This window comes from Odontesthes bonariensis, chromosome 21, assembly GCF_027942865.1.
Source record: "Odontesthes bonariensis isolate fOdoBon6 chromosome 21, fOdoBon6.hap1, whole genome shotgun sequence".
Lineage (NCBI taxonomy): Eukaryota > Metazoa > Chordata > Actinopteri > Atheriniformes > Atherinopsidae > Odontesthes > Odontesthes bonariensis.
Window position 1 is genome coordinate 9,589,012 of NC_134526.1, and position 70,606 is coordinate 9,659,617.

At 40.0% G+C, this 70,606-nt stretch overlaps 4 protein-coding genes across 5 annotated transcripts in view; all 4 read right to left on the reverse strand.

Annotated features, from left to right (window-relative positions):
* Positions 1 to 3,323: 3,323 nt before the first annotated feature.
* On the reverse strand, positions 3,324 to 32,206 carry mrc2 (mannose receptor, C-type 2). Its single transcript, XM_075453881.1, has 29 exons — positions 31,899 to 32,206; positions 25,383 to 25,781; positions 22,820 to 22,993; positions 22,520 to 22,684; positions 18,992 to 19,105; positions 18,595 to 18,738; positions 18,296 to 18,487; positions 17,781 to 17,935; positions 17,518 to 17,622; positions 14,763 to 14,878; positions 14,500 to 14,648; positions 11,979 to 12,196; positions 11,665 to 11,807; positions 10,877 to 10,973; positions 10,655 to 10,784; positions 10,456 to 10,488; positions 10,190 to 10,356; positions 8,846 to 9,014; positions 8,619 to 8,761; positions 8,316 to 8,424; positions 8,053 to 8,219; positions 7,867 to 7,975; positions 7,532 to 7,770; positions 7,269 to 7,431; positions 7,021 to 7,170; positions 6,659 to 6,772; positions 6,122 to 6,301; positions 5,845 to 5,868; positions 3,324 to 5,745 (listed from the first exon to the last, which is right to left on the reverse strand). Exons 1-29 carry the CDS (start codon positions 32,023 to 32,025, stop codon positions 5,525 to 5,527), a joined length of 4,416 nt encoding a protein of 1,471 aa, XP_075309996.1. The 5' UTR covers positions 32,026 to 32,206; the 3' UTR covers positions 3,324 to 5,524.
* Positions 32,207 to 34,253: 2,047 nt separating this feature from the next.
* Positions 34,254 to 45,261, reverse strand: tlk2 (tousled-like kinase 2). 2 transcript variants are annotated; one of them, XM_075454056.1, is made up of 21 exons: positions 44,606 to 45,261; positions 43,420 to 43,502; positions 41,876 to 41,953; positions 41,716 to 41,782; positions 41,593 to 41,636; positions 41,302 to 41,400; positions 40,656 to 40,757; positions 40,348 to 40,440; positions 40,038 to 40,148; positions 39,790 to 39,926; positions 39,374 to 39,526; positions 39,196 to 39,262; positions 38,966 to 39,063; positions 38,143 to 38,224; positions 37,700 to 37,791; positions 37,521 to 37,610; positions 37,221 to 37,390; positions 36,833 to 36,971; positions 36,170 to 36,281; positions 35,682 to 35,789; positions 34,254 to 35,509 (listed from the first exon to the last, which is right to left on the reverse strand). In XM_075454056.1, the coding sequence occupies exons 2-21, from the start codon at positions 43,498 to 43,500 to the stop codon at positions 35,336 to 35,338; spliced, it is 2,097 nt and encodes a 698-aa protein (XP_075310171.1). In that variant the 5' UTR covers positions 43,501 to 43,502; positions 44,606 to 45,261; the 3' UTR covers positions 34,254 to 35,335. The 2 variants fall into 2 exon arrangements, with proteins under 2 accessions (XP_075310171.1, XP_075310172.1); XM_075454057.1 differs by lacking the exon at positions 40,348 to 40,440.
* Positions 45,262 to 45,587: 326 nt separating this feature from the next.
* mettl2a (methyltransferase 2A, methylcytidine) lies at positions 45,588 to 50,018 on the reverse strand. Its single transcript, XM_075453586.1, has 9 exons — positions 49,708 to 50,018; positions 49,320 to 49,408; positions 48,782 to 49,038; positions 48,161 to 48,210; positions 47,999 to 48,059; positions 47,768 to 47,907; positions 47,556 to 47,662; positions 47,279 to 47,344; positions 45,588 to 47,174 (listed from the first exon to the last, which is right to left on the reverse strand). Exons 1-9 carry the CDS (start codon positions 49,857 to 49,859, stop codon positions 47,035 to 47,037), a joined length of 1,062 nt encoding a protein of 353 aa, XP_075309701.1. The 5' UTR covers positions 49,860 to 50,018; the 3' UTR covers positions 45,588 to 47,034.
* A 5,729-nt stretch (positions 50,019 to 55,747) lies between these two features.
* itgb3a (integrin beta 3a) overlaps positions 55,748 to 70,606 on the reverse strand; it is a 15,657-nt gene continuing 798 nt past the window's right edge. The window contains exons 2-15 of the mRNA XM_075453500.1: positions 70,354 to 70,439; positions 69,915 to 70,119; positions 69,516 to 69,765; positions 69,208 to 69,370; positions 68,943 to 69,104; positions 68,743 to 68,838; positions 68,554 to 68,643; positions 68,294 to 68,428; positions 67,796 to 68,225; positions 60,202 to 60,424; positions 58,614 to 58,714; positions 58,290 to 58,409; positions 57,794 to 57,960; positions 55,748 to 57,650 (exon numbers count right to left, since the gene is read on the reverse strand). Coding sequence (XP_075309615.1) covers positions 57,585 to 57,650; positions 57,794 to 57,960; positions 58,290 to 58,409; positions 58,614 to 58,714; positions 60,202 to 60,424; positions 67,796 to 68,225; positions 68,294 to 68,428; positions 68,554 to 68,643; positions 68,743 to 68,838; positions 68,943 to 69,104; positions 69,208 to 69,370; positions 69,516 to 69,765; positions 69,915 to 70,119; positions 70,354 to 70,439 — 2,294 coding nt within the window. The 3' untranslated portion in view covers positions 55,748 to 57,584. The remainder of the gene's footprint in view (positions 57,651 to 57,793; positions 57,961 to 58,289; positions 58,410 to 58,613; positions 58,715 to 60,201; positions 60,425 to 67,795; positions 68,226 to 68,293; positions 68,429 to 68,553; positions 68,644 to 68,742; positions 68,839 to 68,942; positions 69,105 to 69,207; positions 69,371 to 69,515; positions 69,766 to 69,914; positions 70,120 to 70,353; positions 70,440 to 70,606) is intronic.

Consider the following 70,606-nt stretch of genomic DNA (forward strand, 5'->3'; position numbering starts at 1 on the left):
GGCTTTCTTTGAATAATCTTTTTTTCTCATCATTTTCTCACTTTTTGTTTCTCCTCCTCAACCAAACCAACAGCTGCTCCCCTTTTGGCCAAACTCCAAACAGAGGATGACAAAGGAGGGTGAATGGGTTTTTGATTTCACTTGTTCATGCTGCTTTCTCTCTAGTTCCCCACCGACAGGGGTGGAAGTAACGAATTCCAAATACTCACGTTACTGCAATTAAGTAGATTTTTGGGTACTTGTACTTTTATTAGTATTTTTTTCAAGTGTGTAATTCTACTCATACGTGAGTACAATTTACACCATGTAATCTACTTCACTACTTTTAAAATCAAAAGTCGCTACTGAGTACGCCCACAATTTGAATTATTTTTTCCCCAATGCAAATCCTTATTGGCCATCAGATCGAACCCGGGCCAATTAAATTAATGCGTGATGTAAGGAAAGGCCAACTCAGCTGCTGCAGCAGGCGCAGGTTTCTGGAAGTAACACACCTGCCCAGCGGAGCAGAGAGTTTGCAAAATGTTGCTTGTTGTCCAAGGATTCTATTAATTGATTATTAGGCCAGAAATATACTTATTTTTGATTATGGATGCATTTTTATTCTGGTTGCCTCTTTGTTTGGAGTATCCCTTGTGCACATCCTCAACAATTAGCAATTTTTGCAATTTTCTGCACCTGCAATTGCTCTTGCAAAACTCATTTTGCATAAAAAGGGTAAATTGAAGGGTAAATTTATGTTTAATTTTGAGACCCCTAGCTGCACTACCAAAAATTTAATTTAACCCGTTAGCGGAACTAGCGGAAATTGAATTTTTCCTTTCCGCCACTAATTTGACTGCGACTGAAATCGAGACTTGTCAGACCAGGCAGCGTTTTTCCTATCTTCTATTGTCCAGTTCTGGTGGGCCTATGTGAATTGTAGTCTAGTACTACTTTGTACTTTTACTTAAGTATTTTTTTAACACTAGTACTTTTACTTGTAATTGAATACAATTTAAGCAATGTAACAGTACTTGTACTTGAGTACAAATTTTCAGTACTCTTTCCACCTCTGGCCACCGACAACCTGCAGTGCCAACACTCTTGGACATGGAAAACTTTGAGAAGGATGTGGAAGAAGAGAAATAAACAGCAGTTTGTGAGCGACACAAGAGCAGGATCTGAATATCAAACCTTCAATTAAGAGGATATTGATTAGGCCTAAGCAGGGCTCTTTGAAGTGTTTGCCTCTCCTTTCACTCCTGTTTTGTTAGTTAATTAATCATGAAGTAGCTCAGAGAATGTGAGGAGAGATGCATTCAAGATGCAACATACAAGATTGCTACTGTTTGACCTGTGGCTGCAGTGAAGAGAAGATTATGAGCCACCGTGAAATCCTAATTTGACCATTATCACCCACACGACACCTTTATATTACCCACATGTCCTCTCAGTACTCCATTTCATCATGAAATGAGGAAATAAAAGGAGGAAAAACTAGAGTAAGTACAAGTAACAATACAAACACACTGAGAAGCAGGTAATAGAGTAGCTGCACAAAACATCTGAAGTGGATAGGCCAGGTCTTCTCGTGATGACAGATGATGGAGAAAATTGCAGTCCACACACACAGTGTCAAACTGTATGTAAGACTTTCTTCCTTCCTTCACCTGTTGCCAGGGAAACATCTCAATGAAATCTGTTTCTCAGATGTTGTCATAGTGCACCTGAAAAATTCAAGCACCTGGCGAGCTTCATCATAAGGTCTAAAAGCAACAAAGATTTCACATATCAATCCTCAGTTGTGCCAAAGATAAATACAACATGACAGTGTTTAGTCTGCACGTTGGTCAAATGTCACTGAAACTGAGCTCATGGAGAAGATGTTTTGCATACTGTAGTGAGTGATCAGTCTGAAACCACAGAACAAAAGCATGTCATGTTTTCAGGACTAAACAGATATTCCTTGAGGATACTTTCCAAACACCTGCGATACATTAAAAATGACAGGTGTCAGGGTTGTGAAACTTAGAAGCGACTGATGAACTACATAAACTCTGGATGCTGCAAAATGAGTGCCTGCGGGATGTAGTGGAATGACTTGTGGCATCCATCCTAAGTGAGATGAATTACTGACAGCCTGTTTGATTTGAATAACAAGCAATTTACTGGCTTAGATGTGATGCTGCAGGTCGCTGTCAGGAAAAGGGCCACAAGCTCCTGTTGCACCAGGTGCTGGATTTAAAATATTCTGCTGTTTTCCTCTTAGATGACCTTTTTGAACATGCAGGGGGATGGAAGAGCTTGACTTTGGGCTCCAGGCATAAGAACTATACATCACCTATTTGTTAGAATCCATGACAAGTTTTTGTTTATAATTTTACAATTAGTCATTTCCTGCTGGCTGAGGAGACCAATCACAGCAGACAGCAGATAGAATATCCTGTCACCCCAGAGGTTTCAAAGCAGCACCCTCTGAGGGTCAGTGTCAGAATCTAGCTTCTCATATGGCCCCAAATATGAGTTAGTCCCCACAGACCCCCATGTTAAAATGATTATTTCTACAACAAAGAGTATATAGAAAAGATGGATTTTGTCATCCTGTGTGGCTCCAACAATCACAAATGTTTTTTTCTAAGTATTTTATACATATATATACACATACATATATATATATATGATATTCTGTGTATGGTATTATTAGCTAAATTTTCTCATCCTGATCAGTGGGCTGGTTTTCCCTCCAATAACAATAATAATTAATATAAGCTTTGCAAGGAGCACATTTATTGTTTGTGGGTGTCCTTTAAAAAAAAAAAAAAAAACGTTTTATTTACTATTTCTGTCTCAAAAACAGAACGCTTGATGTTACCTATGCTACCTGACACATTACTGTACAAATTAAGTATTAACAGACCGGATGCTAATTCTATACAGTGCTGTAATTAGCGCAGCACGATTGAATAATTCATTAAAAAATTGCAACTATAAAAACATAAAAATTGAATTCAAATTTTACAGATAAAAGGGAATCTTAATATTCAGCTTACTGAAGGTTGGTTGCACATATATGAAAAAAAGAGAGACTGCAACAGAAACAGACGGTAAAAAATAAGATAAAGCAGATGTTAATCAATCAGAGGAATACATTCAGCAGGTTGCCACATCTAAAAGGGGAGGTGTGCCCTCTTGTGGACGAAGATGGACACTGCAGTACTCATTTCACACTGAATCTTCACTTCATTTTCCAGCTCACAGAGAAAACTTACCACTACATTGCATTTTCTGGGTCAATTCACACACGAGACTCCACGAAACATTGAAAAATGATCAAAAAAAGCTCTGAGAACATAGACTTTATTCATTTCATATAAAAATGACACAAAAAAACCCTCAAAAATTTGAACAGGTGCTTCAGGTATCTTCACAGGGACAAGAGCCGGCCTGCGTCACAGACAAAGGGGAACACACCAAGCACACTGTTGCATCTTTAAATCATCTCCGCTATCAGTTTGATCAACTGCAACCTGTACAGAAATCCACCAGCAGAGGACAGGGTAAGCCTGACCCAAACCACTGCTCCGGTTAAACTCCTCCTTCTCTACCTACGTCCCCAACTCCTCCTGACTCTCCTCCTTTTTTCCCCTCTTCTTCTTCGTCTAGCTTTCCTTTTTTTTTCTTTGCGCCCCCCCATTCTGACCCTTTGTGTCCACAAGCTCTCCTTCTCTGATTGGTTCCAGACATGCCACTGAGCTCTTCTTGCCGACTCAACATTCCACAGCTGGAGACTGCACACACACACTCACACACACTCACACACACTCACACACACTCACATACATGCACTCATATACCTCTCCACCTCCCTTCCCCCTCGATCTTCGTCCAACTCAGGGAGCAAAAGGAGCTGTTTTTTTTTTTTTTTTCTTTTTCACAGCAGCTCAGTGAAACACCAAAAGCCTCAGACTGAAACAGCTCCAAAGCATTCCTCTAAGCAGGGGGAGAAAAACGTGCTCACGGGGCATTTGCTGAAGGGGGGAGGTTAAATGTTTGAGGAGGCAAATTAATTATGGTCATTACACTCTGTGCACATGTGAAATCTTAACATGATCTAAAGAGACAGAACAGATGGTGGATTTCTCTTATAAAAGACTGACTTTGGCACATTCTTTGACTTTTACATGTATATGCAACTGGGTTATGTATGCACAAGTGATGTTTTCCTTTTGCAGGGCAACAATGAGTTCAAGTGCGGGCAATCCTACCGTGAAAGTAGAAACGCTTCCAAATGTCTTTAACAGTCACATACAAGTCAAATCCTATCACAAAACCGGCATCTTTGAGAAGACAAAAAGAGAGCTTGGTGATGTAACGTCCGAAAAAGTGAACCGCGGGTCATAAAAATGATGGATCAGACAGATATCAAATTACAAACTACAAACCCCTTTTTACGGTGCATGCAAAGAAAATGACTACCCTCAAAAATTGCTGAATCAGCTCCAGATGGTGGCACAAAGAGCCAAGACAAACAAAAGTTAAGAATCACAAAGCAAAAACTGCATTTTTTGGGAGGATGACTGAGGAGAAGTGGATGACTAAGACTGATTTGGATCAAAATAAGAGTAAAAAGTGCCAGAATGTCTCTGGAGCCATGGAGGCTCAAAGTCCAACCGAGCAATGACAAGCCTCAGTCCTACTGTACTAAAAAAAGACAATGTTGTCTATTTAAAGACCAGCTTTGCAAACAAAGTTCTACTTATGTGCACAATTATAGTGTATGCCCTCAGACTCTTTGAGGTCACAGGTCTCTGTCACCTTCCACACGTTCACATTTGGACTTTTCCCTCTCCTGCCTGCCTGACAGCTGCTGCTGACGTGTCAGACCAGAATAGAGGAGAGAGGCAGACTCACAAAACCACACATGCATCATGAGAAACAGTTCTCTACAGCTGCGCAGAAAATCACAAATCAATGAAACAACAAAAACACAAGTTCAAGTTCAGGTTAATACTGATGTGGCAGCAAAAAAGATAGAAAGATAGAATTTGTTCCTGAAGAAGAATGTTAAAGACTGGAAGAAAAGCGATTTAGTAAATAGTCTTTCAATCAAAATAGCAACATGATTGAAAATAAACAGTGTGAAAAAAATTGACTTTGGAACCAGGGATGACAGCGAGGAATTACTTAACAAAACTGGTTTAATACTGAATGCTTCAGCTGCAATAAAACTGTTCCCAGTAGCTCAATTGTGGCCTCCATTATTTCTTTGAGGGAAAAGCAGATGGAAGTATCTGATTCGACAAAGGAGAAATCATTAAAAGTGTTGGCAAGAGGATTTTGGAGTTGGAGATTCAATTTTAAAATCTAATCATCTGCCGTGCTCTACACAGCCTTTCAGAAATTTAAAGATATCTTTTGGTTTCAATAGCGATTTAAAAAAAAAAAAAGTGTGTCAGAATCTGAGTCAACACGTTACAATCAGCCTCTCCTGTGCGAGATTAGGTCCAGTCCCGGGTTGGTCGTCAGTCCAGCGTGGTCAGAGCTACTCCGACTGCTCATTCAGCTCCATGTCAGACACCAAGATGTTCTTCTCGGCCTCCTCGGCGAGGCTGGAGTTGGTGCGGCTGTAGCGAGCCCCCTCGTAGGAGCCCCGCGACCCAACAGTTCGCCGGCGGTACAGGTAGATCACAGTAACTATCAGCGCCACCAGCACCAGACCCGTCACCATGATAACAATCAGAGTGGGCAGGTGGTCAGTATCCACTGGGTAGAGATGAGGAATCTGGATTAGCATGCATAGTTCACTCTATGGAACACAACACAAATAAACAGAAAAACGTGTGCACTGACAGCCAAACTTACATGTTACTGGTGATGTTTCAGCACCTGAAAATCAAAAGAGGAACAGTGAGTGTGTTCACTGACCAACTTCACCGAGAAAACTTAAACAAATACCAAAGTTTATATTTTTATTGCTTTTTTAAAACTTTTTGGAAAAGGATGTTTGTATTAAGCAGCCATTTTATCTGCACTGCTGAAGGAGTGACTTACTAAATGCTTAAGAGGCTCCTTGATAAAGAAAAACTCAGCTGTGTCTGAGCTGTCTCTGCCACTGACTTGTGTACTTGTGTGTTCTTACTGCGAGGCTGTTTGCAGATGACTCCGTGTGTGCGATTTCGGCAGGAGCCCGGCTTCCACAGGCCGCTATTGCTCTGGATCCAGAAGCAGGAGTTGATGGACAGCACAGAGAAAGCAACATCGTGCATCTCCCAGTTGGTAAATGCCATCTCTGTGTCCTCACTCCACACAAGGCCTCTACCTGTAGCAGATACATATTCAGAGGAGCTTAAAACACTCAACCTGTCACATCGTATTCTGCTTCAGTTGTAGAGGTTTGTTGGATTTTATCTTGCCATCACCCTGGCATAGCAATTTTTAAGGCATTTCACACAAATCATTTAATTGCTTTGGCTGATAATATTTCAGTCTGAATAAATGAACTTTTCTGAAATAAATCACCTTGCTTTACCACATTTATCTGACGCAAGTGAAACTGTCTTAATGGGATTTTGCTCTCCTTAATTAATTATTTAATGATTATACTATAAATCAGATCATAGTCAAGTAAATTAAATATTATAAATTTAATAAACTATCTGAGGCAATGCTGCTGGACCTTTCACGCTGATGCCCAGCCAAGCTCCGTGCGTCTGTTCTGCAAAGCCCTGAATGTGTTCCCATATAAAGCCATTCTCCGTCTCATCCAAGATGGAGAGAAGCTCTGCTCCCACTGTGGGAGAAAGAAAAAAAGAAAGAAACAGACAGAGATTGAGCAAACAGAATTGATCTTGTAGGGAAACTGAACAATGGTGCCACGTGCTCAATGAAACATTCTAAATTTAGATATATCGATGTATTTTGTCAATTTTGTTTGCTGAGCAGAAGGTCAGGAGTGTTGTGTTTTATTGGTTTTTCAAGTCAGTGTCATGAGCCGTGTGGCCCGAGTCACAGTGGTGGAGGGCTGAAATGCTTCCGTACTTTTTATGCATGATGTGCGAGCATCCTGCTGCAGTTTAAGACTTTGTAGGTTGAAGGCGTAACAGTGGTTTCTGAAGGGCACCCATGCCCACTCTCCCAGAGAGTGGGGGCACTGTCCAGGGTAGATCCACTGGTGACTCACAGGCTCATCTGCAGGGAAGAAAAAACAATATATATCAGTCCAATTCATCAAAGCCTCCTTGATCAAAGCGTTTTGCTATACTTTCTTTGTTCTATGACACACATACCACTAATTTGGCAGATAGCAGCCTCCAGTTTAACATCACAGGGAGTCATAGTCCACTGCCCTGTCGTGGTCATGTGGCCGCATCCAGCCATCTGATTGGGCTCCCCATCCTTCCAGTTTGAGTATTTCACGTCTTCATCACCCAGCCAGGTGAAGCTTCGTCCCTTAAGACGTGAAAAATAGAAGTCTCAGCATTTCCACTTACACAAATCAGTCTGGCTCCTAGTGAAACATCATTAGAGATATGTAAGTTTATCAGCTCACTCCGTAGTTGTAGAGAGCAATCCAGGCTGGCTGGTGCAGGCTGTTGATAAGCAGTGTGAAGTAAGCTTGCTCATAGGGATCCTTCACTGTGGCCAGGGTCCCATTCAAAGACTCACAGAGGTGCAGAGCACCAGTCCAGTCCAGGCGCTTCTTAACCACCCGGTACGTCACTCCACCCAGCTCCACAGGCTTTGACAGGGAGGCAGGAATGAGGGCCGGAGCCGGAGGCAGACCTTTATCTTGAGTCAGATATGAGGATTTACTTCCACACCTCTGTTTGCAACCTGATCTGCGCTTTTAAATGACATCTCTGTGGTTATTACAGAATATCTTACCTTGTTGCCTTTGACAGATGAAACCATTACTTTCCATCTCACAGGCTCTGGAGGCCCACATGCCAGTTTTTTTCTGTGGGTTGCCATGAATGATCACCACACAGTTTCCCTGAAGCGAAAGAGAAATCATAAGAACAGCAACAAACAGATGAGAAAGGTATTACATGAGTAGTGACTTGGGAGTACCGGCGTCTTGTTATGGTGCGGTCCGCTGTTGTCAATCGGCTCTCCAGGTGCCCAGTTGGTGTAGCTGAGCAGACTAGACTTGGTCCACTGGAAGTGCCCCTTAGAGTCTGATGTCAGACCCACCCAAAGGTCACTGCTGGCATTCTTAAGCAAGGTGGTGACAAAAGCTGTAACAGAAAGAATAAGTTCCATGACAGTGTTGAGAAAACATCCTTTACTTTCAAAGTTATGACTTTATAATGGCTGCGATCTGCAGTAATTACCTTGCTCTAAATGATTGGATGCCACCGCCAGCACACCTCCCTGAGTCTCACATTTCAACTTGGCTGCAGACCATGTGACCCGAGATGATTGGTCAAATACCCTGAAACACTAGAGACACAGCAGATGTTATGGCATACAAAAGAAAACAGTGACTCGTGCTCTGCGTTGTAGCATCAGATAAAATTTGTTGTGCTACGCTGCATGTATTAACTTTACTGTTTCGCTATTTGGTTCCAAGGCAGCCAGCATGCACCTTGGTTTAATTTATGATGTGTGCTGAAATCCTGAAATTGTAGACCTACCTTATGCTGATATGAAGACCATCCGTCAGGACATCCTGATGGCAGGTGAGGGGATGGTGGTGTAGGAGGAATGGTTCCTGTGACATTCACCCTCTTACAGATGTAGGGCAAGTCAGAGTGGCACTTCTGATCGGCCCAGTCCGCTGTATCAACGGGGAAAACACAAGCTCAGGGATAGTATTGTATTTGTCTTGGACTGAGAACGGACCGTTTCTGGTTGAGCTCACCTTTGCTGGCAGACATGTGGACACATTTGCGATCACGGCTGACAGGGTGCGGTCTGCCAAGGGCCCATGAAACATAATTGAGCACAGAGTGGTCAGACCAGCGGAAACGTCCATCGTTTTCATAGGTGTGAAGCCCGAGCCACCAGCTGTCACCCTCCACCTTTACCATCTGAGGGTGAAATGAAAACTGTCATGTAGTTTCAGTGTCTTTGAAACATATCAGGCTTATCAACATGGAAGGAGGAGAGCAAATTTATTGCCCAACACTAATGCGATTATCATTACATCTTTGATAATAGCATTTTTCCATTACATTGTACGATACAGCTCAGTTGTGTCTGTTTTTTTCATTGCATGTAGTATGTTAGATGTAGATGTTGACCCATAATTTGTGTTTGGTACTACCTCAGACGAGGCTCAAACAAGAAAAAAAAAACACAAAACAGTGACATAAAGACACTGTGGACCACTGTTTTGATAAAAACTTAATCAACAGCACCATTTTTAATACAAAAACAAAGCTTCCAGCAGCAGATATTTTTTTTGTCTTAAAGACACATCTCTTAGCAACAATGAAATTTCTCAAATTTGGGGCAGTACGGTGGTATGGTGGGGCTGCACAGTGTGTGTTGCACTGTCGCATGAAAAATAAGAGTTCCTGGTTTCGCAACCTGGCTGGGACTGCTCTCTGTGGAGTTGGCTCGTTTCCCCGGTACATGCGTGGGTTCTCTCTGGGGCTTCCTCCCCCCGTCCAAAAATATGCAAGTTAGATTAATTGGTGACTCTAAAGGAGTAAGTTTGAGTGTGCATGGTTGTTTGTCTCATTTGCTTCTGTTTGGCCCTGTTATGGACAACAGTGTATGCTGACAGCAGGGATAGCCTCCAAAAAAGGGAATTGAGAAAGTAGCAAAGCAACATATAAGTTGTACTAATGTAATTTTGCTGTATTAACCCAGGGCTGAGCGTTATAGAAATACCAGTATTAATGATAAGTCAAATCAAGGGGTCAATCAAATGTGTGATTTTAAGTTAACATAACATGATTTTATTAGAAATGTGTGATCATGGATGGACAAAATGTTGATGAATGTTGGAATAATGTGAATGTTTTTAAGAATCTGGTAATAATAGAATCGTATAGACATATAATGAGCAGATCATGTTTCGATGAGCTGACGGCTGTGCCGTCCAGGGGTTAAAACTGTAGATCTAACAAGATGTACTAGTCACCATAATAACTTATGTTTTGCCACTTTTGGCACTTAGCTTTGGGATTGTTGAATATTTTACTGAATTTTTCGGATTGGATGAACTCCTAACGATAATGATGAATGCTTTTTGTACCTTGCGTAAAGTGTTGGCCAGAAAAGCCTGTTCCTCAGCTGAGTGCACAGAGGCCAGTGAGGAATCAAACCAAGAGCAGATTCTCTGGGCTTGGTCCCAAGTGGTGCGGTGGTCAAAAAACTTGTACTCAGCCTCCTGAAAGGCGATCCATTCTGGTGAACTAGAAACTGAGAGATGAGAGAAGGCAGAAAAGGAGAAATATAATTGGACAGTTTTTTTAAATAAAGTTAGCAGATAGTAATCAAAGATAAGAGAAAAAGACTCACCCTCTGTGACTTCTGGTACACTCTCCACACTTCCTAAAAACACACAAAGGAAAAATGTGTAAATATAAGCAAAGGCCTTAAAGAGAAATGAGCTTATCAGTGTGTTTCAGACAGAAGGTGTCAAGGGGAGCTGTAATAATGCACAGTATTAAAAATGTAAAAATATTCTAGTGAAAGAATGAGTGAAATGCTGTCGTACCTCTGGGAATCTTGCAGATCCAGTCTAACTCTGACTCACAGTGCATGGCTAGCCAGGTCATAGTGCCCAAATCAGCTGCCGCACACTGCCGAATGTTGTAGTAGTAGCGCCCAAAGTTCTGGTATGTTAACTGACACACAAGCGAAGAGTAAACTGATAAATTTCACGCATTCGTCAGCTTCTTTTTGAATAGACAGAGGTTTGCATCTTGTTTTTACTCACTGCCAGTCCATCACTCCACTTCCAGCTGCCATTGTCCATGGGGTTCCTACGGTTCAGTCCAATCCAAAACCAGTGCTGCTCGTGGTCCTCTGACTCCCTGCAGGCATCATCATTATTAGCATCATCACCCAGTTCAGTCTCATGGTGAAATAGGCACAAAAAGAAATCAAAATCATTTTTATGCAGACGGACGTGAACTGGGCCTTTTTTTCTTGACACTCGACGAGCACGACTTTCAAACATATTTGGACATTTCCTTGTGCATGTTCAACATTATTGTTTGTGCAAATGGGGCAGGACTGTTGCATAGTAACCTTAAAAAAATTGATTTCTTAACACATTGTAGATGCTGTAAGAAGATCTACTTAAAAACTGACTGTGTTATTTTCCAAACAAAGTTGTCTTAAACAAATCATGTGGTTTGGATGTTTAAACCTAACCAAACAGCTAGCAAATGCAAAAGTGAACAGCAAGTGAAAAAATGTAAGTGAAGATTAAAATGAAATAAAGTGCAAAAAGGTACAAGTCAAGACTTACACTGATCAACAGTCAAGTACACAACTCCCAACACACACTTCAGCCCCCGATTATGGTCTAATTTGCTTATCAAAACTAGTAAAGCCTCCAGGATTTTTACAAAATGCCGTGTTTGTGTTTTTATATGCAACTCCTTTCATGTGCATAAGTGCGCATAAAAGAAAATGTCTGGTTTAGGAACACAAAGAGTAAACTGTGTTACATCATCCTTATCATCATGACATGGCAGCTGTTTAGAAGTTCATACCCACCCAAATATTTCATGGAGGACCTGCAGAACAAATTGCTCCTCCTCTGGGCTGCTGATACTCAGCAGGTTGGCTCCATGTCTTCGACAGAACAGGTGAGCCAGCACCCAGCTCTGCCTATGCTCCAACTGAGAGGAGTGAAACACCTGAACACGGGAGATTAAAAAGTGTGAATATATTTCAGTCACAAATGCAAAACTGATCCATTAACTCTTATTGGTAAGAACTACCCCTTTAACTCACAGAAAGATGTAAAATATTAGTGCTTATTTATCACTGCTAGTGACAACATTGACTTCCTAACGGGTGGGATGAACCTTGTAACAGTAGCGCAGGTTGCTGTTGCTCTTCCAGCCATTGGGACAGGAGCCACTGAGGCTTGGGGTGGGCTGAGGGACGGGGAGCTCGGGGCTTAGAGACGTGCCCTGGTTCTGGCGGCAGATAAATTTTGCCTTGACTGTGGCACACTCCTTCACCTCCCACAGACCTGTTGCGGAGCCTGTTGCCATGGCAACGCAGCCTCCACGGATGTTCACTTAAATAGATGCAGGGTGAAATGTTGGTGAGTGGGGAGGAGAGAGAGGCAGCACTGATGAAAACAGAGGAACAGTGAAAAAAGTGCAGAAGGTCAATAAACGTTTCCTATAATGTAAATGTGACTGTTGGATCCGACATTTAAGTTTCCTCAAAAACAGGAAGCACACCCGGTAAGCTCTGTCTGAGCTCTGCTGTTCGCATTATCCATATGGATCATGTTCTAAAAATGAGTTTGTGTCTCATTAGTTGGCAGGCATTTCACACGAACAAGGATCTGTTTTATTCTATAACACAAATATATGAAAAGTATTGGCTAATAATTAATAGCACACATAATTATATGCGTCTGTTTATTCATGTATTTGTATGTAGGCTCACAAGCTTCACAGCTTTAAAGATGACAAGCTATTTGAATTAAATCTTGGCGTTATCAAGAAGTCTTTAATCAGCCAAATTAACTTAGGTTATAAACTAAAGCTTTAAACTGAGTAGAAGCCATACTGTTCATATCTTTGGGTCAATCAGGGACTCTGAAGCTCGAAGAATTTCCCATCTGTTTGATAACATCTCCAAGCTTTTGTTGAGAGATTATGGATGGTGTAAATCAATGACAGCAGAATTATTCAAAAGTAGCACATAGCCTTTCATGGTGCATTGTTCTTTTACTGCTGCTTATGATATTAAAACATGAGCTGTTTGTTTGATAATCAAAGGCACTTTAGGGTTGAAGGGTATCAGTATGTTGTTCTGTGAGAACTGTGTCAAATCTATTTTATTCCTTGTAGATTAAATAAAAAAATGGCTCTAATTCAAAATGAACCTAGTCGCTTTGTGGAATTGAAAATCCCCGTCTATAGATTAGATTCAATTTTAATAATCCCCCCAAGGAAGTGAAGCCATTACAGCAAAGGTCCATGTAAATAAACTGTCAGCAGGTTTGGAAAATACTGAAACAAAAGAGAAAAATAATAGAACTGAATTATACCACAAATGCAGGAATAAAAGGTTAGAACTGAAACAAGTTGATGAATTAATTCCATCAAGAAGACAACTGACTCAGGTTATAATGAAATTAAAACATTATATAACGATAGATAACGAGTCAAAAGAAATCTGCCATCCATACGGAAGTTTATATGGAAGTGATTCCTTTCCTGGTACAAACATGCCAAATATTGTATGTTTACTGATAAAATAGATATGAATGACATTAAAGAGATCAGATTGTGCTTGTTTAAAGGTTCATGATTATAATTTTGTGGCCCACTGGAATTGGTTAAGATACTTTCATGTTTGATTTAAAAAGATAAGTAAATAAAAAGATAATACTCTTATATTTGGTCCGAAACGTCCATTTTAGGTTGTATCTCTTTAAGACTTCACCCCCTAAGAGACCCAGCCTGCTGTGATTGATCAACACATGAAAAAAAAAAGCTGTGTTCAAACTGTCCACTTGTACACTCTAAAAGTAAACAATACAAACGAGTTGGCCATTTTGTAGTGCTGTTCAAAATTTCAACTGAAAATTTAATTTCATGCTCAAACAGTACACTAAAAGTAGTTTACAGAAGCTCTATACTGCAATGGTTGACAAGGACCATAATGCATTGAAGCCTGGAGTTAGGAGCAGAAGGGGCGTGCAAACGCTAGCTACCACTTGTTAGTGCTTGCCAACATTTGCCCTCAACTGGCTGAGAAGTCTGTGGTATCTGAGATGCAGGATTTGACAAATTATTAGAAAGAAGAATGAACAAAAAACAGATTTGAAACTTTAGATATTCAGTCTAAACAGCAAAACGTAAATGTGTTGTAATGTAGCTCATTTTGAAGATTACCATATGGATACAGCGGCAGTCAGTGCTTGTGTAGGTGGATACAGTACAGCCAAAATAAAAAGTGAGGGTGTGCAGAGGTTTGTGTAATAAAGTTTTGTGTGGATTACTAATTATATTGAGTGTGTATATCATGCTGGCATTTGTTTGTGCAACACATTACTATAAATATTCAGCGCAAAATAATGAAGCACCACAAAATTCATGTTTAAAAATGCATCAGCAGCTGACTAACACTATCCTTGGTGAGAGAGAGAATATAATTTGTCCCTTCACTGTTCAGAACTGTTGATAGTTTTATATTCATAATAACAGAGATCATTATATCTACATTGTTCACATTCATTTTCGGCGTAAAACTTATAATTAGAGTTAATCTTCAAAGTGCTTTGCAGTTTGTCTTGTTAGAAGCAGCATTAGTTGTGTATTCCATTGAGTGCACTCATTCAAGTAAATATGTGTGACCTACCTGGTTGGTCTCGATTCCAGTTGGTGTACGACACTTCATCTTCACTGAGCCAGTGGAAAGAACCGGGACTGCCCTGGTCATGGAGCCCGATCCAAAAAGAATCTCCGGAGCGGCCAAACACAAGGCTGTTGGCAAAGGCCTGCTCGAACCTTTCCAGACGAAACAGGGCTGATAAACACATCTTAGAGTCTTTCAAATCACTACCAGTTAGCTTTCCTGTGTGTCAGGCTCTGTATGTACTTATTAGTAGTAGCTGTACGCACCTATTAGTAATAGTAACGAGGGCAGCTCCTTGCTCCACACAGGATTTTCTGGCCTCATCGAAGGATAGCACATCTTCTCCTACCCAGTAACAAGCTGGACTGTGCCACTTCCAGCCCTAAAATTAGAGGGGAAAAAGTGGAAAGATAACATTTTTTTCAACATACATCAGTGAAACTATTTAATATGCAGATGTGGGTGTTGATTATTTATTGTATTCATTTATGTATTCAGACAATAACTCATTTTTGAAAAATGTTTTAAATGCGAAACGCTGAAGTTCACTCATGACAACCATGTTTCAGTCGCAGCACTTACATCTGACATGTAGGAGATACAAAGATTTGTCCGCAAAAACCTGTCAGCCATGATTTAATCAAGACCTCAAACTTCTATGTATAACAAGTAAAATAGCCTCTCTGTCAGCAGAGTGAATCCCAGTTGCAGAAAGAGATGAACAAGCCTGAGCATACTAAGATAACTAATCCGACCCACAATGCCTCCTGCCGGCTCATGTAAAGCAGTTACAGACGTGTGCAGACGCAGAGTTCTGCCAACAGGCAAAACAGGGTGAGATTTTCCATGAGAATGGTAGTGAGAGACAAGTCACATTAAGATTTGAGTGCATAAACCATACCTCAGGCTTTTTTGCATAACCACGTTAGGCATCTCGACAGAACCTCAAAGATTAAAACTTGTGATCACCTTGAACACATTTTGTATCCTTCCTTTCCTTACTGGCTAATTCCACCTATTTATTTTATAAATCACACATAAACTGAACAATCCACACATTGTGTTTAATTATAATGAAAACTGCGACTAAATTTTTTTTTTTTTTAAATGGCAGTTTTCTCACCACTGACAAAAATGATGGCCTTGGTAAATTTGGAGCCTTAAATAGCAAAGCGGCCATATTTTACTTAAGGAATGCACATAAATAAGAATGCAAGGTCATAATAAGGATGTTGTATTCTAAATACTGTAGCTTATAATTCTGTTCCCCTCAGTTCAGCAGCAAGTCATGTCTATCATTTTGGGCTGAGCAGACAGTGTTCAGTGGGTTTTGTGGGCTTTGATAGCAGTGAGAGGAGACTAAACCACTAACTTCATGGCCAAACAGCAACATCATGTGCTGAATGCTACTATAAAGCTCCAAAAAGATAAGGGAGGCTGAGGATCATCTGTATTACCACACTGTATTGACAATATTGCAAATAATTTACTGATCGTAAAACTAAAGGTTTAGACATACTTTCTGATTCCAAACTCTTAACTGAGCGAACACCTGGAGCTGAATCTGAATCTAACTTTGACTCAATGAATAATTAAAACCCAAAATAAACAAAAAGAGACATACAGTAAATGCAAATAAATAAAAAATAAATAATATATATGTTACATTAACTTTGGCTTCTTTTTCATTGCAGAAGGTATGAACCCAAGATATTTAATGTTATGTCTGATCAATTTCATTTAATTTGTTGAGCCATTCCTGAATTTATGGCCTGCAACACATTCCTAAAAACATTGTTACAGGAAGGGCTTTGCCACTTTGTAAATGTGCTTTTCCTTCTCGAGAGACTTAAAAGATGTTCTAGCTTTGAGGATACCGAGCGTTGAGGCTTTTCCCAGGTGTTATTCTGTCCCATTCTTCAAAACAAAACACGTCTATGCAACAAAAAAAGATGATTGTTTCAGTTTTTTCCTCCCAGTTTTCTGCACACATTCTCTGTTGGGGATAGGTCAGGAAAGCAGACAGTGCTGTCCAGTACCTGTACCTTCTTCTTCTGCAGCCATGCCTTTATAATGTGTGCAGTAGGGGTTTTTGCATCATCAGAAAAAGACATGAAATATCTTGGGTTCATACAGTCTGCAATGAAAAAAAAGGTCAAAGAAAAAGCAAGAATCATTTAATGTCTGTTTGTTTACTTGCATGTTTCATGCTATTCCATTTTTTTGTGATTTGGGGTTGCATAAACGTACATGATAATTTACACACACACAGAGTCCAGATATGAAATTAGTCAAGGGTCTCCTGGTTGGCTTAGGCGCCCAGAGCAGCTGCCACATGCTGCCTTGAGTATTAACTCTGTGTTTTACTATCGCTCTGATTATTTACTTTGTTGATGCTAACAGCTTGACAGCATGACCCTTTATCATAAATCAGAGATCAGCAAAATTAGGCTGCCAAACAGATCCAAAGGACACAGAGATACACTGACACACAGTGACTTATCCTTACAGTTGTTATGATTTTATCAAAAGTCAACGTGGAGAGTGAATATTTTCCGAGGCCTAAACTTTCATGTGAAGCGAATTGTGAACCGGATAATCAGAGACGGATGCAGATGATTCTTTTGAGCACAGGTAGTGGGCAAGATCATGAACTCCATTCCTGCTGCGTGTACTGTGAAGAGACAAACTTGTCCTTACTCGTATATACATTTTAATTTGGTTAAATACTTGTTGAGCAAAGAGAATGGCACATGTCCCTAGGGTGAATTTAGTCAGGTGTGACTGTGGAAGGATGAGAGATGTAAGAGCGAACCTCTGAGAGAAGAGGTCAAGAGAGAAGGAGCGGCTGAAATGATTAGAGTAATAATCATGCTCCTGGCAACACAACAGACTGTTAGCAGCCGGAATGCATAAGATATGAATAAAATATATATTGGGAGAAAGGCATAAAATAATAAGAAATCTCAAGCATGAACAGAAATGTTAATGAAGCATGAAGTTCTTAAAAAGCTGAAATACTTGTTTGCAGTCTTGGTGCTGTGGCTTCCCATCACTCTTTGTTCCTGGCTTCTTACAGATGGAGGGTAGAGTCAAATTACAGGGGCTGTCATCCCAGCGGCCCTCCTGCATATAATGACAAGACCCAAACAGGAAGAAAGAGCACAGATGGTCAATATATACAAATGGAGGAGACTCGCTGACAGTAAGCATCTGTTACTTTTGGGTGATTAAGGCTCCGACTTTCAGGGGTCAGCCTGAGGGTCCAGGAGGGGGTCACTCACCGAGCCCCACATGGAGACGCAATCTTCCTGCGTGTTGCGGAAGTTATTGGGTTCAAATGGATGCCAGTGGGTGAAGATGACAGGTGTGTGGTCAGTCCACTGGAAATCCATTTGCATATCGGTGTCATGGAGCCCTACCCATAACTGGTCAATGTCTAAAAAAGAAAGAGATAATCTGAATAAGTAATCTTGCTCCTCTCTGCTGAAAACAGAACCTGGGCAACAGTATTCAAGGAACGCTTCAGTAGATTTTGGTTAACTACTTTTGCAGAGGAGGATTTTTGTTTCTTTTACACAGCAAATATCGTCATCTCTGTCTGGAACACATCAGTCACAACATCCATTTTATTCCTTTAAAATCCAGCTTCTAGTGGAAACTCTGGCAGCACAGGCCTCTGAAAGCAGTGATCTCACAAAGGTCCATTTTTCTTTGCCAAAAACACAAGTTGGGTATTTCAAAAACAGTGAACAAACACAGTGAGGAAACTGCACACAAAGGTCCAGTGCTAAATCACCTTTCTTCAGGTTACGCATGATGAATTCTAGCTCAGGTAGAGTATGGATGCTGACCAGGTTAGCCTCCATCTTCTGGCATGTTTTCTGAGCTGCATTCCAGTCGGTCTTCTCTGATGCAAGCTTGTAGCATCCAGCCTGGAAAGCCTGCCAGCCCACATCACACTCATATTTCTCATCATCTGCCCATGAATCTGTGGAAGCAAAACAGATTATCGTATAGAAAAGGAGATTTTGGAGTGGTGGGACTGCAGATGATGTGTTTTGTCTAATGGACTGGAGTAAAGGCTGATACACAGACCTGTAGTGAAGGGATCCAGTGTGGCATTGGGCCTCTTCTTACATACATATGGCAAGGCAACAGAACAATCGCGGTTTTGCCAACGTCCCGATGACTCGGTTCTGATCACTACGCAGTTTTCTTCCTCGGCGTGATTTGGCTGCTCTGGAGTTGGGGAAAAATATGACAAACTCTTTAGAAAACCCCTGATGCCAGTGTGCCAATCCCCCTGCGCACTGAGGGGCAGCAGTAAAATTCTGCGGTTGCCCTGGAAAGCTGCCAAGTGGATGTGATAACTGAGAGCTGAGCAATGCTAAAAGTGAGTATGCATGCTCACTCAGCCCTCTGTGGGAATAAACATTTAAAAAAGAGATGCATCAGAAAGACAGAGAAGCCGGAATTGTTTTTACAGGCTAACCTGGCTCCCAGTTTAGATACTTGAGTGGTGAGGAGTCGGACCACTGCCAGCCTCCACTGATGTCAAGGTCATTGAGGCCTATCCACAAAGCAGCACTGTAGCCAGTGAGTAAACCTAAAACAGAGGATTTTTCAAATCATTTTTAAATGACATGAAATATTATGGAAATAAAAAAAAAAATTCTGAGCATTTTGTAAAAGAATACAAAACACAAGAAACATTTCTAACAATCATTTCAAACAACCATAATATAATGTTTATTCAGTGTGGAGGAAAAGTGTGATTTCGACAGTTTTGTTTGACTATTAAATATAGCACCGTCTGTATGTAGATTTTTTTTTTTAAACTGCAGAGCTTAAAGTACTTTAACATGCACAATAAAGTGGAACAAGGACTTTGACTAAATTAGGCGGTTAAATTGGACTACTCTCCTAGTCCTAGTCTACAAGCAATTTAGTTTAATTTAGACTACAATTATCATCAAAATCTTTTCAAGAATAGAATAGAGTCCTTATTGTCATTGCACATCAGGTATACCATGAAATTGCAGTGCTTCTCTGGCCAGTGCATAATAAATATAAATATAAAAGAAAACAGTAAAACAGTAAAACAGGAATAAATTAATACAGCTTTGAACAATAAAATAATCTATAAGGAATATACATATTTACATCATTTACACTTAGAATACACACTCTTTATGAGTTCAGGGCAAATATGTTAAATATGTAGAAATATCGAGGAAGATAATTTTTCTCTGTTAGGTCGAGCTTCGTGCTGAATAAAAACTATTGTCAGGTATCCTCTTTATGGTGTAATCTTTAGCTTATTGAGCATTTTCTCTGCTGCAGACAATAAACCTCTTTTTGCATCAAATCCACCAGACTGACTCTTTCCAAGATACATCTAAAATTCTTTGAAAGTTATTATAAAAATGGTCTGCACATAGCAAAGCCCCAGTTCTGGCCAGAAGACAATGGCCCTCATTTATCAAGCCGTCGTAGAAAGCATCGTATATATGAGCGGAGAACTCGTCGTACGCAGAGGCTCAAGTGAGATTTACAGAACATGCGTACCACACCAATCCCATCGTAAAACCGAGCGGCTGTTGATAAATCCGGCGGCTGAAATCCATCGTAATGATCCTAACCACGCCTTCTACAAAAGGGGGTTGAGAGGCCGCACCTCTAGAGTTTGCGACATGGATAGACGAAAGGCGGCAAAACGCTGTCAACAGCGTTGGCGATGTAAATCGCAGACCGGACGAGTTATGTATTTTCCCCTACTGTGATGGTCAATAAAATGTGATAAACTCCAGATTAAATGAAATCTAAAATTGAACGATGTTTTACTTTTTCTCCAATAAGATCAGGAAGAAGTGGTCCGATATGAAATTGGCCAAAAAAAGAAGGTCGCAGCCGTTCGACGCAGCATGTCACAAACGGGGGGGGGGGTCCGATCCAGGTTTGGATTTGAGTGCCTTGGAGGAGAGGGTGGCTGGCCTGATCGGAGCTACGTCCTCATCGGGCGTGCCAGGGAAACTTGACACTGATGCGCCCATGTCAGAGCTCGAGAATGGTAAGAATGACTGCACACCCAAGACGTTTAAATAAAACAGTTGCTTTAATATTCAACACAAATGAGGTTCCTAATCAAACTAATATTTTTCATTCACAGATGAATCCGAAGTGGCATCCGGGCAACCTGACCCGCGCGACGAATACGCGGACCCGTCAACATCCGAAGCCTCTGCCTCTGCCCCCCGGTCTGCAGCGTCACACCGGCCAGCCGTGTTGACCACAGAGGTCCTAGAAAGACAAACAGAGATCGTGAAGTGGATGATGGCTTTAACACACACCATGCAATCTATCGACAGTACATTGAAAGACATAAATGAAACACTGAAGTCACAGAATAAATGCTGAAAGAAATCGTTGTTCTCCTTTCTTTTTTCCTTGAATAACAGAATGCTTACCTGAGCGCTCTTGGCTGTGCAGGCTGGTGGTAGGGATCTCTGGGTGCGCGGTCCTCTGGATGTACATCTGGAAATGGCACTCCCTTTTTTTGGGCAATGTTATGGAGATCCCCGCATGCAATAATAATATTGCATACCTTTTCGGGCGTATAGGGTTCCCCCCGCAGCCGAGAGACAGATCCAGCTTTAGGAGCCCTACCTCTCCACAGTGGCATGCGTGCGCGAATGCGCAGTGTTAAAGCGCCTCTCCTGTTCGGTGTGAGAGTGCGCGGTTGAATAATGAGCCATCACTCTTCCAATTACGGAGTTGTACTTGTTTAATTTATTTAATTTGCGTTCATGTTTATATTTATGTTGAAGTCAAATAAAACATGGGCCTTCTTTAAAGTGATAAGTCTGTAATTTTAACCAAGGGATTTGTTGCGACTCCCGAGGCACGCACTAGTGACGCTGCTGTGTTGCAGTCACCGCAAGTCAAAATGGAAAAGTGCGTACACCGGCCTCAGACCTGTCGTGGCGATTTCATCTTTCCTGCGCTCACGATGGATTTGATAAATGCCAACCTTTGCGCAGAAAAGAATGTACACACGACCTACGCATGTTTTTTGTCTTACGTAAGTTTGATAAATGAGGGCCATTGTTTTTGTTTGCTTTTGCTTTGATTTTCCCCCGCCCACAATCATCGTGTGTCATGATCGGTGTCTTTTGTCTTTTTGCTGTGTTACTTCCTCTCTTTTTTCCTCAGTTCCGTCCTCCTGTCCTCCATCTCACCTGTGTTCACTTATCCTCAGCTGCACTCGCTCACCAATCACTCTCCCCACAGTATTTAGTCTCCTAACATTTGTCAGATCCTCTGTTCTCATCAGGTTGGCCTCTTGTGTTGCTGGTGCTGCTTGGTTTTGTTTCCCCAGTTCATTCCTGCTCCCAGTCGGTTTTGTCAGTTCCTGGGTTTTGTTTTTTTAGTAATTGTTATTCAGCTTTGCCGTGCCTTTTGTTTGAAATAAATAGTTTTCTTTTCATTTTCCAATCTGTGTCTGCACCTGGGTCCTTCTTCCTCGCCACCTCCGACACGTGACACCATGATGGGTACATTATCGAAAAGTTGTTCGAGACAAGCAGACAAAACAAAGTCTAATTCTGGATATAGAGCCAAAATGCCTACTGGGAGTGAATTTGCAAGCCAGTTGGGTTTCAAATACTGCATCTATTCTGGGTTTTGTGAAGATTTTTTGGGAAATGTCAGTTAAAGTTATTACAGTTGTTGATTCGGAGATGATCACCTACTTTGAGTAAGAAAATAATAAAAAATCCCACAAAATCCAAATTACATATTGAATTTTTGTTTTCCTATTTTAGTGGTAGTCAATCAGAAGTTAATGTAACAGCTAATCATTTAGTCGATTGCTCAGTGCAGATTTCTGTTTGAGATGTTCTTGTCTATCCATGATCATTTATTATGTCGTGTACCAGAAAACAGCATGAGGCAATGTATTAATCAATGCATATTTTAAACTTAGACTTTACAAATGTGTAAGTGCAAACTCTGATTTTACCATTTATGTAGGTCTGCTCGTGCAACTTGGTGATGCTTAGCAGGTCTGCCCCCTGCTGCTGGCAACTGAGCCGAGCCTCGCTCCATGACAGCGTAGCCTGGAAGTTAAACTGGTAACAGCTGTCTGTCAGTGGGTCAGTATCCCAGAATGTCTCACAGCCGCTGCCTGACAGTGAAAGAAAGGGAGGAAAAGACAATTGGAGAAAACACAAGAAAGAGTAAATTAGTGAAAAGACATTCCGGTGAAACTCGCTGAGATTCTGGCAATTAATTCATCAAAGAATACAGTTTGATAACTTACTCTTGACAGGACAGAATCCCCAACGCTCATCTTTGCCGTAGTCATAGGTGGTCGCACACCAAAGGTGGCCATCTTCACGCCCGATGCTCGTACAGTTGTGAAACCACTGGCCGTCATACAGGAAGGGCAGGTAACAGGGCCGGCCGTGAGAGTTCCCCTGGATTGTATAGATCTCTGGAGAGTTATCACAGGAGAGTCTTTAAATACTTTGCTTGTGTTGTCTGAAGTTATGGTGGTGAACTTTGCTGAACTGAAATGCCTTATATGTTTTCTCAGGAGCTTGTGTAATCATACACATGGCAAAAACAGGGGATGATGTTACAGTCAAAACAGTAAAGTCAAACAGCGGTCAGCAGAAGGAATGGTGGAAAAATAAAAATGCTCATGTTTTTAGCAGAGCTGAGCACTGCTAAATTTCACACAAAATACCATATGGTTATTTTTATAGTGTCTACATTTCACAAGCATAGTACAGAGTAAAATAAAGGGCAAGAGAGATGAAGCAAGGGGCTGGATCAGCAGTGTTACCAAAACAAGTTAGGCGGATGGAAAGTAGGGCAGACACGTTAAAGAGGGAGGAAAGATTTCTGAAGCTCCCTCTCTGACTTTGCTCTCTGCTCCACCACTGGCTGGCTGCAGTGGAGCTGACTAATGTCGAAGGCATTCCTCTCCAGCAGTGAGCTGTCTTCACAAAGAAACTTGTGAAGATTGGTGGTTGAAAGTCAAAAATGTCAGAGCACCCGGTTCACTTGCCACATGAAAGTAAAAGTAAAGCGAAGGGAGATTTTCTGGTCTTACGTCTGAGGCAGATCTGGTTTTAATTGCAGTCAAGCACAGCCTATCTTTCTAATTTCACAACAGACTTTAGCTCACTGAGCTTTGCAGTCGTTCTTTGAGAACAACCGTGACATTTGATATTCTTAAGAATGGTCCTGACAACGGAAATGAGGTTTAGCTGCGAACCACAGTGGTTAGATTTAATCTGAAATGAAAACTATATATAAAAACAAATATTCTTGAGGGCAACAACAGCTTTGTCTGTTTACAAATATCGGCAGTATTTTCCTTGGCTTTCTGACTGGCAGGCCACCACTTGTCCTCAAACATCCCCTAAGAGCTACATTCTCCTTTATCCATTTGATCAGATACAGCTGGCAAGACCAAAACAGTCAGTCTATCTGCCACACAGAGGCAGAAACACACAGGAAGAGGCAGCTCACTGGGTCACTGTGTGACCTCATGTGTTTCTGGGGAAATGTTCAACACATCTGCAGACTTTGCAAGGGAGCACAAGGGCTAGGGATTAAACCACCAACCATCCTATTAATGGATGAAGCTTCAGTAGTTCTGTGTGGAGGAATTCCTTCTAATAACTGTGCATATTTGATCCGCAGCTACTGGAATCATGTTCTCAGCTTACTTCTGCCAAAGGAGGCTCAACCAGTTACTCATTTTTAAGGGTTCACTTTAGGACCGGGATCTCAAACTCCGGTCCCCGAAGGACGCTGACCAGCTAATGAGACCTCGATCTGAATCAGGTGTGTTGAAGCAGGGAAACATCTGAAACCTGCAGGACATTTGCCCTCGAGGACCGGAGATTGACATCCGTGCTTTAAGACTTTCAGTCCTCCAGTGCTATGAAAGTCCAGTGAGAAATAAGAGAAAATATACTCATTTGTGTCTTATTAGCTTACAGGGCCGGTGTGTATGATATAGTGATATCCAGTAGTATAATTTGCAAATTGCAACCAATAGAATATCGTCACCCTACCAAGTTCAGAAGGTGTGGATCTAGATCACGCAATCATAATAACTTGTGACTAAAAATGCTATTATGGCACTGAGATGCTAAATATTAGGCAAAAGAAAAAGAAACAAACAGAAAAATAATAAGCCGAAGAAAACAAACAAACAGGAAATACCATTTTCCACAAAATACAGCATTTAAAAAACTACACGAGTGCTCAGAAGCTCAGAGACTGCGGTCCACCACTGCCAATGCTGTATTCTGCAATTTTAATAAAAGTTATTACGATTCAAACCAAAATTATAACGAGTTACATCCCACGAAAGAACTCCCCACTGAGTGGGTGGAATAAAAGCTCAGTGGATCTAGGTCCTGTTGTGAATTTATGTCTTAACTTCAACACTTTTTCTCCTTTCTCCTATCTTTTACACCTCTCGTAAAAAAAAAGTTTTAAACTTTATAAAAATTAATCATTAAATATGTGTACATATTTCAGGATTTCAACATCTAGCAAACCTCAACAATACAACTGAAACACAATTTTCAACGGCTGAAAATGATAATGCATAATGTCGACTTTTCTGAATCAATATCAGAAATTATTCATGAAATGTTATTATGGTCCAATGTTGTGTTTTCTGTTTGTTTACTTAATTTTTCTGATTTTTCAGTTTTGTATTTTGCACCTTTTCAGGCAGCTCAAGGGACTCTGGAAGTGTGTATCTGGAAAACCGTTTGATTTTATGATCACACACAGAAATTGATCACAAGTCTAAAGACTATTCATTGAGTTAATCAGATTACAGTCATGCCTACCTCGATATGTTTTGGAGCACAGGTCCTGCACATCACCGTGCAGTCTCCATTTCAATGTCATGGATGAGGTAAAGGACGAGTTCCAGGGTGAGGACTTAAGATAACTGTTGAAGATATCCAGCACCTGACCACAGTTCCAGGTCCAGCGTACCTTGGGGGGCTCTCGATCGCATGCGTACACGCCCAAAGGAGTTGTCCTTTCTGTGGAGGTGACGTTACCAGTGGTCACACCCAGACACAATGAGGAGCCAACATTGAACAGACGCCCTCGAGTCACCCACTTCCAGCGCTGCAGGGGTTCTTCACAGGATGGCGTCACGATAACAGAGTTATACATCACCCCCAAGCACCCATCGGTGCCCTCAAGGAAGAAAGCAAAATCGTCTGAGTCCAGTGGCGCTGCACAGAGAGAGGGAAACAACACAAGCAGTCAATAACGCTGTTGAAAACCAAACCTTGTGGTAACAGCTAAGAGGTCAGAAGCCGGATCGATATCGCCAATAAAAGAGACAAAGCTTGGTTTGAACTAGTTTCAGTTGTGGGATCACGAACATTATATGAACTTTCCGGCAATCTCAATACAACCCTAAACTACTGTGCAAACATAACATGACATTACATGCTGTAGGAAGGTATTGTGGATATGACGAGCAAGAAACTGTCAGAAGTGGCTGGCCTTGTTTTCAATGCAAGGTTAGTGATCACATTTGATCACTCCCAGGTGTCGCTCCAAATGTTCAACCTGGAATCGCCTCTCATCTTGCTTAGTATAGTTTGTGGGTACAGTTCTGTTGAGTTTGACTGTGTAGGAAGCAGCAGATGAGGTTTTTTTTTAAGGGATAAATATTTATTTTTTATCTTTAGAATCTGCAGGTTGACTGATTCATTTTACTCTTGGTCTTGGTGAGTATCTTAACAGGTCTGCATTTGATTACTCTGACAAAACTGCGATGGCCCTCAGTGGTGAAATGTGGATGTTTTATCAGTTTGCAGAACTGTCACTACCTCATGCTGATATTTGTACTGACATTAGTTATTATGATTCTCAGAGGAACTATATCTTCCTGCAGAGCAGCTCTACCCACACATGCTTACAAAAGCCTAAGGAAAAATAGTGCTAATGGAAAAAAACGCAATGTTGAACTTATCACATCTTTGGGGGCCGGACGCCAGCCTCGGTGACTAGAATTTCGGGAATAAAAGCAACACCCTTTTTCCTCTAAAATATGTGGTTTTCTTCCATTCCTGCTTTTCTATTTTTTTTAATTTAGACTCTTCCTGTACGGATTTAGAGACAAGCAACCAAAAAGATTTTCAAGTACATGAGAGTAGCAGTGGAGAAGAGACCTACCTAGCAGGAGTGTAGAAGCTACTCTAAATTAAGATAGTTTAACATAAAATTTCCAAAATAAACAGAACCTCCCTTCTCCGACTTGAAATTGTGGTGAGAAAGAAAGACCCTCAGCATTTCTACTCTGCAGGCTCGTGTGAGAGGGCAGGAAGTTGGACGGTTGGGAAAGATGGCTGGACATTCACTGAAAAACATGACCCTAATACAGCATATATATATATGTGTGTGTGTGTATGTGCAAGTCAGTCTGCTCAAATCCTTGGTTTCCTGCTTCTCAGCTAAAACACTTTAAACCTCCTGTTCTACTTTTACGAACACAGAGACAATGGAGTCTCATCAAGAGCGCCATAAAAATCCCTGTAATCTGGAGGAGAGGACCGACACACCCCTCTTCATGCACTTTGTGGTTTAGTTTCTCACAGGCACTGTTCATTTATATGGTCGGTAGAAAAGTCTGAGCCTTAAGGCAGAGCAGTTAAGCTGGACTTTAAAAGTGTTTTGTACTGTGTAATAATAGTACACTGAAATAAAACAACCTGTAAGTTATGTAAATAACACTGAATGCATAGATTTGAACTTAATTTAAACACTAAGTTCTAACTGTACAAAAACAATATATCAAATGTTGAATGACAGTTTCCTACTGTGTTAAATCAATTCTTCAATGGAAAACTGGAGCAGTCCTGTTCAAAAAGGAATGTTAAAAGAGATATTTCTGTTTTTTGAAGTGGGTTGTATTTATGAATCATTTATGTATTTATGTATTTATGAACAGTCAGTTGGCTGCAGTGGACAGCAGTCAGAGCACTCTCAGTTTGGAGTACTGGGGAGAATCTCTGACGGGGGAAGCTAACAGCTATGCAGAAGGGGGCCACAGAAGAGCAGATTTTCACCTTCTAGAACAACTCAATTTCATAGCCATTCAAGCAAATAATATATATGGTGAATTCTTCCTGGGTTACTTTTGCATCTGATTGTCTTCTCAGACCTACCAGATAGCTCGGTGTTTAGCATTAATATGGAAGAGATCTAAAAGATGGTGATTTTTCTTTAGCTTCTACAGGCTTTTTTCACTAATTTTATAGTCTTTCAAATTCAGCACATATTGCATTTGCACATGTTTTAGATGCAGATTATTAGCTCTTCTGTGGCTCTGTGAGTAGCTCCCACATTAATAGTCAGAGTTCTGCCTGATTCTCCAAACTGAGGGTGCTCTAGCTGCTGTCTAATGCAGGTAAGATCAAACAACTCATAAGGAATTAACACAATCCCAGTTTGAGTAAGGGCTTAGTCAACATGCATTTCTGTTTCTTGTTTTTACTAGTTTTTTCTTTGCCGAGTAGAGTTTTAGCTTTCTGTTTTAACATCTGTGTATGCAGTGACGATCCGTGTTCACTGACAGTGGTTTCAGCAGTGTTTCTGTGCCCATGCACACATCTGTTTTTAGCACAGTGCTGCCTCAGCCACAGACATCCAGTATTGTTTTTTTTTTTAGCCTTCTCCCTTGTGTGAAAACATTCTTTTTTTGATGCACTGAACCTTTGAATTATATTATTTATTATATTCAATATTTCAATGAATAAATGGTCATATATATAAATATACGTACACATAAATATATATATATATATATATATATATATACATATATATATATATGTACTGTATTTCCAATCCAATCTAATCCAACTTTATCTATAAACACATTTAAAACAACAGAGTTGACCCTATTTATAGAAGTGTTCATCCAAGGAGTAAAAACAACTGAACTTTCAGTCTTAAAAGGGTGGTAAAAACAAGTCTAAAGTTATCTTGAATCCATGCACTGGTGCATTTATCAAAAGGCTTTAGCTGCCTCGGAGGGAAAACCGTTTCCTTCTGCCACAAGTCACTCCTATGAGCGTAACACAATTCAGAGTGGGTTGAAATTAAAAGGGAAAAAAGGAGAGGGAAAAAAAAGAAAAGCATTTCTGTGGAAAATCAATGTCTGCTGGATTCTTTGAGTGTTAAAATGCAAAAATGCTTTGAACTTCTATCAGGTCAGTGCCTTCCAAGTTTCCTCATCGACAAATAAGAAGCCAAAAACTAAGAAGAAATTTCCTTTTATTATCAGCTAATGTCCTTTATAATGAAGTAGAACTGCAAAACACCAGATGAAATTAGAAATTAGCATTCCAATTTCCCAAAGTCTAAATTTAGTCATTTAATCTGCTATTTTCTACTGCTTTTGTTGCCAGATTGTCAGAGGAGCCACTATTGAAATTTCTATCCATCTACTTATAGGACTTTCTGGTTAGATTTGTTTGTTTAAAAAAAAAAAAAAAAAAAAAAAAAAAAAAAAAAAAGACATTTTCAGTCATTTTAGTAATAATGCCAAATAGTTACCCGGATCCTCTTGTCATATTCACAGTGATAATTAAAGCCCTCTTAAAAGAAAACAATAGATGCGGGGCGGGGGAGGGGGGCAAGTCACCAGTCCATCACAGGGCGGCACTGAGACAAATAACCATGCACTCACACTCACTCCCACGGTCAATTCAATAGAATCAACAATTAACCTAACATGCATGTTTTTGGATGGTGAGAGGAAGCCAGAGTACCTGGAGAGAACACAGAAAGGCCCCCCAGCAGGTATTCAAACCAGGAACCCTCTTGCTGTGATGCGACAGTGCTAACCACCACACCGCCGCACAGCCCCTCACCACAGCCATCACACTGAAAACAATTATTCAGAAAGAAGCATTACACTGCACAGAGTTCGCTTTATTGCTAATACAAAGACAAGAGGAGCTCTCAGACCTTGAGACAAACTGAAGCATAGGTCCCATGAAGCAAGAAGTAAATTCAAAAACGCAGTTGTAATTCCATTCTGGATGGGACACGGCTGGATGTTTGATGTAAGAAAACTCCCGGGTAATCAGAGAGAGTGCAGAATTCGAGATTAACTTTAAGCCATTGAGCTCTGTGAAAGCTTTGCCACAACAGCTTTCCTGCTGGGATCTCATCCTCTTTTTTTTCTGACAGTCACCCCTTTATTCAACGTTAAAGACAGTTTTCTACCTAAGAGAGAGGCTGAAACCTGCAGCCAAGAACAACCAGCAACAATTGCCAAAAGGGGGAAGATATTCCCAGAATCTCCACCGCCTCTTCCTGGTCATCTGTTGGGCCAGGTTTGAGAACATTACTTCGGTGACTGATCAATAGCAAGTCTTAGCTTGAAATACTGTGAGTCCACCAACCTTTCATTCTGTGGTAGACTATCACATCATTGCTGCTACCACTACGTGGAAGGATTGTTTTCTTTAATCCCCTTTTTTTTATATTTTCATCTGATCTACAGATCTAAACTGACATTTGAACAAAAGACTTTTCCCGAAACTTATTTAGATAGATGTCTGGAATAAAAACGCACACAATAGACTTTTAGCTGGTCAGTGTGACAAAAAGGCAACCAACAAATAGGCAGGAAATTCCAGCCTGCTGTGTTTGTTTGGTTGGTGTTTATGGTGGTCTGGACTCTGAAGAAACCCAAACTGTGGATAGGTTTGACCTCATCCGAGAACACGGGGGAGAGAGAAGGACTTTTGGCAAAAAGAGAATATTTGCATTTTGCACCCACTCCCACACAAACAGAGCAAACTGGAACCTTTGGGAAAGTCTGTGTCAAATTTACCACAATAAGAACTCTCAGTCACACATATGCACAATATGATGGGATGACAGTGTGCCACAGCGTGGGTTTAACAGTTAACTTAGAATGAGGAAAGAGCTAGACATGTTGTTAAAGTAAAAACAAATCTACTCTTTCTAAATAAAATCTCAGGGTTGCTTTCTCAGTGCCGTGTTGATAAAGGATTAAAATTTTGTTTGAAATCTCACACCATGTTGGTCTGAACTAGTCTATACATGCCCAAAATAACCTGCCGTATTGAAGTTCTGCCAGTTATGAAGAAGAAAATTGCCTTAAATCTCCCTGGATATCAGTAACTTTACAGTTAATCTGTTCTCCTTTGTATTCCACAAGCACATCCGATTACCAAAGGACAAAACAAAGAGCTCATGAAAGCTCGTGGCAACATGCTCAAATGTCTCATATCAGAGATTTTCAAGGGTAAACTATGCTGGCAGGGAATTACAAATCAATTTTCATGACAAATCCAAAGAGGCAGCATTTCAAAAAACAAATCTGTATATCATTTTGCATCTCATCTATTTTGAATAAAGTGGATGACAGAGAATTCTCCTTCTCAGTAATGGGGAATTTGATAGCAAATCAAACAAAGAATCTAAGCTTTTTAAAAAAAAAGAGTTCCAGATTATTTAGGATATGCATCTTGTAGTAAGGAATGAGATTGTAAACCACATCATGTCTGATTCTCTAAAGAAGTAAAAAATAGACGATTAGGTAATGATACTCGTATAATCATACTAAATGTAACTCTGCCGGTTATGTAAACTGTTCTGATTATTTTAGTAAAAAGAGATGACAACCAAGATTTTACAGTAATTCCTGAGTCCCTCAGTAAAAGCCACGGACAGGATGGTGAAGGTGAGAAATCTTCAGGAGACAGACATGTGATCACAAGGCAAAAAGTTCATGGAATGAAACAAAGGGTGACATAAGTGTTCAGTCCAATTTGTAGGTGGGTTTTTAGGTGTGGTGATGGCCTGGTAGCTCTAAAGGATGGGCTGAGTGTGTTAATAGCAGCCTGTAATAGGATGCAAAGGTCACATCTGCCTCCAGGGTGCCAAATGAAGCGTCAATCCGCAATCTGTGACTTCACAAAACCTAAAAAAGCAACCCATCCGCAAGAAAGGGAGAAAAATAAACAAGGAGAGATGTGCTTTTCTTTGCGTTTTCAAATGATTCATTTTCTTTCTAGCTTGAATCAAATAAAAAAGAAAAAAGAAACTATTCCCCCCCCCCCCACCCCCACCCCCCCACCCCCGTTTGCCTCCACATCTGGTTCCACTCACTGCTCGGACTTTTGGGTCGTAGCATTCCACAACACAAAATCCCAAACCTGCAGCTTTTTAACGCACTTTCAGAGTGGAAGCTTTTGCCAAAACGAAGGCATGCACAATAGGTTCAACATCTGCCGATTTCAGGACTTCTAGGTGAATCAAATCAACTGAGTAGTCTTTTGTTTGTTTGTTTTCCTCACCCGTAACGCTCCTCTTCAGTTCCAGACTAAAGATGAATAAATATAAAGTGCATTTGTAAAATAAAAGTTGACGATTTGTCCATGTTGCCCCCGAGGTCTTGTGTCGGTGCCGCTCGTTGCTTTGCATGCTCACAGCCACAACACACGCACGCACACGCTGCAAAAACAACCCGAACGAGGGGCTAAAAAAAGTGAAGCGGAGCAGCAACCGGCCGAGTGTTTAACTGAGAGGACGGCTGATGCAGAGCTGAGGGCGAGTTTGGCCGCTAGAGCTCCGTCTGCCTCCCAGTCCGATCAGGCTGAGATGAATGGAGCAGCACAGTGTGTGCGCGCCTGTGTGTGGGGGGTTTGTGTGGCTCTCAAAGTGAGTCAGTTGAGTTCACCTCAGTGGAATAAAGACCTGTTTACAGATTCTTTGAAAGTCTGAAGCCACCCGCAGTCTTTGGCACTGGTGATCTGATTGGTTCACGGTGTTATTGTCTTTTATTCATATAGTTTTCCCCTAGAAAACTTTTTCTGTACTTTTATTAAACAAAACCTCTATAACGTACTTCAAATTTATGTTCAATCTATTAACTAATGCTGTGCATGGAAGAGATTTAAATCAACTTTTTGTCCTTTGCATTTTTCTTCCAAGCAGCCAGACTTTCTTGTAATGTTTTAAAGTGAACTTAAGCAATAGTTCTCCAGGCTTTCTGAAGATCTTTCGTGATTTTTCTTTGGACTTTGGCCGCTTCTTCACTCATTTTCTGTTCAGTTTTTTAGCCATGTAACTCTGACCCATGGGGTGATTTAGTGTTGTGTCTAAACAAAAGAGACAGATAACCTATTTGAATTGTATAACACATAACTTGCTCCTACTTTTTTTTTTTTTAAAGTTAATTTACAAAAATGCCAAAGATGACACAGTTTGACAGGTATTAGTAATTTCGCACTAACAAGATGAATCCATTAGAGCGTTAGCCGAGAATCTAAATGTGTGCAGGGTGTCCTGGAAAAGAAAACTGGACAAGTGGGGGACAAAAATAAAAAAAATATCTACAGCAGATGAACAGTACCAAAAAGTGATTTCCTTAAGGAATAGGACAGTAAAGACCTGAGAGATGCATCTGGACCTTCAGCTGATCCATCAACTGTTGGCCCAAGCCTCATCAGAAATGGGCTCCATGGAAGGGTGGCTGTCAGGAAGCCGTTCTTAAGGAAGGGAAACAGGGAGAAAAGGCTGAGCTGTGCCAAAGGACACAAGAAGTGGGCTGAAAATCAGTGGCAGCAGGTCTGATGGAGGGATGAATCCTCCCCAGAGCCCGGAGCTCAACATTACTGAAGCAGTGTGGGATCATGTTGGCAGAGAACGGTCAACAAAAGGCAGCCCACATCCAAAGAAGAGCTTTGGGATGTCCTTCAAGAAGCTTGGAGAACTATTCCTGAAGACTACGTAAAGAGATGACAGAAAGCTCGTTTAAGAGGGTTCAGGCTGTGTTGGAGAATAAAGGAGCTCAGACCAAATATTGACTTAAAGCTCATTAGATTTATACGATCCGTTTGGAGCCATTTCTCATTTTACTGGCAATATATAAAGAAATTCAATGTGGCTCAACTTGTGCACTGTCCTGTCACAGCAAAAACAAGTGGTCCTCTATGCCTTTTACAGTATTGTCAGCATTACTATTGACTAGTTTGCTATTCTAAGCTTTGCAGGGATTTATCATCAAATTACTGGCATTCCTGCTTGCTTTTTCCTATCAATATGATTGCTGCTTGGTATTTCTACCCGAAACATAGCAAAACTACAATTTGTCTCGTTCTGCACGCATGTTCAAACTCCTAGTTTGTCAAGTATGAAGTGGCATGCGACTGCAGACAGCTCAAATGAGAACTCACTGAAAGTTGGATTTTAAAATGACTGATTGATGTTGTTCTTCACCTTCTCTTGAGGTGTAAATGTGGTAACTTAATACTCAGAAACACCGACCAGCATTTAGGATGTTGTCACCATTTGACCGCCACACTGCCGTAACACAGTGCTCATCTTTAAAGGCATCCCGCTTTCAAAACTGTCAGAGCACATTTGACATCACAGTCTGGGTTTACAGTCCTGACCACGGACGACTGGTTTGATTTAGAGGCTTATCAGAGAATACACCCAGTCTGAATATCCACAATACGACCTTCCTCTAGCTACAAGGGGGCTGAATGCAAGTCCTGTGTTGAACGTATTTTTGATTTATGGCGAGTGAAACCAAATATAGAAAGAAAAATAATGAATTGTTGAGTACAGACATAAGGCAAGAAGACATTCTTTCAAAGAAAACAGTGATGGAAAATCCAGTCACACAGAGTCGCAGACCAGCAAACATCTTTTAACCAATAGTATTTAATGGTTTATGCGACTTTCTGCTAAGGCCCAATCTCCCCCAACAGTATTACCAGGTAAACCAGTCGCTTGCATTTTATTGGCCAAAAAATAAATTCAAACATACCTAAATAAATATGTGTTTATGGAAAGGGAGGAGGGGGAATTAAAACAAGAACAATTCTAATCAAAGGCAACTTGAAACAACTGTTTTCTCCACAAACTGGTTAAATCCAACAGCTTTTTTTTTTGTAAAAAATAAAAAGGGGTCATTTCTCTGCAGCTTCCACTTCATCTCAAGTAGCACAACTCTAAAACCATTCATTATAAAAACCCAGGTGGAACACTGCCACCAGCTGGAAGTTCTAAGCTTTGGTCACTGGAGTTTGACGACAATATGAGGAAGGGGATTGTAACTTCTCTCCCTCCTCGTCACAAACTGTGCGGGTCTGGAATTTAAGCGGATTCCAGAACAGCAAGTTGATAGTTCCGTAAGTATTTAAGGTTCAATACGAGAACAGCTCTGACTGGCTCTGTCTGTTGATTTCAGAGAGATGAGCACAAACAAAATGTTTGAACTTGGGGAGTTCAGACTACCTTGGACCAGAATGGCTCATATATGTGAGTGTGTGTGTGTGTGTGTGTGAGTGTGGGTATGAGGCCTTCTGCAGTCCTTTCCATCTGGCCAAGCTGAAGCAGTTCTATACTTCATATTATTTTCTCTTTTTTAAGCAGAAAAGAAAGATCCAAAACACAAACCCCACTTTTCATCAACACAGTGCCAAATCTCGCCCCTTTGCTATGCGAGTCATCCAGGGCTTTGACCCCCAGAACAATGCCACCCTTGTGAGAAAGCAGGACAGGTAGGCCGGGGTGGATGGACATCAGAGGGATGGAGGACAACGGTCTCCTTTCCCAACCCTTCCATGACTTCTCACCCACCCCTTGCCAGGACCTGACCAGTTTCCCTTGAGCTCTTCATGGCAAGGTGGGATGCTGAAAGGAGGAGGGAGACAAAATGGCATCACCCCAACCCCATTCCACCCTTTCAAAAGATTCAGTCAGTCCCTTAAAGGGTGTGGGCTCAGTTTGAAGCGCTGCTGTTGGAGGAGCTGGATGTGGAAGCAACGGCCATGCCAGAAGTCCCCGAGGAGGCCACCGACTTGCGGATGTGTGGCATTAGGAAGGGGTCACTGGCAAGCTGGTGCACATCGATGCGGTCCTCCTTACGGTAGACTAAACAGCGCCTTATAAAGGCCTGCGGAGAGAAAAGATGAGACAGTCGGATGATACACAAATATCAACTTCTATTATATCTAGGTATAGGTTTTTAATGAATTCTAAAATGCTGTATTCATGTGGACATTAGTTGTGACGGCATAAAGAAAAGAGGACAAGAAGAAGAGCAGAATGGTGACAGCGTCCAGTACCTTAGCTTCAGGTGTGACGACGGGTTTCGGGGGAAACTGAACCTCTGTGGCCTTCAGAATCGTGTTCTCCTGCAGGATGTCCTGTTGGGACTGGTTGTGACCAAAGGGCTAAAGAAAGAAGAGATGCAAATATAGCATAACTTGAAGTTTGGGCTGAACACAAAGTAAGTCTCATCAAATTTTAAGGTCAAATCCTGGCTTGTGGCTACACCCTCCTTAATTGTACGAAGGTAAAGTGCCTCTTTTCTTCTGCGGATTAAGGAGCAGTGGTCATCTAGCCCTTCAACTGGTGCGTTAGAGGTCAGATGACCAATACTCCCTGATTCATAAAAGAAAAGAGGCACTTATTCTTCCTGCAGGAGAGGTACTGGGATGGTATTTTATACAGTTAAACAGTCACAATCTTGTCTTTTTAAACAAAACAACTCCCTTTTAAAAAAAAACAACAAAAAAACTCAGTTTCTTTATTTTAAGATTGCGTCTCCTACCTTACGGCCATACAAACACTGGTAGAAAATGACCCCCACCGACCACACGTCAACCTTGTTGGAGATTTTAGGTGGTTCCTTGCCAACTACAAAGCACTCAGGTGGCAGGTACCTTCAGAAAAATAGAAGATCCATATAAATACAAATTAAATCCACAAACCTTAAAAATAATGTCAACAATCATCCTTTCCAGCTTCATCTTAACCCTCAGTCAACACATGTTTTTAATAACAATCAGGAAATCAGAACTTGCCTGGACCATAATTCAGTGTCAACCAGTACAGAGAAACTACTACAATCATATCACGCTGTAATGCGAGTAAAGCAATCAATGATCAAATGTTGTCTTAAGCAATCGCCTTTACCCCAACCATGCTGTGTTAAATGTAGTTTTTACATTTATTCATGCATATTCTTATACAGGTTTAGTCTCAGAGTTTCCATCATTTAACTTTTATTCCTTCACAAAGACCAAAGAACACTGAGACAATCAAAATTAAGCAGAAGAAGTGACAAATGTGTTGTACAGTCTAAAAAATAAATAAATGAGTGGCTCATTTCTCGGACATTCATGGCTTACTTTACATAGATGCAGCACTTCACATGTTTTCCCAATTCTGCAGTTTCGTTACCAACTTGTGTCAATTCAAGTGCAAATCTTACCAATATGTCCCTGCTCCCTGCGATGTCAGCTCCATTCCGTCCACGGAGTTGTAGCTGTCATCATCCATGATCTTTGACAGGCCAAAATCTGTGATCTTAATCTCCCCACAGGCAGTGCCGTTCACAAGCAGGATGTTACCTGAGGAGGGAGAGGAAAAGGCCAAAGTCTGTGACTTGACATTTCGTCTGATCAAAAATTAAAGGTTTAGTTGAGTTTAGTGCTGCTGATTCTTAAAGGAAAAAATTAGGAGCTCAAAAAATATATGAATTTAATTCACTCGCTCCTATAAGTCTTTGTATGTTCAGCCATTAAAGTGTCGGTTAATACACAGAGTTGTGCAGCCCATAAACCAGACTTTAAAGAAGAGTGTATGATGTGAAGCCTTACCGGGTTTAAGGTCGTAGTGAATAATTGGCGGTCTGATCTCATTGAGGTACTTGAGCGCATTAACTATCTGCATGATGATGGAGCGCCCTTCTTTCTCCGACATAAGCTTGTGCTGCTTCAGGTAGAAGTCCAGGTCATTGCCCTCGCAGTACTCCAGAACCGTGCAGAACCTGCATCAAAACAAGGAGATTTTTAACAAACACGGCAGAATTTGTTTTAGAGCAAGTAAAATGAAAGTAATTAAGGTTTCACTGAAGACTTTATTCCATAAATGTAAATACGCATGTTGTAATGACTTACGAGTCAGTGTCAAGTGAAAAGTAGTCATAGAGTTTAACTATTCGCGGGTGGTCCAGCTCTTTATGGATTCTATATTCTCTGCAAGCATGTCTGAAATGAAAACATTTCCATCATTAATTTAATTTTAAATATACAGTAAACTGAAGTACAGAGCATCAGTCCAAGGTAAAAACACTCACTTATGATAGTTTTCCTTCTTCTCATCCCTCCAGTTCTTGTTTAACTGGTGGATTTTAACTGCAACATACCTCTGCTCTGTCAAGTCAAAGGCCTGCAAAACAAAGGTCTCCTGTTAAATACCACCTACACCGGGAACCTTCGTTTTAGCAGCAGTGAGACTCTAACCTCTTTCAAATGGCTGTGTTCATTAATCATTTATATGGTGATGGATTCTTGTATTCAGTATTCACCACTTTAACATCACAATCGCTGAAAGCTGAATTAACATCAAGAAAATGGGGCGTCTGACAGACACCAAGAATACATCCAACTACTAAACCAGCAGAGCGACTGTATGAATACAGAAATACTATAAATATATCGTGGAAGAGGAAAAAATAAAAAAAATACCGAGCAACCTCTTCCATTACTACACTGAATAAGAAATATTTGTCCTTCTCACCTTGTAAACTTCACTGAAACCTCCCCGCCCGAGTAAATGGAGTAGCAGGTATCTGTCATTTAGCGTAGGGTGATCTTTGAATCTGGACAGAAGGATAAAGGAAGCAAGTTCAGTAACAGATAGAGTGCAGTGATGCATGACAACAGTTTAACCAGAAAAAGACGAGGTCACGTTCATACGAGCACATCCTTATTTTACTCTCTACTAGAAATTTTTGTGTGTCAGTCTCATGCCTGAATAGTCACCCGGGTTACAACAGCAATTTCCCAAGTTGGCCCAAATAACATTTCCCTATCAGTTTCGTCTTGGAATAAGTCCGAATAAATGCAGCCATACTGACAAACTGGGAAGATTACACATGAGATTAAAGTGTGCTTGAAATGAGCACAGCCTAAACAGATGGACTTTAAAACAGGTTTGACTGCTAGGAGAGATTCCCGTCTTCAAATGGGAAATGGCATCACTTGTTTTAAATGTTAATATACCCAATCTCATAGTACACCTGCTGACATGAAGGTTCGCTTAATTAGTACTTTAGGGGTTGAAAACACATAACTTAAAAAAAAAAAAAAAAAAAAAAAAAAAAAAAACTAGTACAATTCTGTCGAGACAAAGTCAACTGTCCAATAGCTCCACAATTAACTGTGGTAACCATGTCGAAAGAAGTTTATCAACCAGTCTATATGGCTGATGAGGCGGTGAGGAGCATCATTTACGTTACAGCTATCCATCGTCCAAGACCGACACAAAGGAATTACTTTAACAGCGTGAGAAAACCAGAATATTTATGCATTCCATGTCTATTAGGGGAAAGAAATCCTACTGGGAATTATCCTCATTGTGGATCCTTTTCAGCTCGCGTATGTGTAGATTCCGCACTCGCTCCAATCTCTCCAGCTCCGCTTGGATCTCGGCCTCCTCCTGCGAAGGAAAAAAAAAAAAAGTAAATAATCAACAACATTATGTCAAAAGTTTATATAGCAACAAAAGCACAAGCAAAGAGACAAAAATAATCATGGTGGCATCAAATAACAGTCATAAAAACAGCTTTACCTTTTTAAGATGTCCTAGTCTCAGCTTAAAGATTTCCTCCTGCTCGTGGTACTCTGCTTGTGACAATCTGCATGAAAACAGAAACAATCCGAATGCAACTTGAAATATGTATATACGTGGGGACAAAAAAACAAAACACTGATATTAAACAGAAGATAAATTAATAAAAGCCATTTACGCTTCGCTTTCTGTTCCATTGGTCTTGCTTTTGCGTTTGTTTTGCTCCAGGCTCGGTGGAGGAGTCTGGGCCATGGAGGGCGGCTTGCGTTTGGCCAGCAGCTTCCTCTGCCTTTCAATGTCCTCTCGCTGAGAGTTGATCCTCTCTTGTTGTCTGGAAACCAACGGTAAAAATTAGTGAGAAATAGAAACATAATTACATTCTCTGTATCAGTGATCTATTGCAAACTCTCACTCTTCCAAGATGGAAGAGCTGCCTTTACTTAATCTACAAGAAAGAAAATCATCTTGATGCCGAAATAATCAAACAAAAATCACACATATCACGAATGGGAAACATTTCTTTTTGTCTTTGTTTTGACTCTCATATTTGCCTTAGAAAGGAGATGATTGAGTTAGTAAGACGAAGACACTTACTTGATAAGGTTTTGGAAGGCATATCCGTCCGTCCACTGCTCAGTGAAAGATGCTCCATGTCTTACAGTGGTGAAGTGGCCCAGTCGAAGCCTGTCCTGCATACTTTTATCCCGGCATGCCATTTTCTCCTGTTTGGACTGATGGGCAGAGGAGGGGATGCATTAAACTTGATTTGTTGAATGCAATATCTCACACAGTTAGGAGAGTAATACCTTACAATGAGTCACAGCTTGTCAAGATTAACTTACTTTTTCAATAAGCAGTTTCTTGGACATAGTCACACACTTATTTAAGCGTTCCTTGTACCGCTCAAGCATCCTTTGCTGTTCATCGATTTGTCTTCTAAGATCACAGTTTGCCTGGAGCAGAACATACAAACACACAGGAAAGGTAAGAGAAATTCACTCAAATTTAAACTTTAGCAGGTTTTATGCATGCAGAGAAGGAATGTGTAAGCTCTAACATGCCTTGAGTGAAAATATCATTACATGATATTCTCAAAAAAACACTGAAAAAGGCAAGCAGAGTAGCAGGGATGAAATGTAATGAGATTAGTACCCGCAGCAAATCGTCTATTCGGCCCTCCTTCTTCTCCAGGTCAGAGTTCTTGTTGTTCTCCATTGCGGTTAGTTTCTCTATAGTAAGGTCAGACTAAAGGGTACAGTGAGCACAAGAGTGTTTGTTAATTGTGGATCATTCCTGAGAAATTTTAGTACAACAAGGAGTCCAAACTAACAATATATTCCAGTTTTTGACATTTCTTGTTATTCATTGGTTTATATGAAAACAAAGTAACAACTGACATTTAATCATAACGGAGTTATTAACACAAACAGGCAGCCGGCCCTGAACAGTGTGTGAAGTACCTGTGTGGCTTTGTGGAGCATGTGCAGAGACGCCGGCTTCACTGAACACGAGGAGTGCTCTGTGTTGGCTGAGCTGACCGACGAGGGACTTCCTTGCTGCACCTGGGAGACAGAAACAATGAACCAATAAAAACCTCTCAAAATCCTTAGGTGTCTCAATTGGTAGATTTCCTACACATTAATGATTTCGACCAGGAGCAGCATGTTGCGATTAAACCTGACATCAACCTGGCAAAAGTAAACTAGAAGCAGGTGAGATGTGTCAAAGGGCACGTAGAAATTCTTAAATTGATTTGAGCAACGACTTAACATAAAGAGATGTAAGGCATCAAAGCAGAACAATCAAACTAATTTCCACCAGTCTGTGCCAGCTTAGGTGAGTGCGTTTGCATTGCAAATGCACGATGACAATATTTCCCTTCACAACTTATTTCCTTTGTTTTAACTTTGACCAAGAACTTTAGCCAACGAGGAGTTTGATTCGGCACCTTGTTTACAGACCAGATAAGACTTTTTGTCATCCGTAAACAAACTTCACCTACTGGTGTTACTTACAAGTGTGGAGGAGAGAATGGCAAGAAAGAGTGCTGAGATTTAAAAAAAAAACGAAGAGGCGTGAGAAACACCATAGAGCAAACGTGCTCACCGTGACAGGAGGGTTGGAGAGAGAATGTTGTGGGGAAGAGCGGACCACTGGTGGAATTCCCCTGGCAGGGCTGGTACCAGGACCGCTACCTCCCGCAAACTGACAGATACATATAGATGGAGGAGAAGAAGAAGAGGAGGAGGAAAGCAGTTTAATGGAAAGAAAAAGATGGCTAAAAGAAGGGGTTAGATTAAGAATGAAATGTTATCCATCCCATACTAAAGCATTCAAGAGGAAAGAAACGCTCTTCAAACAGTGTAACGAAGACACTGCAAATGTTCAGCTGCTCACCTCAAAATAATCACTAATTTTAAGTCCTCTTGCACCTCCTTTGCCTGTAAGACAGAGGCAGAGAGTTCAGAAGGAGTTGGATATATGAGAGGCATGATGAGAGAGCCATAACAGACGTCTTACCTTGGCTGTCAAAGTGGTCCGCTTTTCGTTTTCTCACCCTCTGGTCATTCACCTTTTTCTCAGGAGTCTGTAAGGAAAGCAGTGCAAAATAACCAAATGCTACAGAGTAACAGAGAGAAGACTGGCAGAAAAATTAGATAAACATATGACGGAGGCTTACCTCCAGCTCTTTGTCACTGAGTGAGCCCACACTGCAGAGACTCTGATTGGATGATTCATTTTGACTCTGACCTGAGCCCTGTTAAAATATGAGTGAAATTCAATACAAAAAACAACCTGAAAAAAAGAGACAGATAAATACATACATATAACTGCATTTTTTATGGGATTAGGGGAACCTGCAAAAAAAAAAAAAAAAAGAAGTTGTGGAAGAAAATGTCAAATGGGTGAAAAACTGATGAGAAGGAAACTGGCTAAATATCATCACCATTAACCCCCCCACTCAGTGTAGAAATCCATAAATACTAATGCCAGTTCCCAGTGTGATGCCTGTCAATCAAGTGAATCACATAAGAATTCAGCTGGCACTGTCCAATCAGGGAGAGATACTTAGTCATTCAGAGCACACTAGAGCTCTCTCACTGAACCCTCCTAAAATGGCTGAACATTAGGCATGCGGCTGGGGATGTATTCCTCCCTCTGTCTGTCTGTCACCTTTAGATAATGTCATCTATTTTTCTCCTATTCGCCATGGTCTTAAAAATTCCTTTCTTCTCTGAAGAAAACCAGTGTAAGGATGGTTTGCTTGAGCCAAGATTTCAAGCTTCTTTCCACCCCTTCCCCCCACCACCAAAAATATAAATTGATTGTTCTAAAGGAAGAGCACTTTGCAACTATTCCAGGCCCTATCTGTTCCAGGCCCTATCTGTTCCATTATCAAAATGTTTCTATCCCCTTGTCCTCAAAGGATAACAATCGTCTTTCCTTTTATGCCAACTCAGAGATGACAGAGAGAGCAGCAGTGCCATAGGGCTGTCTAAGATCAAGAAAAAAAAATTCAAACTACTCCGACATTGAAGAGCTTTTAGACCACCAACCCATGTTTCTTCATGTCCATTTGCTGACAAACTTCACTCTCACTCCCCCTCCAAACACACACATTACATCTCGTCATACAGGGTGATAGTGGCATGATGCCTGAGGAAGAGACGCCATTTTCTCTGCGGCAGCAGCCATGCCATGCTCTGCTCTGGGCCCTGCTTATGGCTGGCAAGGGGCCCATTCCTGGCACTGACTCTGGCTCCCTAACTGTTCCAAGATCACCTTCCACTAAGACAGCTCCATCACTGTGTATGACACGGGGTAGAAAGCTAAATACTGCCACCACTTACACCTGGTCAAGAACTATTTCTACATTCCTGCTCTGCCATCACTCCTCCTCCCCTTACCACCCCTGTCCTGTCTGTGGCCCTTTTGGCAGGCACCACCACTACATATACAGCCACTACATCACGAGCCAGAGAGAGATGTCATGTCATGCCAGCCAAAAAACACAGACACGGCGCAACCTTCTCCAGAGAAAGACAAAGAAAAGGAGCGAGGCCGAGCTTGTATAGGACAAACAGTAAAATGATTGAGGTAAAGTGGGGATAAAGAAGGGCACTGATTCACAAATGCATAATCAAGAAAATCTGTGATTATAAATACTTCTAACAAGAAGGAGTTCATATGCACCATCTTTATAACATCTGCTGCCATACAAACCTTCGCCACACCGACCCCAGTAAAGCGAGCCTCCAACAGCTCCTGACGTCGGGGGTCCAGGCTGTGCAATTCTTCCATCATGGCTGCAGAGAAAAGAGCACAGATTAAGGAAGGCGTTGAAGAGGCTGGAATATTCAGATGGAAGTGAGGGATCACTATTTCAAAAGGCTATTAGTTGTGATGAGTCATGGCTGTTTTCAGCTATATGGATGTGGAAAATTCCTGTTCTGAGTCATCAATAAGCTTTACAATGTTTTACACCACTATTTAGGATCAGTAAGCACCAGCCATATAACACTGTTAAGACACCCACAGCATAGAGAGCATGATCTGTCCAAAATTAGAACCATTAATGAATATATACATACATACATGATATACCTCCGAGACTAAGGCCAGATGTGTAGTGTCGCTGCTTGGAAAATTATGGCATCACTTGATAACGCCCTGACATTATAGGCCTAAGTTGCATAGCGCTGTAGTTACAAAAAGGTCACTAACGGAGGGACTGCCAAGTACACTCACACCAATAGAAAAGGCCACAATAGACAATAAGTGCCCAATGTGCTGGCCTGTACGAAGGTTTAAGTTACACACCCAAAACTGACTGTTATGTTTGTCTTTTACCTATGGCTTGCATACATAAAACAAACTGTGTAACTTACAGTGGTCATATTTATTTAAGTATACATTATGACTACTAGTTTTGTCTATACATAGTGTCTCAATTTACATTATAAGATCCAGCATAGCGAATTAAAACAAATACGTGATTTATCCGTTAGCTAATATTGGGTAAATTAGCTAACAAGCCCACCGATATTGGCCATCACTTAGCGTAGCATTTCGTTTAAGAGCTAGTGGTTAGCTAGTAACATTAGATGTGATTTCGTAAAAAGGCTAACATAAAAAAGAAAAAAAAACTGAAAAAAACAAAAACGTAAATGTCGATTAATATTTGGCCAAATATAGATGAAATATTAGCTACTGACGGACAACATTACAATTTATGAACGGGAAAGTAAACTGTTAAAACATTGGGTATCCAACGGGCTAGCGTTAACCCCAAAAGAAGCATCTTCTCAGTCCTGCGTTGCCAGGTGCTCGTGCCACGACAGCTGGACTCTTATTGGAAAGTCACCTTTCGATGTGGTTCCTTTGTTCGACAACCTTAGCAAATACTCACTTTAATTTAAGAATTGCTCGGTCCTCCGGAGGTTGTTACCCCTGAAACCGTCTCGGTTGTTTCACCGGTGCTTGGCAGACCCTCCCAGGCTAGGCCGCATCCACAGCCGCGGTCCTCGCGTGCTGATTGTTAACGTTCGAGAGACGGGTGCGAGCTGTGAAGCTTAAGGTAGACGACGGAGGGTTCCCTTGGAGGCCGCGACAACTCCGGGTATCCCAAACCCGCCTTTCCGCACTCCTTAGGCGGGGATCCCCGTCATATCTTTGTCTCCGAGAACCATACCGTTCGTTGGTCTGGTATCTCACTCCACACAATGGCGACTCAGGAGAATCTGCGATTTTCAGCAGGTATAAATAATGTCTTTAAGCTAGCATTAGTTACCCCCTGTCGGTATCTCCCCCCGTTGGTGCGATGAATTTAGGGTCCTGGCTCTCAGCTTGATCAAAACAAAGTTCGCCTGCAGCCTCCTGACCAGCTGCAGATAATAACCCAATCTGTTTTCGGAAGTTGTGCAGCGAGAAGCGTTTCAGTTGAATCCGGATCGATTCGGTTCGGTTCTCATGTTTTTGCAATGTAAACAATAATCACTAAAATCTCATGTTTTCTCGTGAGATCGTTCAAGTATTTTCACCTTCCTTCTGTCCACGCCTGCCCCAAATCTCTTGTCTGGACCAATGGCAAATCCCTCTCCAAACAATACAATTAAACAGCGCCCATGCACACAGCAACTGGGGATGGAGTTATCCTCAGAAAGTTTTCACACCCACATCTCGTACTTACTTAATAACATTAAAATTGCTAAATTGTTTTTTTTTTTCAAATCACACAAGTCATCCATACACGTATGAGTCTTTAAAAAACAGTTCAAAGCAGCTATAAAAGTCAAACCCATTTTAAGAGATTTTTTAAAATACAACTTAAATCTTTTTAAACCTTTATTTAAAAGACACAAGTAATATATAAATGATTTTTAGTGTATTTAGGGAAAAAAAAGAAAGAACACATAAGAAAATGGGGAAAGGGCATGTTTACCATTGTTTCACATCCTTCTATTTACATGTTTTAATTGTTTGGGAACAGAGGATTTTTTTAGTTGTTAAAGTTTATCATGAAAACTCTAAGCCTATAATTGCTTAACATATGTATAATTTCTGCTGTATGTCAACAGTATGTGGTCACATTGTCCTCATCATGATGTACCATACATTTTCAGTAGGAGACATATATTGAAGAAAGAAGGCAGGTCAAACACACACACAAAGACACACTGTGTCTATAAAGTCATGCTGTTGTAAGTTGTCTAGAACAAGGTCTGACATTGTCCAAATAACCACAGACTACTCAGGAAAAACTCCTCACCCATGCCATGGACACTGGTGCACACCCGGTGTCACACATGCTGTTTTTTGCACCTTTCTTTGAAATCACCCCAGATATTTGGTTCTTTTATTTAACCACAGAACTTCTGCACATTTGAGATGAGCTCATGCACAGAGAACTCAGTGACATCTGATTTATGGAATAATCCAGTCTCGGGTTACATTTTTGGACACAACGACAGTGTTAAGTGACGATGGTTATGCATGAGCCCATGTGGGCAAATTGATCATGGTGGGATATTTGTTTCTCTGTTTGGCCTTGACCCTCACACAGTCAGAGATCTTAAAGTTTCAAACTTATCAATAATTCTTTAACTTATTTAGATACAAAATGGTTTGTGACAACCCATCCTTATTTTGACAATTAAACTTTTGGAAACTACTTGTTTTATACCCAATCGTGACACCCTCACCTTTTACCAATAAGTGTGATGAATCTTCCAGAACAATGGTACTTGTATAGCCTATAAATGTCTTCTTTGCTTCTCTCCCAACTTTCTTTAATGTGCAGCCAGCATCAAACTCTGGATTTGTTTGTTTTCAAAATAAGTTGACCGGAAAAGTCACTAAGAATAATTTCCTTTTGTCTTTGAGTAAAAGTTCAAGCAAAATGATCAAGTCAGATTTAATCAACCACCATGGTTCTTTTCTTTTTTTTTTTTTTTTTTTTTTTTTTTTTAAATCAAAAAGAAAAAGGTATTTAGGTTTTAAAAATCTTGCAATTTATTTCAAAACATCAGCTAATTAAAAACAATAGCACAATAGAAACCTTCTCATGGGGTAACCAGCCCTTTCTCAGATTACTGAACACATCAGCGGAAAGTCATCACTCCTGGAGGTAAGATTGCAGCACCATCAGAACACAAGCACTAAACAAGTCCATCCACATTATGGCAGCTGAGATAAAGGAAAGCCTTCAACTATCCTGTTGCCTCCCTTTATTACAACCGAAAAGCTACTTGGTTCCATACATCCTGTGGAAAAAGCCAGTTTCAGTCGTAGTTCCAGGTCAGGCCAGACAGGTTCTTTTCTCTGGCCCCACCTTGAATCTCATGAGGCCTTGCGGTACTTGCACTGGATCCACACCCTGTACATGGTGAGCTGTTTCCCTCTGTTCACCTGTAGCCGTCTGTCCACAAGGTTCTGTACTTTCTCCAGCCCAGCCTTAGTGAACAACTCATGAAGCTCATCTTAAAGAAAAAGAACCAGAGAAAAATATGTTTAGGCACACGATTCAAAGAAGGAATCTGCAATATAGTCTCTATAAGACCTTACTGAATGAGCCTCATTTTACCCTGAGTAAAGAAATATACTCGTGTTCCGTCACCTCGGACATAAAAGTTTTCTGAAAGACATCTCCCTGAAAGAAATTAGGACACATATTATGATGAAACACATGGCAATCATTAAATAAACATGTATTAATTTATACACTGCCTTTTAAACTTGATTATGACTTCAATATGGCATAAATACCCCAAGTTTTACTAACAAGTAGATCTCAGAGAAAAGTATATTCATAATAGTCCTTTCTGAGCCTGGATTTAAGCTGGATTTCAGCCTGAACCAACCTTTTTTGAAGCGGAGTTGTGCCATATCATAGCGCCCATAGTCCCTGAGAAGCATCGTCCCGCCAGGCTTCAGCAGGCGTGCCAATCTACTGATGGATGACTGCATCCTGAGACAGGAAAGGGGGACACTTTTACACAAGGACCATTGTATATAGTACGTTGTATACAAATGAAATCAGGAGAAGAAAGAAGGCAAAGAAAGAAGTTCATACTTGTCGGGATGCAGTGCTGAGAGCACAAAGATTAGCACTACAACATCAAGGGTTCCATCAGGGACAGGGTAATTGGCTTCTACCTCACTCGAGTCGTGAACAAAGGCAAAGCAGCGCTCAGGGTCGTACTCTGGGTTAGTCTGATGACAAGAGAAAAATCTTAATTCATAAGTGCGCTCACAAGCCAAAAGGTGAGTACACGCCACCCTCTGATGATCTCCAACATCTCACCTTGACTAATTCCACGGCAGTGCTGGAGAAATCACAGCCGTAAACGAAGAGTCCGGGGTCACTGCAAAGGCAGAGCTGCAGTTATAGACATCAGAGGAGTAGAAGAGGCTTTTGGAAACATGACTTTAAACTTCAGAATGTTACCGTCTTGTATGGTCTTACTTGTTGGTCTTCAGTATTGGGAAAACTGTGTTCCCCACACCACAGCCAACCTGTGCAGAACACAATTCATATATAATTCTTCTAGTTTTTTGGGGTTTTTTTACACTACATTCCTCTCCTCATAACACATATGAAAAGTGTTTCAAGGGACAATAACAATTACAAAAATAACTACAATTTTTGCACCATTATCAGGGATGCACTACTGTCTTTATGGCTTCACATCTCTCAGCTCGATCAGGAGAGACAAACAGCTAAAATCATTTGACTTTTTATTGTTTATGGAATATTTAAAGACAATTTACACTTGAGTGTAACCTGTTAATCTTCTTTCAGGAAATTGTTTAACCAACATCTGAAGCTGATTAATGCACACTATAAAGGAACTAGTTCACCTCATTCAAGCCAGTGCAGCGGTCCATTAGAAATCATGCAATCTTAAGAATCTTTAAGAAGAAATTATATAAGTTTTTATAAACATGTCGGCTTTCACTGAATTCTGTTAACGGAAGCAGAAAAAACAACAACATTCAAATAAAAACCCTGTGAAGTGGAATACACTTTACTTTAAATGTGTGCGGTGGAAAATTGGGCTGACTTGCTTCCAGAATTATTTCTCACCTCCAGAATGCGATATGTGGCAGAAGAGCCAGGAAAGTCACAGCTGTCAGGAGACGAAGCTGCAAAATCCCTGCGCTGTTTTGGATCCAGCTGCTGTTCGTCGTCTCGGCCCGACACATCTGAATGCGATTCATGGCCACACTGTGGAGCCAACTCTGGGAACTCCGTGAATAGCCAGTGGCGGTCTTTGAAAAAACGATTCTCATGGATTGTGTAAAACCCATTCCAGTATTCATTGGCCCGGCTATCGTATTCCTCTGTTTGAAAAAATAAGACAGTAAAGGGAGTTAAAGGGATAACATTGTCCATTTTGTACACATACAGCTTGATGCATTAAGTCCTTGTGGGCTATCTACGGTATTAAAAATCAACGACACAATTTCTGCCCCCTAATTACACACATTTACTCAGAGAAAATGAATGCAAACGCAACACTGTTGATGCTTCCCTCCTGATTAGAAGCAGTTATACCTCTGTTACCAAGTCATATAGGGAGATATATTTTCATGAGCCATGTGATACACAGCCTTAATGCCACCTTGTTTCTCTGAAGGTAGAGGCTGACTGTTTTCCAAGACTTTCTTCTTCGCAGCTTCTTCTTGTTCATCAGTCCACTCCACATTGTCCCTGTTGACCACACAACACTGTTAACCAAAGTGGTAAACAGCCAACACCTGATATTTAAAAACATATCTAGGGGAAAAGCTGTCTTTTAGCAAACAGAAAATAATTGAATTAGTGGCATGTAATGGCTTCCACGTGTAGTCATTACTGGAAACAATCAGCTATGCAAAAACACGTACATTAAATGAAATTGAGTTGAATTGAATTGCAGAAGTGTGACTTAATTTTAAAGTTAAGGACAATATCCCATCCTGGAGATGCAGGTGAACATATGTAAGCCCGTTTAGGGCGCTGGTACCGACCACGCGTTGTGCTGGAAGACCTGTCGCGGGTCTGTCAGGAAACGTGTCCCGAATTGAGGTCTCTTTGTGTCTCCGGTGGATGAATCTGACAGAACCAGTCCTGTTTCCATGCTGCATCCCTCCACTCCGTCCACGGTACTGAGCGCCGCCATGATGGATCTGAGCAACGGAGGAAGGGCCGGATGTTTAATATCGATTTTTTACAGCATCAAAATCAGACTTTGAATTTGAAAAACCAAGAGTGGAAAAAGAAAATTCAGTGGAAAAAAATTCAACTTCATAAAATTCAGTGGAAAAAGAACCAGACTCAACATCCGGGTAAACAGGGAGAAGCAATCGATCCCTGTCTCAATTCATCAGATCAGCTCAATGATATTGAGTAATATCTATTACTCAATTTTACTAACGCAAATGGCAAATAAAGTAAACTCACTCACCGAAGCACCATCACCCGCGTTGGTGGACATGGCTGATCTGTCCAATGGAGCGTAACTTCATTGGCTGCCGTTGGATGAATTGAGAAAGGGATCTATTGCTTCTCCCTGTTTATCCGGATGTTAAGTCTGGCTCTTTTTCCACTGAATTTTTTGAAGTTGAATTTTTTTCCACTGAATTTTTTTTTTCCACTGTTGGTTTTTCAAATTCAAAGTCTGATTTTCATGCTGTAAAAATATTAGAAATTCACATTCAAACTCTGATGGCACAGAAAACTTCCATAAATTCCACTTTGCCTAAACTTTCTGGTGGATTAAAACTAATAGAACTGATTAATTTGGAACAGTTACTTGAATATTCCTAATTAGTAATAACCTTTGAAAGTATTCCACCTAATTCTAAAACAAAACTAAAGTAAATTTGTGATTAACGGAATGATGACATATATATTTTGAGTTAAGATAAAGATTCCTACCTCTTAAGCAAATAAACTATTTGAAAACCTGCTTGCATAAGTTGTAAAAAGTTTTACAGTCTTACAAAAAGGCAAAAGAGGCAAATACAGTTGTTTTTCTCAGAGATACATGGTTCTCACAGGACAAAGATGTCAAGCACATGATAATATTATATAAAATGATGTACTGATGTAATTAAGGTGACTGAAAGTTGTTTTAAGGAGACAAAAAAGCTCATTCTTAAACATATAGAAAAAAAAGCAACATATACATTGATGCAGCAGTAATACTCAAATACAAAAACACCACGTCATGTAAAACACTACCAGGATCCATTTTACTGCACAGCGATAGAGTAATTTTACTACGTGTACTGGCAGTAAATTGATATGCATCCTTTTCCGGTGGTAGAATCATTTTTCCACAATGAATTAACATACCTTAAGCAAAAGATCTGAGTACTTCCAGAAGACAAACTTGAGGGCTTCACTTTTACACATGTGCTGTATCATTTGCACTGCACACCAGAGGGAGACATTTACAACCATTCATTTTGATGTCAGTCAGACATGAGAAAAATGCGTTTGCTGTTTATACAAGTCTTGTGAATTCTAGACTGGATCCATGCTGGAACAGCAACTATTTTGTTAAACACTACAGGTCTTTGTATAAAGTAACTAAGTATTGTAACTTCTTGGGCCTAATAGCTTTTTATATGTAACTTTGAGGATAAGATTAGTCACTTTTAAAAGTACATTGCTGAAGACAGTTCAGTTACTAATTTACATTCATTTTCTGAGAAAAACTACACTTTAGTGTAAATATTAAAAAATTAGAGCAGCAGGGTTTTTTTTTAAATTTATTGAAAATAAATGAAGATGACTATCAAGTTATATAGCATTTTACCACCTCCTGTTACTGCAGATAAAGAAATAACATTTACAAAAAAATTGACATGTGATGTTTAGCAGAAGACAAAAGAAATGCCACATGATTGAACATGTCAGCTTAATGCTGGGAAACCTTCATTATCAGAGTAATTAAACATTGATCGAAATGATCTGAAATCGGTTTTTACACTGCCCAATATAATCATGTGCAAGTTCAGAAAAAAAAAGGGAAAAATTGAAAATGATAATCTATATACAGAAATACCACGAAACACAGACTGTGGTTGGCAAAGTGGCACTTCCTGTAACTTAGACATGTTTAAAGTACTGTGTCGTGCCGTGTAAAGAGAAGTCTAAAGTTTTACAACCACAATCAGCATCAGATATAGAGTACAGAGAAAAGTGTGTGCAAACAAAGTCGACTACAGCCCACCATCATGGAACAGGATATTTTGTCATATCATGCAGCTATGATGCAGTGTTAAGAGAATGCAAAGAAAGAAATGCATATTTCAGTGAACAATCACATTTTTTTTACCTACAATATTAGAAAACCCTGCTTCAAATGTGTTAGCAAAAGAATTATATATTGATATCTATTTTATTTTTGTACTTATTCTTTGTGTTTGCATTAAGAAAATGTCAGAGTATCTATTTTAGTACTAAGTCGAGCAGCTGGCTGTTTGCATGGATAAAGTTGGCAGGAAGGTCAAATGACGCAGTTTAGTTTCATGCTGAAGTCACACAGGACATCACAAACATTTATTGAAATCTTCAACCACAATTTACATTTAGCCTGTAACATTAAATAGACTTAAACTATTTTGGTTCTCACAAGTCACTTATTGCTTTCGTTCTGAAATATGAATCTCAAACAGCTTCTGGTGTTTGATTTTAATAAGTGCTAAAAGCAGATTTTGGAAAGGAACCCAAAGATGACAAAAAAGTTGGTGAAGCAAGGTATAATTAATATTTATGCATTTGCCTTTGTAACAGATTCTCTGAAATGTATTGGTAAATCTGCAGACCACATCCTGAGAAAGAATTGCAAAACCACCCTCACCCCCCTAAAGTCTGTTCACATACAAAAATAAAGAGTGAGACATTGTCCAATGAATATCTGAAACAAATAAAACTATCTCAACTATCTGAAAACTTTTGTAAAAAATTTAAACGCAAAATAAAGTTTTGATTTTATCATATTAAAAAAGATGTCCCAAAAGTGGGAAATTTGTGCAAACTTCCTTTTCAGTCATAGACTCAGTCCTATTCAGCATGGACAGATCGTCTTTCTGGAGATATATTCTGTTTGTAGTTTTTCTCTTTAAAATACCACAGAAGCGTTCAAATAAATTGAAGTCATTCAACTTGTCCAAGTCAAAATCTTACTGTTTGATTTTGGCAGGGGTCATGCTAGAATATTCCACATCTGCAAAGCCTCTGAAGACCGGAGGTAAAACTTTTAGTCCGCATCATGGTTTTCAAGAAGTCCATGATTCAAAAATATTATCTCTCTTATATTTTTTGCACACATGCAGACCTGTATCATCACTGTCCCACATCTGTGCTTCACTGTTAGAACTGCATTCACTGAGGAAGAACCCCATCTGAGCTGAACACATTTCTTTTGACCAAAAAATGTTCTCCCAATATTCATCAAGGGTTTTTTCAATTTTTCTCTGTAAAGTTTAATCTTTCCATTTTTTGCCCAAGAACAAGCAAAGGTTTTTTGCTTGGATGCTACCTATTGAGGTTGTCATGGTGCTGTGTCCTTTTCATTGTCTGAGCTGTCACAGGGACTTTGATTTCTTACGTCCACCACTGAGAGATTTATGATGTTCATAAGTCAGCTATCTTCAGAGTCTTAGGTCAATTGGAAATTAGTGCCTGTATTTTAAATAACACATTTGGTTTTGATTGTTCATATCAGCTTTTTTTAACTTGAAAATATTGCAGTTGTTGAGGGAAGATATAAATTTGGATAATTTGAAATTTATGTACGACTGCATGAGTTTGTATACGTAGCTATTGTACTGTATTATATATTGTATGTATAGTCCTAATGCTTCATCTACATCAGTAATCATTCAAATATGTTTCAACATACAGGGTAAGGCTGGGCAAACAAAACTGTGAAATACAAATTGCTTAATTACAAAATGAATCACTCTTGCATCTGTGTATGGATGGTGTATCACTGTATCACCTAATATTTAATAAATGGGTTTTTACACAGGATGAGGGCTGAGTCTCCAGGAAATGATGTCAATACATTGCATTATAGCAAGACTGTAGCCTGTGAGTGTTGTTTAACTGCTTTGGTTTTAGCAACCTTGTTGCCTACGTTACATTGAAAATATGTTGCATGCACAGGCAAGTATACCTCTGATAGTGTTTGTAACTTTTGCAACTTGTAATTACTAGTTAGGTGTAAAGGGTTATGTTTGGGATTATCTGAGTACTTAAGTATAATTTTCAACTATCTAAAATTACAATTGCGCCTCTTGCAATTAATTGGTTAGATTAACTGGTAGATCAGCTGTGTAATTCAAAACAAACAAAGCACTAAGCTGCATCTGGATCAGTAGTCAATGCCAATCTCAAGTCTTTACATTACTGTTGTATCTTCAAAAAGTTGTTGACAGATTGTTTTTTCATCTAAATTCCCTGGAAACAGACATCCTAATAAACTCAGTTTTGAGGCAGAAAATGTCCTCTTGTGAAAGTAGCTCAAGTCAAATGATTACAAAGCTTGGCAGACATACATCTTCAGACAGTGCTGAATCAAACATAGCAAAAAGCCAGGTAATTTCAGAAGTGGTGTAATAATGAGGCAGCTGTTTGATGAAACAATCGCAGCATGAGCTTTTCCCTCTGGATAACTGAAAGGCAAACTAAATCTGCACATTATGCAACCTTAGAGACAATGGCAGAGGCCCATAGACTGCTGCCTTCTTAGCAGGAAACTAAACAGGATCTGGAAATGGATGACAAAGACCAAAGTGTGTTAGTCAGTGCCCAGTTGGATCAGAATGGAGGGAGTGACTGGTCATGAAATATCAAAGAGGGTACAAGGGTCACTCATTTCACCCTCCAAAATAAGTCTTCTTTAATGGTCCCAATGTCTCACATAATGGTCATGCAGTCACTGACTAATCTGTCCAACCCTGTCAACAAGATAACATAAAAACATCCTGAAAACACACATAATCAGTTTGTCGTTATTCTCCTTGATATAAAAGTTGATTCACACACATAAAGGGGATTTTTTTCAGGTCTTCTCATGCTCCTCTCTCAGTGAATTTGAACACGTTATCCTGTCTTTTTATCACATACTGGTACTTCTGATCAGTTTAACAAAGATGCATGATCAAAGGACATGAACAAAAAATAAAAAGTAGAAATTAGTGTTTAAAAGAAGAGTGATAAGAGAACAGAATGGAGGCTCACTGCCAGCAGAGGAATGCAATCTTTCCTGTTCGTTCTTGCCTTATATTTATGGGCCCTGTGGCTATACCTGCTGACTCCTGCTCCCTAGCTTTGCACCAGTTCCACAACACCGCAGCAATGGAAGAAAAACCAGTGATGAAGCTCATCTGAGCTCTTGGTCAAGGTGGCTCCAATTGAGGAGGGACTGAGGAACACCCTGTCTTTAAACACAACATTATGACTGTACCGAGACTCCATACCTTTATAATCCCAGAGTTCTGTGGAAGGTCTTGCACCATTTACACTTTAATGGGCGTAGACAGGTCTGTCTGCCCAAGGATAAAGAACTGGCAGTTACTGGCAGTAAATAGATATGCATCCTTTTCCGGTGGTAGAATCATTTTTCCACAATGAATTAACATACCTTAAGCAAAAGATCTGAGTACTTCCAGAAGACTAACTTGAGGGCTTCACTTTTAAACATGTGCTGTATCATTTGCACTGCACACCAGAGGGAGACATTTACAACCATTCATTTTGATGTCAGTCAGACATGAGAAAAATGCGTTTGCTGTTTAAAAAAGTCACGACTTTTGTGAATTCTAGACTGGATCCATGCTGGAAAAGCAACTATTTTGTTAAACACTACAGGTCTTTGTATAAAGTAACTAAGTATTGTAACTTCTTGGGCCTAATAGCTTTTTATATGTAACTTTGAGGATAAGATTAGTCACTTTTAAAAGTACATTGCTGAAGACAGTTCAGTTACTAATTTACATTCATTTTCTGAGAAAAACTACACTTTAGTGTAAATATTAAAAAATGAGAGCACCAGGTTTTTATTTTTATTTTACTGAGAAGAAATTAATATGACTATCAAGTTATATAACATTGTACCACCTCCTGTTACTGCAGATAAGACATAACATTTACAAAAAAATGTTTAGCAGAAGACAAAAGAAATGCCACATGATTGAACATGTCAGCTTAATGCCGGAAAAATTTCATTATCAGAGTAATTAAACATTGATCGAAATGATCTGAAATCCGTTTTTATACTGCCCAATATAATCATGTGCAAGTTCAGGAAAAAAAAGGGAAAAATTGAAAATGATAATCTATATACAGAAATACCACGAAACAGGCTGTACAGACTGTGGTTGGCGAATTGGCACTTCCTGTAACTTAGACATGTTTAAAGTGTCGTGCCGTGTAAAGAGAAGTCTAAAGTTTTACAGCCACAATCAGCATCAGATATAGAGTACAGAGAAAAGTGTGTGCAAACAAAGTCGACTACAGCCCACCATCATGGAACAGGATATTTTGTCATATCATGCAGCTATGATGCAGTGTTAAGAGAATGCAAAGAAAGAAATGCATATTTCAGTGAACAATCACATTTTTTTTACCTACAATATTAGAAAACCCTGCTTCAAATGTGTTAGCAAAAGAATTATATATTGATATCTATTTTATTTTTGTACTTATTCTTTGTGTTTGCATTAAGAAAATGTCAGAGTATCTATTTTAGTACTAAGTCGAGCAGCTGGCTGTTTGCATGGATAAAGTTGGCAGGAAGGTAAAATGACGCAGTTTAGTTTCATGCTGAAATCACACAGGACATCACAAACATTTATTGAAATCTTCAACCACAATTTACATTTAGCCTGTAACATTAAATAGACTTAAACTATTTCGTTTCTCAAAAGTCACTCATTGCTTTCGTTCTGAAATATGAATCTCAAACAGCTTCTGGTGTTTGATTTTAATAAGTGCTAAAAGCAGATTTTGGAAAGGAACCCAAAGATGACAAAAAAGTTGGTGAAGCAAGGTATAATTAATATTTATGCATTTGCCTTTGTAACAGATTCTCTGAAATGTATTGGTAAATCTGCAGACCACATCCTGAGAAAGAATTGCAAAACCACCCTCACCACCCAGAATGTATCAACCTAGGTTGTTTGCATGACATCATGGCTATCATTAGCTGTAGAATAAAGTCTGTTCACATACAAAAATAAAGAGTGAGACATTGTCCAATGAATATCTGAAACAAATCAAACTATTTCAAAAACACAATGAGCAAATAAAAATCCCACCAACCACAAAAAAAAAAACAGGTTATTATGCAGTGATAAAAAATAAGAAGTTACCACTGCCGGTTTGCATTAGAAAAGCAACGTGCACCTCAGACATCCCTGTAAACCTGCAGCATATAGGCTGCTGTTAAGGAGTTATATTTCTTTTTATTGTTAAGTGCCTCACCAAGGGCTGTACAGAAGCAAATAAAAGTCAAACAAATCTTAAATAGCTGCAGTGGCGGTGGAAAATCTAAAAAATGAGCACTAAAGGGACACTTTTTTGTAAAGTGTAAACCGACACTGGATGTTAACGACCTCCTCTCAAAAAGCACCAACAGTCCATCGAGAATGCTACAAATGTGACCCAGCATAAAGCCATAAAAGGATTATATCAAAAGTTGGGATTATTTTTACAATATATACTGTACAATTATTAGATTGAGTTGTTGACAGCTCCAACTACTTTTTCTGCAACAGTAGTCGGTGTCATGACGGTGTAAAGCATCGTCCTCCCATCCTTTTGTGTGCTTCTGTGTGACAGTCGTTTGATGCCGTTGACCCCTGAGTTTTCCCTTGTTGTATTTAGTTTAGTTATTTCGGTATGCTACGTTCGTAAAGGTGGAGGTAGCTCCTTTGTACAAAGGATTGTTACCCTGCAAAATGAATACAAAGATAATGCTGTTCAATATAGTCCAGATTTGCACAGTTCAGCTTAGACTTTCTCCTACAGAGAGCAGCTATATTCAATCAACCCCTGAATGTGAAGCTTTTAGTGATTTATTAGTCATTTCCTCACCGTATCCCATGTGGCTTTGGCTTTCTCCTCCTCAAACTTTGCAAACTCATTTCGATCATGGATGGTGACTAGTAGCTTCCAGATTAGCAAGCCAGCAAGACCCAGTAGTAGAATGGCTCCTGCCACCGACATGAGCACCACTAAGATGTCAGGACCCTCAGGGCACACTGAGAGACAAGGGATAGTTATGGAGTCAAAGAGAAAATAAGCTCCGTGAATACTTGCTTGAAGTGAAGCAGCTCCTGCACTATACAGTCTGATACAGATGTCACAATCATCTGGCACACCATCATTTTATAATGCGTTTCTATGGACTGGAACAGTGCAGTTGTGTAACTAGCTCATGTTGTGTTTTTTTTTATAAAATAAAACATTCCTGAATGCACACATTGTTTGACTGTTGCTTTGGTCTGCCAGAAATAGATTGGAAATGCATTCAAGTACACTTTCTCTAACGGTTTGAATGACCCATAAATGCTACAAACTCTTACAGTACCTGGTTCTTTGACCACAAGCAAGACGGTACTGCCACTTTCATCTTCAATAGACTGGAAGTGCACAACGCAGTCATTTTCATCTTTATATGAGCAATTCAGTGTTTTCGTGGCATGGAAAACTGTGAGATAAAGAAAATTAAAATATTTTTTTAAGGCAGAAATTCTCTATTCAATATTCATCAGTCAACAAAATACTTGGACCACAATGTATGTTGTCTTCAATTGCTTTCAGTGATTATGAGGCGCAGATATACAACAGTGCAACATTACCACTACAGGCCATGATCACAACATGTAAAGAGATCAGATAGAAGAGTTCTCACCCAGTTCATCCACTAATTTGATTTCATTTTTACAGACTCTATCGCAGCTGTTGTCTTCAAATCTCCCTCCTCTCTTGAAGTGCTGACACTCGACACACTCCCTGCAAAAACACCAACACACTCTTACCTTTGTGCAATGCCCACAGTTCAAACCAATGGCTATCTTTACAGGCAGTATATAGCTTGATTTAACATGGATGGGATGTGCAAACTAACAGAGAGAAGACTGTATAAAATGCTGGCAACCGCTGAGTGTTAAGATGATACCACACCTAACTTTGGTAAAATATGTGTGGGGGCAGTTTGGGCGATCCTCCTGGAATGTTGAAAGTGCAACAAATTGCATCAGTTGTTCTCTGCTGTACACTGTTGTACAAGCAAGTGGTTGAGCATGAAGATCAAAATGATTCATTTCAATCCCTCGTCAAAAAACAAGCTATCTCCACTGATTTCAAGGTAGAGTGCATGAAATTTATTGAGGGCATTGATGCTCCCAGGGAATTAAACTCCATGACCTTATACTATAAACCAATAATTAGCCACTGAGCACACCTGCAGGGTTGCTAAATGTATGCCTCTCTTGTATTTTGGGACTGCACTGTTTGCTTTGTTTTTTTCTACATAGTTAACATGTTGGTTTGCGTCAGGTCTGTTGGTGAGAGAAGTCACTCAGACCTGCAGGTCCTTCACTCTTTATGGTCAATTTGTTGTAAAAGTGTTGCTTCTTTTGGAGAAATGAAGATGACAAGCGATTGCATTTGACATGTTATGTTAGCCAACAACACAGCATCAGTAAAGTAAAACTAACTTGTGTCACGATGGTCTAAACCCAGCCCACTCTCTCTATTAGTAAGTGAAAAATTAAAAAATTCAAGACCTGACGCCAATCGTTTCTGTTGAATCAGCAGAAAAAAACACAGACGGGTTCAACAATGCTTACAGTGCTCATACACTGAAAATACAAGACAGGCAGATGTTCACTAAAGTTCCAGATGTGCCCAATGGCTGATTGTCAGCTTGGTAAAGGAAATGTTTCTGTTTTCCAAGGTTCCTGACATAAGTCTTTAAAATGTGGTTTTTTTTTTTCTCTAAACATGAAAACTGAAGTGGGACTAAGTCAGAGCAACTGTTTTCATGTGATTCTCTCCAGCTCCTCGTCTGTTTCGTCAGTTCCACCAGGGGTTTTACCTCTTCCCTCCAGGAGCCTACTAAAATGGCTGTATTTCTTATAAAAATGCAACCATTTATTATTTTAGCATTTTTATCCCCCACTTTTAAATGGTTTTCAAGCATGGCTCATTCAGATTGAAGAAGCAGTGTAATTCTGGATGTAGCATTTACTATGCTTAATTTCTGTTGCAAGAAACTAGGTAGACCGGCAGTTGAGATTTTTTGAGCCTGTTCAATAACATTAATATCACTTGATGTCATTATTAGGCTTCTATTTCTTTCTCATTTACAGTTTTAAGTCAGGACAAGCTTGGTTTGTCTTGCGCCTACAGTTCTAGAGCTGGTACAGACTGAATTTCAGGATCTTTCTTCAGTGTAAGTTAAAAAAAATAGTCTAAGACCCAAAGTGTTCACTCACTGTTTTATGATGCACGCATCAGGACAGGTGTAGCATTTTTCACAGGTAACTCCATAGGCACCAGGCACAGTGCACTGGCACACCCCACACTCACAATAACCATAGCCATTGCACAACATCCCGGAGCTGGACATGCAGGTGTCGGTACGTTTGGAGCAGTTACAGTTTTCCCCTTTCCAGCCGGCATCACACTGGCAGAATCCACAGTCACACTTACCATTACCTGAAAGAATAAAGAAGAATGACCAGGTTAATCCTAACGTTCCCTTCAAATAATAATCCAGTATTATATCACATCAGTTTCGAACTATGTACATTTTTTTCACCCAACATTAAATGCATTCCTAATAATTTGAAAACTTTTGTAAAAAATTTAAATGCAAAATAAAGTTTTGATTTTATCATATTAAAAAAAATGTCCCAAAAGTGGGAAATTTGTGCAAACTTCCTTTTCAATCATAGACTCAGTCCTATTCAGCATGGACAGATCGTCTTTCTGGAGATATATTCTGTTTATAGTTTTTCTCTTTAAAATACCACAGAAGCGTTCAAATAAATTGAAGTCATTCAACTTGTCCAAGTCAAAATCTTACTGTTTGATTTTGGCAGGGGTCATGCTAGAATATTCCACATCTGCAAAGCCTCTGAAGACCGGAGGTAAAACTTTTAGTCCGCATCATGGTTTTCAAGAAGTCCATGATTCAAAAATATTATCTCTCTTATATTTTTTGCACACATGCAGACCTGTATCATCACTGTCCCACATCTGTGCTTCACTGTTAGAACTGCATTCACTGAGGAAGAACCCCATCTGAGCTGAACAAATTTCTTTTGACCAAAAAATGTTCTCCCAATATTCATCAAGGGTTTTTTCAATTTTTCTCTGTAAAGTTTAATCTTTCCATTTTTTGCCCAAGAACAAGCAAAGGTTTTTTGCTTGGATGCTACCTATTGAGGTTGTCATGGTGCTGTGTCCTTTTCATTGTCTGAGCTGTCACATGGACTTTGATTTCCAATGATGACCACTGTGCCGAGTCTGAAGCACTGGCCTATTTTCAGAGCAAAACAGTGAAAGCAATGCTGTGATTAGTGTTTATATGGACTATACTTTACATTCCAATTACTGCTACAACTGTCTCCTCTGAATTTTAGTTGGTTGGTTGTATTCTTTTCAATCAAAGTTTTACAATCACATTTTTTTTCAATCTTCTTGAGGATTGATTCCCATGATGCAGACACACTTCTTACGTCCACCACTGAGAGATTTATGATGTTCATAAGTCAGCTATCTTCAGAGTCTTAGGTCAATTGGAAATTAGTGCCTGTATTTTAAATAACACATTTGGTTTTGATTGTTCATATCAGCTTTTTTAACTTGAAAATATTGCAGTTGTTGAGGGAAGATATAAATTTGGATAATTTGAAATTTATGTACGATTGCATGAGTTTGTATACGTATCTATTGTACTGTATTATATATTGTGTGTATAGTCCTAATGCTTCATCTACATCAGTAATCATTCAAATATGTTTCAACATACAGGGTAAGGCTGGGCAAACAAAACTGAAATACAAATTGCTTAATTACAAAATGAATCACTCTTGCATCTGTGTATGGATGGTTTATCACTGTATCACCTAATATTTAATAAATGGGTTTTTACACAGGATGAGGGCTGAGTCTCCAGGAAATGGTGTCAATACATTGCATTATAGCAAGACTGTAGCCTGTGAGTGTTGTTTAACTGCTTTGGTTTTAGCAACCTTGTTGCCTACGTTACATTGAAAATATGTTGCATGCACAGGCAAGTATACCTCTGATAGTGTTTGTAACTTTTGCAACTTGTAATTACTAGTTAGGTGTAAAGGGTTATGTTTGGGATTATCTGAGTACTTAAGTATAATTTTCAACCATCTAAAATTACAATTGCGCCTCTTGCAATTAATTGGTTAGATTAACTGGTAGATCAGCTGTGTAATTCAAAACAAACAAAGCACTAAGCTGCATCTGGATCAGTAGTCAATGCCAATCTCAAGTCTTTACATTACTGTTGTATCTTCAAAAAGTTGTTGACAGATTGTTTTTTCATCTAAATTCCCTGGAAACAGACATCCTAATAAACTCAATTTTGAGGCAGAAAATGTCCTCTTGTGAAAGTAGCTCAAGTCAAATGATTACAAAGCTTGGCAGACATACATCTTCAGACAGTGCTGAATCAAACATAGCAAAAAGCCAGGTAATTTCAGAAGTGGTGTAATAATGAGGCAGCTGTTTGATGAAATAATCGCAGCATGAGCTTTTCCCTCTGGATGACTGAAAGGCAAACTAAATCTGCACATTATGCAACCTTAGAGACAATGGCAGAGGCCCATAGACTGCTGCCTTCTTGGCAGGAAACTAAACAGGATCTGGAAATGGATGACAAAGACCAAAGTGTGTTAGTCAGTGCCCAGTTGGATCAGAATGGAGGGAGTGACTGGTCATGAAATATCAAAGAGGGTACAAGGGTCACTCATTTCACCCTCCAAAACAAGTCTTCTTTAATGGACCCAATGTCTCACATAATGGTCATGCAGTCACTGACTAATCTGTCCAACCCTGTCAACAAGATAACATAAAAACATCCTGAAAACACACATAATCAGTTTGTCGTTATTCTCCTTGATATAAAAGTTGATTCACACACATAAAGGGGATTTTTTTCAGGTCTTCTCATGCTCCTCTCTCAGTGAATTTGAACACGTTATCCTGTCTTTTTATCACATACTGGTACTTCTGATCAGTTTAACAAAGATGCATGATCAAAGGACATGAACAAAAAATAAAAAGTAGAAATTACAGTGTTTAAAAGAAGAGTGATAAGAGAACAGAATGGAGGCTCACTGCCAGCAGAGGAATGCAATCTTTCCTGTTCGTTCTTGCCTTATATTTATGGGCCCTGTGGCTATACCTGCTGACTCCTGCTCCCTAGCTTTGCACCAGTTCCACAACACCGCAGCAATGGAAGAAAAACCAGTGATGGAGCTCATCTGAGCTCTGGGTCAAGGTGGCTCCAATTGAGGAGGGACTGAGGGACACCCTGTCTTTAAACACAACATTATGACTGTACCGAGACTCCATAACTTTATAATCCCAGAGTTCTGTGGAAGGTCTTGCACCATTTACACTGTAATGGGCGTAGACAGGTCTGTCTGCCCAAGCCATGGGTGTCAGCACTGAAAGCTGTGAAACCAAAAACCTCCCTTGAGAGAGCCGCTTTACAGTTGTTCCTTGATTGATACAAGCCTGTCATGCTTGCCAAAGATAAAACATGTACTTAAAGGATTATAAGGTAGAGATGAATATGTATACCGATCAGCCACAGCATCTAAAACAGTGACAGATTAAATTAATAGCATTGATCATCTTGAGCAATACAATGCTCTGTTGGGAACCATTGGTCCAGTTGTTCAGATCAAACAAACCCCCACAAGACAATAGCACTTATTTGAAGGAAGCAACCTTCTCCAACAGGTCAGTGCACCCTACTAAACAGCTTAAAACTGCAGCGCAAAGTAAAATTAAAAAAGGTCGAACTTATAACTACAGTTTGAAGAGCACAACAAAGTGTGTTGAATGTGTTGACCCAGCTTCCAAACTGCCAAGATCTTAATCTGTTCAAAGATCTGGAAAATGCACCTGAACAAACTCAATCCACAGCGGGCCCACCCTGTAACCTTTGGGACCCCCAGAGTCTGCTATCAACATCCCAGTGACACCAGACAGCTTCACCAGGAGGTCATTTATTCTGTGCGAGCCCCCATTTATTTTGTAAACTGGCTCATGGGACGCAACATAAATTAAAGACAGATGTAGATTATAGAAGATTTTAATTTGAATAAAAAAGGTAGCTACATTAAAATTAAACAATGTAAAAACAAGCATAGTCGCAAGAACGGTGAAACCCCTGCAAGCTGTTAACTACAGCTAGAGTGGGCCATTTAATTGGAACGCTGTCCTTGACCCAGGATACATGCATGGCAGGGGAGTTGAATTATTGACTAAAGTATGTCTTATATCGCACTGCTGCAGACTGTGAGAATACACAGCCATATAAGACATTATAAGTGTGTCAATTTAGTCTTAATGAGCTGAACACTGGTGTTCTGGGTGTGTAGCCAACGGACATAAATAACACTAAAATGTGTGAATGAGAGCAGCTTTATTGGGAATTTGGGCCAAATTAATATACACTAATGCTTTACTGTCTACAAAAATATATAAAAATATGGAACTTAGGAGCATGTGCCGAGGCCCATTTGAGTCGAGTTGAGCATGTGCATGCAGGAGTGATTAACTCTCATTCACAATATCTGGGTGTTAGTCTGGCTTTGAAATCTTGATTTTGTATGATTTTGAGTCGGATGTTTATATGCATTATAAAAGTCTGCTTTTTTCTCTGCAGAAATGCAATCTCAGTGCAGCTGAGGCTGAGATATCTTGGCATCCAGCCCAAAAAGTATTGCTTCTTACCATTTCCCAAATGGTAACATCTTTACGTAAAACGCTGCCTGTCTGAACACATTCATCGTAACTCCACATGCCTTCTTTATACTACAGGACTCAAAGTTCTGGAAAAAAATACCTAGGTGACATCACAGATGTTATTTCCTTGTATTTGCCAAATCTTCTCCATAGCCAAAGCAAACACACAACTATAGTAATCGGCAGAGTGGTACACACAGATGGTGAAGCTCCCATTTAGAAAAAGCAGAACGAGTTAACTTGAATGCACAGTGAAAGTATGCTCTGCCTTATCAACATTAATCTTAAAGCATAGCTTCCTGATGAGTTTTGGTATTACTCATCCATCATTTCCACAATCATATCCCTCAACTGCTGTTAGGTTGACTAATGCAATGATGAAAGCTAATAAAGCTTTATCACTAATTGAGAAACTGTGCACTGAGCTGTGCAATATGAGTGTGTTCTCCAACTAGCTTTTAATAGAATATACACATTAAGTGTGCAGGTCTGAAAGGGTATCAGTCACTTGTCAGCATTATGTTTGGTAAGGTTTATGAATTATTTATGAATTTAAGTATATGGGCACTACGAACAAGAAAAGGCTGCATTAATGATGAGCAATTCCATCCATCCATTATCTATACCGCTGAATCCGTCGATCAGGTCGCGGGTGGGCTGGAGCCTATCCCAGCAGTCAATGGGCGAGAGGCGGGGTACACCCTGGACAGGCCGCCAGTCAATGATGAGCAATTATTAAAAAAAAAAAACTTTTAAGCAATTTTTCAAGCTAAGTCACAGGAAAACTATGTAAACCCACAGAATGTGTTTACAGAGAAGAGAGTGACTAACAAGCCGTACAGTACCGTTCTGAACCGACCCGTACCGGACTGCATAGTGGAAACGAGGCTTATGTAACTATGTTCCATTACAGTGAGGTGTCAGAAAAAGGAAAAGGAAGGGAAGGGCGGCATAATCTTTCCTGACTTACTAACCATGGGCTGCACACCAACAAACTAATTAAAACATTGTAACACATGAAGATTGAAGATTGTGTGTCCAGCTTTTGATATTTCTGCCACCAACTGATCAAGTGAAAGTCTGTAAATGCTAATACCAGAATAGCAACATGCTCACAAATATGAAATGTGTTTTCTCTTGGATTGGATGAATGAATTAACTTTGTGAGCCAGGTGCTTTTTCTAATAAAAAAATGATATCAAGACAATTTAGTCTCATATGATGACCTAGAACCAGTTAACGTTCTTTTAAACTGTATTTTAGATATAAATAAATGTATGGCAGATAATTTCTTACAGCTCAACCAGGGCAAGACTGAAGTTTTAATTATTGGTCCTGAAGACAAGAGAGGAGTAATTTTACCCAAACTACAAAACTTTAAATCTTCTCAACATGTAAAAAATCTGGGTGTTCTTTTTGACTCTGAGCTGGATTTTATCCAACATATTAGAAATGTAACAAAGACAGGATATTATCAACTTAAAAATATTGCCAGAGTCCGCCCATTTCTCTCTCTTGCCAGCACGGAGGTGGTGATGCATTTTATTTCTAGTAGAATAGATTATTGTAATGCCCTGCTTTCTGGTTTTCCAAAAAAAGTATTTATTACCTATAATTAATACAGAATTCAGCTGCACGTGTGCTGACAAAGACCAGAGGGCGGGAACACATTACACCAGTTTTAAAATCGCTGCATTGGCTCCCCGTGCATTTCAGGATTGATTTTAAGGTTCTTTTAGTTGTTTATAAATGTCGTAATGGTCTTGGGCCTTCTTATCTATCTGATCTTCTTTTAAATTATGAGCCCTCGCGGACCCTGAGGTTCTCTGGTACCGGCCTTTTAGTTGTTCCTAAAGTTCGAACAAAAACTTATGGTGAGACGTCGTTCCACTATTATGGACCTCATTTGTGGAACAGCCTGCCAGAAAACCTCAGGGCTGCAGAGAATGTTGATGTTTTTAAAAAGAGGCTCAAGACCTACCTTTTTAGTTTAGCTTACAGCTGAATTTTATTTCATTTATTTATTATTTTATATATATTATTTTATTTATTTATTTAATTTGTTTTGTTTGTTTTGTTTTAGTTTACTTTTATCTATTCATCCATTATTTAAAATATCTATTTATTTATTATTATTTTTTACAATTATTCTATTATATACTTATTTTACACTTATTTATCCAGTGTTTTTCTTCATGGGGATTTTCCACACCGGGGACTATGCCTACTCAGTCTGTGGGGTCATTGCTGTGGGGATCGCCCTGGTTCGGGGTGGCTGGGGGATCCTGCCCTGCAGCCAGCCTGCCCTGATCTGGGCGTTTCCCCGTGGTGGCGGTCTCTGTGGTCATTGGTGGGCTGGGTCCCGATGTGGACAGATCCCCAAGATACCGTTTCCTCACTTCAGCGTCAAGCCAGATTTTAATGTTGATTGTTGTTGATATTGATGTTGCTCATGTTGAGGGGTGGTGGGGCGGTGGTATGTGTGCAGTGTGGTTGTCGGTGTGATTCTGTGTGTGAGTTTATGCATGAATTGATTTGATTATTGATTTTATTATGTAAAGCACTTTGTGCTGCTTTTTAGTATGAAAGGTGCTATATAAATAAAGTTTGATTTGATTTGATTTATTATAAAGTATATTTACTTTCATCAATGATGTCGTGTTGGTTTACTGAGTACTGAGTACAGGGGCACCCTACCATCTGCTTCAGAAAGTTCTCGGATGAGCAAAATAATCTGGAAGTATCTAAGTGGGAGCTAAAATAAGAGCTGCTCAAAATTTCTGAATGTTGAGGGAAGGAGCTTCAGTGCTAAGAAACACTGGACCATCCTTTATGAAAGGAAAGGTGATCATTACAATTCCTACAATTCCTTGTGGTCTCAACATTTAAAGCAATTTGTTTGTTTTCAAATTAAAAAAAGGTCCATAAATAATCGTTTGGTACCTAACCTAACCTAACAGATAGTTCCATGAGGAATTTGCTCACTTAGTTTTTAAACAAATGTTCAACTAGTAGCTAAACTAAACAGAAAACTCAAAGGGATCTTGACAGTGACATGCAGCTACTCACCAGAGCACAGAGCCCCTTTGAAGCGCAAGCAGTTGAAATCGTCACATTCACAGAATTTTCCCCACACCTGACCAAACTCGTTTGTGTGACAGGAGCACTGTCCACACAAACAGTCTCCTCTTCCACTGCATATTGGGCTGCCAGGTTTTGAGATGCAGTTGACATCATCAGATGGATTGTAGTCCTCCAATGAGCATTCGCATCGCGGGCCCAATCGACCCTCATTACACTGGCAAACGGAACATTCGTAGGTCCCATTGCCATTGCTACAGAAGGAACTGTTAGCCTCTGCCTTTGCTTCACAGTCACAGGTACAAGCAAAGTCCACAGTAACCTCCAGGGAATCCTTGAAGCCAAGAGGTTTGATGGTAAAAGTGCGACTTTTTTCTTTAGGGCATCGACGCAACTGAGCCTCTACACTGAAAGACACCTGAAAAAAAGAAATTTCTCAAATACAATCGTGTGCAACATATAAACATCATTCATAATGGTACGTACTGTGTCTCCAATCTTGAGACCAGAGCAGGACTTGAGTCCAAGGATGACCTCTTCGTTTAGGCAAGTGGCATTGAAAGAGAGACTCAACTCATCTGGGACTCCCAGCAGCTCTAGCTCCACTCTGGAGCGGATTTTCTGCTCAGCACAAAGTTAGCAATCACGTGCCAGTTTATAACTCATACCATATATTTCTTTCAAATGGAACAGATGAGATACATTGGTGTATTCCACATATTTTCCAAATTTCAGAAAGCCCTCACCGCATAGGACTTCTCAATCAGCTGAATAACATTCCCAGAGTCATGGGACAGTATTCCAACGGTTGTGCCTGGAATGAGATTACTGTAGTTCTGGGAAAAAAAGATGTGATACAAGATGATGATGCAGTTTTTAAATGTATTATAATATAATGAATTCATGCAGCAGCTCAAACAGAGCACTTTGTTTACCTTGTAAAGCTCCACCACATTAGAAGTCACAGCAAAAATTAAATTGATGTTGTTTTCAGACACTTTTTCCGTTATGAGCCCGAGGGAAGGATAGTCCTGGAAGACACAAGAAACTCTTAGTATTGAAAAGCATCAGTTTGCCCAACAGCGTAAAAGATAATTAGAGGAAATAAAAGGCATATTTAAATTTCTCCATATACCAGCACTTTAGATTTATAGTAAAGGTTGTCATTATCGAGGTGACACAGGCCATCATTGGGCTGCACAGTGCCACCGAAGTGTCCATCAAGAGCAGTGTGAGATTTGGCATCAGTGGTAAACACCAGAAGGTGTGAGGCATCTGGACGCCAGCCAATCTTTTCCTGATGGGGATGGACACAAAGAGAAAGATAATACGTATACAAGCATCTCCTCAATTTTGAACATCAGCGATTATTTGGGCCTGATTCTGCATGTATTTTATACCTTGCACACGATAGCCTGCATGATGGCATCGAAGCCACCTTCAGGCATATCAATGTTTCTAGACACCTGCTGTTTCTTCACTTCCTCAGTGAAGCGAGCCACCTTCTCTGTCAGTGACAACGAATTCTTGAACCCAAAAGAAGGCTGGCATTGTCTTTCAATTCTGTTTATAAAGGATGAGTAAGAAGGGGGAAATCAGTGAAGAAGAAAACACAACCGGGTGAACTTTCAAATCTGTGTACTAAATAACATCACTCTCAGCTTCTGCTACTCCCCAATTCTTATGTTACCATAAGCTCTCTACGCACCCGATACAAGGGTTTTTAATTGCGTCAGGATGGGTCAGTATGAATGGAGATATACTCTTGTCCACAAAGGCTCCAAAGCCCATACGCAGTTTGCTTGTGGTTTTGCCCATGGTCTCTGCAAGCTTGTTACCCAAGTCGCTCAAGCGACTCAAGTCGTCTATCATCGAATATGAGAGATCCATCAAATAGTAGAGGTCCACAGGGTAATCTTCCACTTGTTTCACCCTCACATCGAAACGCTTGGCACCACCTGAGAGGGAAAGAATAGAGGCATCACAGACATCCCTCAACCTTTCATGTGTCTTTTAAGTGGAACAACAACAAAAAACACTCTGCAGCTTGCAGCACTGGGAGCAAAATTTAGTAGTTTGTTGTAATTTGTTTTGATTTTAAACATACCTGGTCTTAGAGTCATATGGATTTTCTGAGGCCGGACCTGAGTGACATCATCAGCTTGACCTGAAGCCGTGTTGCTGAGTGGCGTGTCCTTTGTAATAGTGAGAGTGCTGGAGGGAAACTCCAGAGCTGCTGCACTGCAACCTTCATTTAGAAGATTCTGTTTTAGGTCACAGCGAGTAACACTGGACCCCCCCTTCCCAAACACCTGAAACAGCCACATGCTTTCTGATGAGTATTCAAATAAGTAGTTAATGCAGATAAAACATTTGTATTAAGATATCTGAGCACAGGGATATTTCCCCTCCCAATTTTATGGGAGAAACAGGTTACTGTTGAGAAATTAGGCCTCTGCTCTAACTTGCATCAGTGAGCAATGAATAGGAGGGCAATATGCAATATCAGTGTTGTTTTTTTTGTCTTTTGTTTTTGTTCTGTTTACCTCCTGAGAGCACCAGGCACAGCTAGGATGAACAGCCAGGCACTGTTGACAAGTGGTGACCCCTCGTGATGTGCATATGTTAGAACCTGTGAAAAGGGGGGGCAAACGTAATTAAACTTACGGCTAAGAGGAAGCGTACTTTTCAGTGTGAATAAACTCATACAAATATGACTTGTTTTCCAGAATGTATTAAATACTCTGTTCTTTGTCGCTCAACAGATTAAGTCAGATCTCTATCGTGTCTGTTGTCCTG

Excerpts from the sequence above, each read along its gene's own strand:
- mrc2 (XM_075453881.1), bottom strand. The coding sequence starts at position 32,025 with ATGCAAAGCAACGAGCGGCACCGACACAAGACCTCGGGGGCAACATGG. Across the intron at positions 18,488-18,594 it reads ACTGGATCCCTTCACTACAG|ATTCATGGGCAGATGATGAG; the intron begins GTCTGTGTATCA and ends TTGCTTCCACAG. Across the intron at positions 8,220-8,315 it reads ATCCAATCATTTAGAGCAAG|CTTTTGTCACCACCTTGCTT; the intron begins GTAATTACTGCA and ends TTTCTGTTACAG.
- tlk2 (XM_075454056.1), bottom strand. The coding sequence starts at position 43,500 with ATGATGGAAGAATTGCACAGCCTGGACCCCCGACGTCAGGAGCTGTTG. Across the intron at positions 41,637-41,715 it reads GGACCACTTTGACAGCCAAG|GCAAAGGAGGTGCAAGAGGA; the intron begins GTAAGACGTCTG and ends TCTGTCTTACAG. Across the intron at positions 37,611-37,699 it reads AAGAAGGAAAACTATCATAA|ACATGCTTGCAGAGAATATA; the intron begins GTGAGTGTTTTT and ends TTTTCATTTCAG.
- mettl2a (XM_075453586.1), bottom strand. The coding sequence starts at position 49,859 with ATGGCGGCGCTCAGTACCGTGGACGGAGTGGAGGGATGCAGCATGGAA. Across the intron at positions 49,039-49,319 it reads TCTACCTTCAGAGAAACAAG|AGGAATACGATAGCCGGGCC; the intron begins GTGGCATTAAGG and ends TTTTTCAAACAG. Across the intron at positions 48,060-48,160 it reads CCAATACTGAAGACCAACAA|TGACCCCGGACTCTTCGTTT; the intron begins GTAAGACCATAC and ends CTGCCTTTGCAG.